This window comes from Eulemur rufifrons, chromosome 7 (genome assembly GCF_041146395.1).
Source record: "Eulemur rufifrons isolate Redbay chromosome 7, OSU_ERuf_1, whole genome shotgun sequence".
NCBI lineage: Eukaryota > Metazoa > Chordata > Mammalia > Primates > Lemuridae > Eulemur > Eulemur rufifrons.
The window spans coordinates 268,284,004-268,356,092 of NC_090989.1; the positions used below are offsets into that span (position 1 = coordinate 268,284,004).

General features: G+C 44.1%; 1 protein-coding gene across 1 annotated transcript; it reads right to left on the reverse strand.

Annotated features, from left to right (window-relative positions):
* Positions 1-25,324: 25,324 nt before the first annotated feature.
* TNFSF15 (TNF superfamily member 15) lies at positions 25,325-40,621 on the reverse strand. Its single transcript, XM_069474584.1, has 4 exons — positions 40,400-40,621; positions 28,190-28,232; positions 27,063-27,110; positions 25,325-25,782 (listed from the first exon to the last, which is right to left on the reverse strand). Exons 1-4 carry the CDS (start codon positions 40,604-40,606, stop codon positions 25,325-25,327), a joined length of 756 nt encoding a protein of 251 aa, XP_069330685.1. The 5' UTR covers positions 40,607-40,621.
* Positions 40,622-72,089: the final 31,468 nt, after the last annotated feature.

The following is a 72,089-nucleotide window of genomic DNA, read 5'->3' on the forward strand; positions in this document are numbered from 1 at the left end:
GTAATTATTGCTTTGACGTTCTAGGAGCAGGGAATTCATTACCTTGATCCATAAATACAAACCTTGGTGACATTCCATGAAAAGTATGGATCTATAGAGTTAAATCAAACCATTTTGGCTTGAAAGAATGCTATCAAGGTGATTTTTTTTTCCTTAGTCCTAAGTTTTCAGAGTTTAAGGCTACTAAATCAGAAAGGTTGAGAGAAAAACGTTCTTAATTGAGTAAGCTGAAAGCAGCTTCATTAAGTGTGTATGAACTAATTAGGATTTCCAATCCCGTGTTAAAATACCTCAGTGAATTTCAGGAGGAGAATTTTCCTGCAGTTGACAACAGAACCACAGAAAGGTCCTGTGGGCTTGATATCATTTTAGGAGGTCACTGTATTCAGTTTATTTGTTCAGTCAATATTTACCCATTGGTTGTACCATTAACAACATTGATGGGGTTTCTGCTCTTAAGATTACATTAAAACCAAAACATTGTTTTGGAGAGTGGCACATGCTACGTACTGGCAATAGCAGCAGAGGTGGAGTGACAGGAACAAGGGGGTCAGGCTTGCTAGGGCTGGGAAAGGCCTCCCCAGGAAAGGGACATCTGAGCTGAGACCAACTGACAGGAAGGAGTGAGCTGCACAAACTTCTGGAGGGAACATTGCAAGCAGGAGGGCAGCACGTACAAAGTCCCTGAGAATTCCTGGAGGAGGGCGCTCGGAATAGTGGTCAAAAGTAGGTGAGGGCCCTGTCATGTGGGGCCTGGCGGACCACAGTCAGCGAATCCCACAGTGGGGATTTAATTCTAATTGCAATGGGAGGCCACTGGAGGGTTTTAAGTAGGAGAATGGGATCATTTATATTTAAACCTTTTCTGCTTGCCGGTCACCTTACTCCCCTGCAGAAGGATTAGATCAGAGGTTCTACATCACAGCACTCAGAAAGAATTAAAATGATACCTAGATCCAGGCCTGACCCTAAAGATTCTGATTTATCAGGGTTTAGGAAATTGGCACATCGACCCCTTCCCGAGTGTTTCCTGTGTGTGGCCGTGGTTGACTGTCACGGGCATACATCTCCTTTGTGGCAGGTGTTTACAAGTCGGGAAATGAAGATCATACATTATTAATTATGTACATTCCTACTTAGATGGGGATGAAACTTAAAATTAAATAAATGCAACAGAATGATGAATTCAGAAATTAAGTCTAGGAACTGACAGGTATACTGTACCATGTCTTTGTTGAGCACCTGTTATACATCTCAGGCACTGGGCCAGTGCTTTGTGTACTTTATCCCATTTATACCTGTAAGAAGCATGAGAGGTAGGTGTATTATCCCATTTAGCAGATAAAGGCCAAGGTCATATGACTGGAAAGTATATGGCTGAGCTTCCAGGTGAGAAGAGAATCGTTGCAGAAATGGGGCATCAGGCAGGACTGTGTGGTTTCTTCCTCGTGCACACAGAGGGATCCATCATTTTCATTTTGCATCTTGGATTTAAGGTCAACTAATACATTCCTAGCAATAATCAAATGAAAAAAAAAGCCTCCCGTTTTTTCCGGATGGTCTGAATCTATATCAGTGTATGGTTTTAGAATTTCCAAGCCCCATACCTTGTAGATTTCATTTCCTGTAAGGGCTGAGATGTCTTCACCACCTCTAAGGGAAATTAGTGTCTTCGCCCAAAAGTCCTTTAAAATTTTTAGTTTCTGTAATGCTCTCAGTCACTTTTTTAAATCTTTTTAATGGGGGAAGTGCGGTTACGGAGCTCCCAAAGCCACACCCAACCCTGAAATAAAGCTTCGTTGTTTTTCCTGAATCTGCCCCAGGTAAAGAGCATCTTTTCCCGGGTCCTTAAAGCCGACATTGCCAACAATGAGACTCTTCTGTGAGCTAAACACATCATGTTTCAAAACCACTTGTCAAAACACGCTTTCCTTGAGTTTTAAATTTTGTCCCTTTTAGGGTCTTGATTTTGTTCCAGTTTATGTGAAAAATTCTAGAACTATTCTGCCAAGCTGGGCTTCTTGCTCCTTGTAAGTTACTTCCAAAGATCTGGACCTGCAGGCTCATCCACCCCAAACTCCTTGCCATGGCTGACGGGGCCTGCTGCCCCCTCTCTGCTCCTGCTCACTATTGTCCCCTCCTTCCTCCCCTCCAGCTCCAGGGCCAGCCACACTGTCCTCTTTGCTGTTCCTGGAACTTGTTAAACTTCTTCCCCCTCCAGGGCATTTGGGCGTGTTCCCTCTGATTGGAATGCTCTCCCCCATGATCTTTACAGGGCTGGCGCCTTCCCCTCATTCAGGTCACCTTCCCAAAACGCCTTCCCTGACCACTGGATCCAATAGATGTTGCTCTCCCAATATCCTTTGTCATATTACCTTGTGTGTTTTTTCTTCATGTTGTATTATTATCTGAAATTATTTTGATTATTTCTCAATTATTTGTTTTCTTGAACCAGGACTTAAGCTCCATGAGAGCTGGGATTTTTGCCTTTCTTGTGTGCTGCTAGTATCCTCAGTGCCTAGAACAGTGCTGGCTCAATAAATGGTCACAAGATGAATGGGTCTAATCTAGTTGTTTTCAGACTGTTCCCCGCCTCCACAGGAGTGTAACCATGTTCTGCATCAAATATTAGACAGAATGTCAAAATAGAAAGCAACCAGAGTGAGGTGTCCCAACGGAGGCGGTGGCAGGGCGCTCCATGTCTAGTTAGGGCAGTGTCCCCTCCTGCTCCACAGAGGCTGAGAAAGTACTCTGTGGCCACCCAGGGCCCTGTGGAACTCAGTTTGAGAACCACTGCTCTAATCCAACACTTTACTTGTACTGCCAAGAAGGCTAAGACTCAGAGTGAGGACAGGACATGCCCGGGTCCAAACAGCGAATTCGTGGCACAGAGAAAACTGGAGCCTGGTTTGCCGTATTCCTGTAGGTCAGGGCTTTCTGCGGGGCTCCTCACTTCCTGCCAGTGTTATTTCCTTCATTCATTCACCTACCCATTAAATCACTACTTATTGAATATGTTTTAGGTACTAGGCATCAAAAAGGGGGTTAATTCTTTAAGCTTGAACCCAAAGGGTTGTCTTTAGATGATACCAGTTAGTGTCTCTGGGTCCCTAGCCCTGACCTTCTCATGTCTTCAGTCTGAAAGTATCAGAACAAAACTGGCAGGGTGGACATGCATCTTTCCCATTTCCTGTCTATCTCTGTGGATAACAGAAGATGTGCTTTCCATAAATGTGCAGTGGGTGACTGTCACGCGACAGGCACGGGGACACAGAGATGAAGCAAGCTCAGCCCCTGCCCTCAGGGAGCTCACGGTCTGGCGGGTGAGGCCGTGTAAATGGATCAGAGTGGATCAGCAGGTGAGCTGAGGCCTGCTGGGGTGCCGAGAGGGAGAGACTAATCCAGCCGGCATGTGTGGAGTCAGAGAAGACTTCCTGGAGGAGGGAGCACTGTGTCTGAGACCTAAACAATGAGTAGGAGTGAGCCAGGGAAGGCTGAGGGAGGGGAGGGGGCTGAAGGTGGGAAGGAGCTGTCCGGATCTTTGGAACATTCCATGTAAAGCCACTAAGTTGTCCAGTAGCTTTTGAGGGAGCTTCAGGTGGCTCAGAGAGGCCAGATGTTCTGGGAATAGAGTACAAAGGGCTCTATGGGAAGAGGGGCTGTGTGTTCCCATTCTAGCTCTGGGTTTTATTACATCGGAATTGGTATAGTTCAGGACAAAGATTCTTAGATCTAGTTTCCAAGTTAGTTTTACTCTTCTACTTGATTGACATCACACTTATTACCTTTTGAACCCCCCAAAACAAGGGCAAAAGCAGTAAGACTGCTCCCTCTCCAAATGTGCAGGACTGTGAGGCCACTGGTGTGTGGGACTGGTCCCCTGAGAGGAAAAGCAAAGTATCATCAGTCTCTCTTTGTGTATATGTACATGGGGGTGGTGAATATATGTGTGGGCACATGTGTGCTGTGCATGCATGGGTAGGGGTTGAGTGTGTGTGTACATGTGGGGCTGGATGTGTGTGTGTGTGTGTGTGTGTGTGTATGTATGCCTGCATAGTGGGTGCTATAGAGTGAATGTATGCTCCCAAAATTCACAAGTTGAGTTTAAGCCCAAAATGACAGTATTAGGAAGTAGAGCCTTTGGAAGGTGATTAGGTAATGGAGATAGACACCTCATGAATGGGTTTACTGTCCATATAAAAGAGACCCTAGAGATCTCCCTTGTCCCCTCCACCATGTGAAGACACAGGGAAAAGAGGGTTATCTATGAACCAGGAAGTGGGCCCTTGCTAGAAACCTAATTTGCTGACGCCTTGATCTTGGACTTCCCAGCCTCCAGAAGCATGAAAAATAAATTTCTGTTGTTCATAAGCCACCCAATCTATGGTATTCTGTTATAGCAGCCAGAATGGACTAAGACTCTCTGCTGGTCCCTATGCTTCTGAAGAGCAAGGATCTTGTCTTTGTTGTCCACTGCTGGGTCCCAAGATCCGGATATAGTGCCTGGCACACAACAGGCATGCAAAGATCGTTTGAATAAATGACTCAAATTTGGATTCTGTTTGGAATTAGTGATTAATTTTAATAAAAGATGCCTGGCATATCATTGATCCACAGCAACAAAAGAGCTTCTGGAGATGAGAACAGAGGCACAGGGTGGTCCATAGAATTCTGATAACTTCCCTTTCCATCAGCATTTCAGAAAGAGCATTGATTTCGGATCAGACAGATCTGGCCTCAAGGCCTGCTCCTTCCACTTTTTCTCAGAGTAGATTTGGGCAAATCATTCCCCTTCCCTGGGCTTTGAGTTTCCATCTGTAGTTTGCTATAGCAGCCTGAACAGACTGAGACAGGGGTGAATATGCATGTGTGTCCATGGAGGATGAAAGTGTGTGTTTAGAGTGATTGTGTGTGTGTGTCTCTGTGTGCGGGTTGTGTGTGTGTGGGGGGGGTGCGGTGAATGTGTGTGCATTGTGTGTCTGCAGGTGCAATGAGACAAGAGCAGGGGCTGGCAGCCAACCAATGAAACAACAATGAACACCTTTTCTGAGGTCCCACTTTGTTCCAGGAGCTGGGGGGTTAATACTGATTTCACAAAACTAGCATCTTTGGCTGGAGAAGCACCTGGCAGCTTATCTCACTCTCTCCAGGATTCTTGTTTTACCCTTGTAGTAAAATTTAAATTAACTTGCTTTGATGGTCTTGAGTCCACATGGCAGACTACACAAGATAGAAATGTGCTCACATTAGCAGAACAGAAAAAAAAATATTCAGGCTTACCCACAAAAGCTGACTCAAATCATTTGTGAGCTGATATCCTCCAAGAGAACTTTGACTTGCTTTTTTGAATATTTTGCATAAATGGGGAAACAGGCATGCAAACATTAGATAGTGCTCAGCCTATGGAAATAGAATTCTGGAATAAAGATTGTAATAATAGATAACATTCACCAAGAGCTTAGAGTGCACTAAGCAGTTTACACATGGGGTCTCACTTAATGTACACAATAATCTGAGGAGGAGGCATAATTATCCTCATCCTCATTTTGCTAATGAAGGGACTGAGGCTCTCAGCAGTTGCCCATGGTCACACAACTGGTAGAACTTAGAGATCTTAAGTTGCTTGCCCACAGTTACTCAGCAGGCAAGGAGCGGGATGGAGAGCAGAACTCCAGTTCTTGATCTCGTATCCATTGTTGAAGTTTCTGTAAGGTTTGCAATCACAGTGGGGCTTCCTTTGGAAAGACGCTCACTGCTTTGTTTTTTAATGGACTAGAGTGAAAATTTTTCTTTAGAGAAAAATCTCCAAGGGCTCACATTTTCCCAAGACTTTGGTTTTAGAATGGTATATGAAATCAAGTACTTGGAATGGTTTCTGTGTTGCAACTGGAAGATTCTGGCATTCTCAGGAAATCCAAGATCCTGAGTTCCAGCTCCCAATTGAAGAGAAAGACCAGTTGGTCTTCTCTGGTTCGGCCATTCACCAACTCTCAACTGTGGCTCTTCTTGGGTTTCTGGCAGGAGTCACCTTCTAACTTACTGAGCACCCACTGTGTGCCATTGTTGAGCTAGACACAAAGAAGAATATGACATGTGAGTTCCTGCCCTCATGACACTCACACTGTAGTGGGGGTGGCAGTTACAGATACTAAAAATTTGACTGCAACATGGCTACATAAAACAACAGGGAGGTACTTCTATAAGCCCAGAGCAGGCCTCTGACCTGGTGGTGGCAGGTGTCAGGAAATGCTGTAAATGACATCTCATCTGAGAACTGAAGGCAGAGGAGTTGTCTAGGCAAAGAGGGGTATGTGTGTATGTGGAGGGGGGAATTAAAAACAGAGGGAGTAACATGTAAAATCAAAGCTAAGCAACTCTAGTGGACTGCAAGACAGTTTGCAAAGGGAGAGTGGTGGGAGGTGAGGCATAGGTATGTGTGAGCTGTATCACGCAGGGCCATGCCTGGAAGGAGATGGAATTGATCCTAAGGGCAGTGGAGAGTGACACTGGAATATTTCTATTTCGGACCAATCCCTGACTGCAGTGAGGGGGCCTCGTTGGAGTGGTCAGACTGCAGGTTGGCAGTGTGTTTGGGAGGCCATTGCAGGGGTAGAACCCCAGCTAGTATGGAGGCTATGAGGCTGCAGTTGAAACAGATAGAAGGGGGAGAGATGATAAGGAAGGATTCCACTCATACCCTGAAAGAATCTACAGATTAGAGAGTGAGCTTCTTGATGACAATGTCAAGGTCTTTTTCTTTTATTAAATTGAAGTGTAATTTACATAGATTTTAAATGTACAGTTTGATGCGTTTTGACAAGTACATACATCCATGCAAGCCATATCCCTATCAAGGTCGAGAATATTTCCTTCATTCCAGAAAGTTCCCTAGTATCCCTTCCCAGCCAACCCCTGGCTATCCCCTTTCCAGAGGAGACCACTATTCTGATTTCTACCATTCTGATTTCTATCACTGTGGATTAGTTTAGCCTGTTTTACAACTTCATATAAAGGGGATAATACAGTATGCATTCTTTTGTGTCTTGCTTTTTCACTCAACATAATTATTTTCGAGATTCATACGTGTAATTGCATGCTGAATAGTAACCTGCTATATGAATATACTGCAGTGTGTTTACCCATTCTCTTGTTGATGGACATTTGGGTTGTTTCATGACTATTTTTGACTATTATGAATGTCTTCTCTATACATTCTTTTTGGGGAGATGTACTTTAATTTCTCTTGAATACTCAGGAGTGGAATTACTAAGTCATAGGTAGATATGTAAGGGTAATTATTAACATAAGAAACTGCCAACAGTTCTCTTATGTGACTGTACCATTTTACATTCCCTCCAGCAGCGTTTGAGAGTTCCAAATGCTCTACATCTTGGCCAACATTTGGTATTGTCAGTGTTTTTAATATTAGCCACGCTAGTGGGTGTGCTGTGGTTTCTCATTGTGGTTTTATTTGCATTATCCTAATGACTAATGATCTTAAGCACTTTTTCATGTGCTCGTTGGCCATTTACATGTCATCCTCGGGGACATAAATGTTTGAGTCTTTGCTGGTTTTTGTATCGGGTTGTCTGACGTTTTGCAATAAAGTTGTAGGGGTTCTTTATATATTCTGCTAACTTACTATTTTTTTTCCTATGGTTAGTGTTTCCTGTGTTCTGTCTAAAAGATCTTTGCCTGCCTCAAGGTTGGGGAAATATGCTCCTTTACTTTTAGCTCTTATATTTAGGTCTATAATCCATTTCAAATAATTTTTTGATATACAATGTGATTAGTATTTTTCATATATATTAACATATCCAGTCTCTCCTGTGCCATTTATATCAATAGAAAAGGCTTTCCTTTCCCCTTTGAATTATTTGGCCCTTTATTAAAAAATCAATAGAAGGTATAAACATAGGAGGATTCTTGGACTCTCTGTTTAATTCCACTGAAATATTTATCTATCCTGTGTCACTACCAAACTGTCTTGATTACCATAGCTTTACTATAAGTCTTGAAATCAGGCAAAGTAAATCCTCCAACTATATCCTTCTTTCACAAGATTGTGTTGGCTATTCTAAGTCCTTTGTAATTCTTTAGGCAGTTTAGAATCATCTATTGATTTCTATAAAAAAAGTCTACTGGGATTTTGATTTAGATGGTCATGAACTTATTAATCAATAATAGGGAGAAATGACATCTTAATATAATAATATTGAGTTTAGCAGTCCAAGAAGTGGTAAATTTCTCTCTTCTTTTAGGTCTTCTTTAAGTTATTCAAGCATTGTTTAGTAAGTTTCAGTGTAGAACAGGAGTTGGCAGACATTTTTTGGTAAAGATCTAGATAGTAAATATTTTAGGCTTTGTGCCTTAGAAACAAAATCAAAGTTATTAGGTAGATTCTCATATAACAAGAGAGAAAACAAATTTCTACAATTTTTTATTGATGAATTAAAAAATATGGGGACATTTTCTTGGTCTCCTTCTGTTATACCCTCTCAGTTCTCTATATCTTCACCAAGCCTTTACTAAAGCTAAGGTTTACTTTCATTCCAAAACATTATACCCCTTTGCTCTCAGTTTAACTCTTTTTATAAATATCATCCAATTGGAATTATTGAGTTAGATGAAAATTAAAATTCTTAAAGTTGCCAGAATCAAAAATTCACATGTACTCAGAATTCAGCCTAAGAAAAACTCTCTATTAAGGAGGAAAAACGAGATCTATTTTGGCTTTAAATACATTTTTGCAGGGCTTTAGTATATCTCAGGAACAGAATTAGCATCTTTTGTACAATGTTTTTATTTTTATGCTTCAATTTCAACTTAAAATTTAACGTCTTCAATTTTTTGAAGAGTCACTATAATTAAAAACTGTAAAGCAACTCAATGCAAACAGTTAAAGATGTATAAGATCTAAATTTCTTCCTTTCAGTAGGCTACTTTCCAGTCGAGTATTCCTTCATTCAGCACATTTTCACTGTGTGCCCACAACGTGCAAGACCCTGGGCTAGGAGCTGGGATTCAGCAGTCAGAAGGCAGATGTGGTTACTGCCTCATAAACACATTAAAAGAAACCAAAACTGATACAGGGTACCAAGTAGGAAACAAAAGAGATGTAGGGCTCCACGTAGAGTGATCTGGGAAAGTCATCCTACGGAGATAATAGATGAATTGGCCGACTTTGAATAACTATCAGCAACAGCACGTATGAGAGGGATGGTCTCAACAAGCCATCTGAGACAACAGCATTTGTCATTTCATGATAAATGAAATTGTCGCTTGTGGCAATATGAGATCTAGTTTCCTTTCATTTCCTTTCATTCAGTCTTAGAAGAGTTTCTATATGTGCCTGCTGAGCTGGAACTAACGCATATTGTGGCTGTCAAGCTGCGTTCGCTGCTGGAAGTTGTGGGCAGAAGTGCCACAATCCTTCTGGTACCTAAATACCAAGATGGTCAAACTGCAAGGAATCCATACCAACTTGTTCTATGGCATCCAGAGTCTGAGTTTCAGGATCTGAAAATTCTTCAACTAGTGGCTCATGAGCTGTAGAATTAGGAAGAGGCCCCAGTTCATCTGGGGGATTGGTACTGGGCCCCAGTGCTCAGCTACTTCATTTGGAGAGACATGACAACTTCTAGGAACACAATTAAAATCTTTCCAATCAACATCCATTTTATCCATTTTATTTGATAATTTTTTTTCATTTATTTTAGAGTCATTGTCATCTTCCTATTTAAGATCTCCATTTTTGTCTTCCTCAGATGAAGTAATATGGAGATGCCTCAAAGAGCTACAAGTAGAACTACCATTTGATCCAGCAGTCACATTACTGGGCATCTACCCAAAGGAACAAAAGACATTCTATAAAAAAGACATCTGCACTAGAATGTTTATAGCAGCATAATTCACAATTGCAAAGATGAGGAAACTACCCAAGTGCCCATCAATATATGAGTGGATTAATAAAATGTGGTATATGTGTACCATGGAGTACTTACTACTCAGCCACAAAAACCAATGGTGATCTAGCACCTCTTGTATTATCCTGGATAGAGCTGGAGCCCATTCTACTAAGCAAGGTATCACAAGAATGGAAAAACAAGCACCACATGTACTCACCATCAAATTGGTATTAACTGATCAACACTTATGTGTACATTTAGTAATAACAGTCATCGGGTGTCGAGCAGGTGGTAGCATGGAGGAGGGATGGGTATATTCACACCTAATGGGTGCGGTGTGCACCATCTGGGGGATGGACATGCTTGTAGCTCTGACTTGGGTGGGGCAAAGGCAATATATGTAACCCAAACACTTGTACCCCTGTAATATGAAGAAATAATAAAACAAAGAAATCTTGCTTTTTTGATATCCTTTCTCAGGTCCATTGTTTCAGCATCTCTAGTGCCAAAGTTCCCTTTCTAGGTTGAGAATCCAATTTGTCAACAGAAAGGAAACTTAATACATATTCTACCATGCTCATGCCAAGACCTGTACTGTTTGCATCACATTTACACCACTAACTCCATGAAAATCTGTCCAGATTTTCTCTGTTCATAATAAGCTGGGACATTGAATGATGACAACCTCCCCATGTGATCATTCTCCATCCGTCATCTCTGAACTGTGCATTTTTGTCTATTGTTTGTTAAAACTCTAAAACTGGTTAGTAGGCAAAGACTATTTATGAAGCAACAACTAGAAGAGATTGCCCTTTCCATGGTGGGTCAGGAATGTCATCCCGGTCATCTCATTCTCTGAGATTTTAACGTAAGATCTTGAAAGTCATACTTTATTTCACCTGCCGACAAATCCAGACTACTGCAAATCTCTCGTCTCCCCATCCTGCAATCTAATATCTATTTTGCCTTCATTTTTTGAAGGATAGTTTTACTCAAAACAGAATTCTGTGTTGATATGTTTCTTTCTCCAGCAGTTTAAAGATGTTATTCCATTGTCTTTCTGTGGTGAAGGTAGAAGTCATTCCTATCGCTGTTTTCCTGAATGAAATACAGCTTTTGTCTCTGACTGCTTCTAAGATTTTACTCCTCTTCATTCATTTAAATATGATGTGTTTTTATTTGGTTTTCTTTCTTCAAAAATTTTTTATTCTGCTTGTAGCTTATTGAGTTTCTTGGGACCATGGGTTATATATTTTTTTTTTTTTGATATCAAATTTGGAAAATTTGGGCCATTATTTCTTTATATGCTTTTTTCTACTCCAATTTCTTTTTTGTCTCTTTCTGGAACCTAATGAAACATATGTTGAACCTGACTTTGTCTCTCAGATCACTGAGGCTCTGTCAACTTTTTCCTTTATGCCTTAGTTTGGACAGTTTCTGTTGACCTGTCTCAAGGTCACCAATCATACTTTTTTCTGCAATGTGCATTATGCTATTAAATCTATCCAGTCAATTTAAAAATTTCTCATATGGTACGTTTCATTGCCAGAATTTTCTTTTGATTATCTTTAGAGTTTCCACGTATTTTCTGAGAGACCCCAGATATTCACTTATATCCATTTTTTCATTTAAAACTGTGGGCATATTTGTAATAGCTATTTTAAAGTCTTTGTTTTCTAATTCCAACAACTCTGCCACCTTTGGGTATGTTTCTATTGATTTTTTTCTTCCTGGTTATGTGTTATATTTCACTGGTTTCTTTCCATGTCTAGTGATTTTTTTTATTATGTGTTGGATATTGTGGAAGCTATGTTGTTGAAAGGCTTTGATTTTTGTTGTTTTCCTTTGGAAAGTATTGATTTTTTTTTTTTCCTGGCAGGCTTGATCCTATCAAGGTGTAAGGGCTTTTGGGGATGAGACTGATGCAGTGTAGGGCAGCCTACTCCTAAACATGAGTTCCACGTTTCTAGGTTCTCAGCTGGATGCCTGGGGGTATGGTGACCTGGTTGTGCTCTGGCCAGTCATACTTCCCTCTTGTCCCAGTGGTGTATGATCTCTGTACTCTCCGTTCAGCTCTTAGGCCCCCCGCAGCTGTTTCCTGTGATGCTTCTGCATGTGCATAGTTTAGCATTCAACCAAAAGGCCCCGTATGAAGATTTCTGCAGCTTCTCTGCATGGCATCCTTCTTTCTTGTATCCTTTCCCACAAATTGTAGCTACCTCAACAGCCCCCAAACCTGATATGTATTTCCTCCACCTCGTAAGATAACTGCTATTTCTTTGGGCTCCACTTCCCTGGGCCACAGTTTAGCAACTGCACAGGCAGAAAACCACGGCAATGTGGAACACGTCTCAAAGGTTACATCCCTATGTTGTCTGTTGTCCAATGACCAAAAACGGTTGATTCATATATTTTGTCTAGCTTTATAGCTATTACAACAGTTCTTTAGCAGTTCCTCTGTCAAGGCTGTAACTGGAAGTCCCAATGACTTCTTTTTCTTTGTTTTCTCAGAGCTTACAGTAATGCCTAGAACTAGGTGTTTGAGGTAGAACAAAACATAGTCCCCGGGTTTCCTGCCTTTTGGTATGGACTTTTCTATGCTGTATCACATAGGGCTTCATTTTATTTCTTTGTGGTTTTGGAACTGGGGCTCGCGGTTCATCCAACACATACCTTTGCAGAAAGAAGGCTTAAGTTCCCCATGAAGGACTTTTTCTTCTCTCCTTCATGAAATTGACACCCACACTTGCCATGAAACCACATTTAACCTTTTGAGATTCACTTTGGGGGACTATGGGGGAAGCACAGAGAAATGTCCAGAATTTTTCAGTATTATCTCTTAGCTTCCTTCTTCATTTAGCAAAGCCGCAGAACACTGCCCAGAGCATCGGTCTCATAAAGTCAGGACTTAAACTTTCCTGTTTTCTTGAATAATCCTAAGGACTAGCCTGGTCCTCCTGGAGAAACTGATTATTGGTCTACATTCTGTCAAGCTGACGCTGAAATATTGATTTCTATTTAAACCATTTCCTGGGAGCTGCTGCAGGGGGAAGTGGGGTGAGAAGTTTTTGTGTTGAGGTTAGAAATATGAACCATGCAGGAAGGAGGCCTCTGGAAGCTGAATTCTATTGCACGTGGGATGTGCAGCATCGTTGAGTTTCCTCAAGCTCTCTGAGCCTCCGTTTCTTTTCTTTTTTTTTTTTTTGGAGACAGAGTCTCGCTCTGTCACCCCATGCAGGGTGCAGTGGCATCATCATAGCTCCCTGCAACCTCAAATTCCTGGGCTCAAGTGATCCTCCTGCCTCAGCCCCTCAGAGTGCTAGGATTATAGGCATGAGCCACCGCACCTGGCCCAGTTTCTTTATGTGTAAAATGGGAATAATAATACCTAGGTAAGGTTAAATGAGTTCACAAGGATAAATCACCTGGTGTTGCACCTGCCTCAGGGAAGGTTCTCAATAATGGTGAATGTCCCTTCCCTTCCCTCCCCTTTCTTTTCCTTTTTCTTTCCCTTTCCCTTTCCCTCCCCCTTCCCTCTCTCTCCAGGGGAGAGGGAAACAGCATATTTTATTATAAAGGTTAAGAGCATGGTTTTTGCAATCAGTCAAATCTTGGTTCGAATCTTGGCTCCACAGTGCGTTACCTTAGGGACTTTGGAAGAGGCACAGCACCTCTGCGGGCCTCTGTTTATTCATCTGTGAAATGGAGGTATCAATTACCGACTGATAAGATCATTGTGAGAATTGAATAAAGGAAAAGCGGCCGCCTATGCCTGTTCTGTGGCAGAGACTCAGGATTCTCGGTCTCTGAGCTCTGGATCTGCCTGGGACATGCTCTAGGCTCAGCTGCTGGGCTGGCATAGGCTCCTCCCATTCCAAATCCCTCTCCTTCCTTCCTGCTAGGGAGAGTCCATCTGGGGCGGCAATGTGGGTGGAATCTGGATTTATATTTCTGCAAAAACACAAATGATTAAAACGTGTTTTGTGGATTTGGGTTGGAGCCTTCCTCTTCCAGTTTCCCCAACCTGCTTCCAGCCCCGCGTGAAGCCTGTGTGGGTTCTGGGCCGGACCCTCAGGGGTAGGTAGGATTGGGTACAAGCTGGGAATTGGAGGATACATAGGGAGGGGCTCCATATATGTTCAATCGTATGTCCCAGAAGCATTTATTAGAATTGGCTTGATGCTCACACCCAGGGGTGATTAAGACACCGTCTAAGGGAGAAGAGATAGCCAAGCAGACAAGCAGCCTGCCACGAGGGGTGGGGTGTCTGTGGGACCCCTGCATGGGGCATTTAGGGAAGGAGCCACAGATGAAGTGACAGCCGAACTGAGTCTCGACAAATGAATAAGAGTCCACCACGGGTCTGGGGGAGGGAGGCATCCTACCCAGAGTGAAAAGTAGGCCAAGAAGTGTGAAAAACACAGCTTTAATCAGCGGTGCTGAGGCCAGCGTTTACCAGCTCCTGAGAAGGGAATGTTGAATGTTTAGGAATTTTGTGAGCTGGACAGTAAACACAGCCACAGTAAAAATTAAATTACATAAGCCTATATCTATACAAATTATACTAAAACAAAGGTAGTGAATACTCAAAACTTATCACTTCCTAATAATCACTATATTTTACTATTATCTGTCCTTTTGAAGTTGTAAATTTCCATTGTGTCCATGTGTCAGAAATACTATTTCATGGTGTGCGACTACACATCTCTCGACTCCCCATTCGGTGACAATACATGGGCTGCTTGAAATTGGTCATGGTGGAAAGATTTGCACCACAGATATTGGCAAATGGTCCAAATCAGGGCTTTATCTTGGAGAGCTGGTTGTTAAACATTTATTAGCATGCCACTGCCTGTAGCACGGGGGGTGGGACATGGGACACCAGATGGAGCAGAGAGGTGGGTAGGGGCTGAATCAGGAAGGGCTTTGGATGCCACGTGCAGGAGCTTGGATTTCCCTTTAAAGGGCTGCCCTGGCATTTCAAAGCAGGAGAGCAGGAGAACCATGAGACTTCTTTTTTTTTTTTTTTTTTTTTTTTAATAGAAAGGCCACTCTGGCTGCTGTCCATCTGCTAGACTGGAGGGGGCTTCACTGGAGGGAGGGAGAACAGTGAGGAGGCTGTTGTCACAGAGAAGAAAAGAAGGGTCTGATTTGAGACTCAGGAGCTGGCCTTAGGGAGTGATTAACTGTGAGGGGAGGGGAGAGTGGCCGGTCTAAGAGGACCCTGGGTTCTGTCTTGGGGCACCTGGTGGAAGACGGTGATGCCTCTGAAGTACAAGTGCCCGTGAGCAGATGGATGGGCATGAGGGTGTCCTGGAGAGAAGGGCGGATCCCAAAGCATTCGGACCTTGCTCCTCAATTCCTGCCTGATTCGTTTTTTTCTGCATAGACTCCCAGAGTCAGGTCTCTCTGGCCCTTCTGCCCATGGACTGTACCCCTGGGGAAGGTATCGTGGGCCTGGAAACATAGTACTGCGATTGGCCAGATCTGGCTCGGTACCTCTACGCCTATGAATATGATGGTTTCCTCTCTGAGTCTCAGTTTATCTTTCTGTAAAGTGGGCATTCTCATCCAGTCCCTGTTCTCCTGTCCATGGAGTTCTTGGGAGAAAGAACACATGCTGGTAATTTTCCTTAACCTTATGATGTCAGATTGTGTTTACTAGTGCAAGGGCAAAAGCCAGGAGAGCTTCCTGGCACACAGGAAGGCAAAGCCTAGTTGGGTGTCATTATGGAAAAACACAGGGAGTGCCAAGGGGGACATGGGATCGCCCGGCAGTGGCTGCAGGAGAAATATTTCCCATCTGAGAGCCTGGAGTGCAGCCTTGGGGATTGGTGGGGTAGTCACCAGACGTGCCCGCAGAGTCCGAGGCGTGGCTTGTTTGCCTTGGCCAGTGCTCAGCCACCTTGTTCTTTGACCCCGAAGGTCCTTGTAATTAGCGGTCCCCACTGAGTGAGTCACACTTGCCATCAGCCAGTAATTTTGCTGTGGAGTCACAAGTTCAAATGTTGACTTAGTCAAACACACTGTGCAGAGTGGCCTCAGAGAGGCCTTCTCTGAATCACTCATTTGGAAAGTGGGTCCTGTTTTTGTTCTCTATCTTCTCACCCTGTTTCTTTCCTTTAGATCCCTTATCACAATATATTATTGCGTAGTAATTCCTTTATTGTACCCCCACCCCCAACTTCAATCCAATAGCACAGGAGCTTGGTGAACTCAATAGCCGTGTTTATTTCACGCACAGCAGCCAGCATCGAGGGTGCTTTTGCCACGTATCAGTTGGATGAATGAATAACCAAGTCTCCAGCCCATCATTTACCCTTTTCATTATGATCTTATAATTTCCATAATTTGGTGTTGCTTCCTTAAACATGAAAGAGGGGAAATACAGAGAGCAGAATCTTCAGGTCATTTTCTGACAGAATGACAACTGCTGTGTGTTGAGTACTGTCCAGGGGCCAGGCAGCTTCATGGGCATCATCTCGTTTTATCCTCACAAGGGCACCATGAGGAATGCACTACTATTATTCCCATTTTGCAGCTGAGGAAACTGAGGCTCATGTAGACTAACTCAGCTGTCTGAGATCTCGTAGCTGGAACGTGGCAGAGCTGAGGATATCATGCAGGTCGGCCTAGCTTCAGGGCTTGCTCTTTCTCTCATGTGCTGGTGCTTTGAAAACTGTGGTTCTCAACTCTGGCTGCACATTGGAATTACTTGGAAGTTTAAAAAAATACCGTTGTCGGTCTTCTATCATTGGAGGTTCTGATTTAATTGGTCCGGGGTGTGGCCTGGCCACGGGGCTTTTTAATCTAGCCCCACCTCACTCCCACCAACATGCAGCCCAAACTGGGAACTATTGTTCTGGAAGGCAATGCAATAAACGTGGAGTCAGTCAAACGTCTTTCCTCAGGGGGCAGCTACAGGTAGGGCTTCCTGGAAAAGGCTCTATGATGGTGCATCGTGGTCCCCTGGGATGAATGCACAGCCCAAGGAGGAGAGGGCTCTGGGTATAATGTCCCCTTACAAAGCAAGACCTTACTTGCTCATCTGGGGATGAGTCCAATTCTGGTACTTCTTGGCTGGAATCTTTGAATTTTCAGGCTGGAAGTGAACTTAAAGAGCCACATGGAGGCCCAAAGGAGTTAGATGATTTGCCCAAGACTTCTTGATGGGTAGGAGGCAGGGATGTGGGCAAAGCTGAGAGGCAGAACAAAACAGTGGTCGAGAGGCTGATAGGTCCAAATCCAGATTTATCACTCTGGCTGTGTGGCTTTGGGCCAGTCACTGTGTCTCACTGAGCCTCAGATTCCTCATCTGCAAAGTAGTCATGATGATTATGGTACTCCTCTCCGGGGTTTTATGGTGATACAAGGAAATTGTGTTTGTAAAGTGCTTAGCAAAGTTCTTGGCACAGGGAGGTGCTCAAATCTTTCTGTGGGTGACAAAAGCAGAATAGAGAATAGAGGCACAGGCAACATGGGGCTCCAGAGGCCAATCCGGATGAACAGTGACATTGTAGAGGACCCTGGGGACAGGGGAGATGGCTCCCACATAATCCCAGGGTTGGTAGCTGTGGCTGGAGTTAGGGCTCCCCAGCATGGGCAAGGTTGGGCTGACTGGGTAGTGGTAGTGCCAGTGTTTCTATTCCAGGAACCAGGAATGGGGCATGAAGCATGACCAGGCATTCAAGAAAGGAGGACATCCTTGAAACCCTGCAGGGGTCAGAGTGTTCAATCAATGGTCACCACTTTGAATGGAAGACCCAGTCGTCCTTTGAGGATTTGGTGGTCCATTCCTGGGAATGCCCACCTCTGTAGGAGTAGATGTGGAACTGAGCTGTGAACTCATCTTGGAGCCAGGAAGGCAGCCTTTGACTGAGGATTAAATGAGACGATGCAGGAAAAGTGCTCACACTGTACATGGCCCCAAAATGGTAGCTCTTACTGTTGATGATAAACTTACTGTTGATGATAAACTCTGAGAAAGGGGTGCCTGTATCCTGACTGAGTTGGAAACTTGGTTTAATGGAGTCGTTTTGGGCAAGTGGACTTAATCTCTCAGGCCTCATTTCCCTTATCCGTACAATGAGAGGATCATGCCAATCTCATTGCATTGTGAAATAAGATGAATTGCGCGAAGAGTTGAGCTCAATACCTGACATTTGCTAAGAACACAGGAAACAGCAGCCATAAGTGCTGGTGTTAAGGCCCAGCGTCAGCCTGCGAGGGTGGCGGCCTCGGCTACAAGGAATGGCTGCCAAACCCCACTGAAGGGCAGAGGGGCCGAGGGGGAATGAAGATGCTGTCAAAGTGGAACAGCACCGGCGGGCCCTGCAGTTCCCAGCTCAGTTCCAGCTACCTTTCTGTTTCCTGCACTGAAGAGGTAAAAAGTCCCCGTGTACTAGCCGCACGGCTTTGTGGCCTAAGGTACATGGGGAATTTTGCTTTCTCTTGGAGAAAACTTCTTGTCTGTCTCCACGTACCTGAAAAAGGGAAGCTCATTTGAAACTTACGCGCTACAAGCGTAGAATTATTGAGACTTGTTTCTAAACTGCAAAGGGAAGGGACTTCAGCTCCCTTCATTCCCCTCTGCTCTGGGTTCTCAGAACAGAAAGCCGAGACCTGCGGAAGCGGCAGGCCCAACCCCTCGCAGTTGCCAGCGTGGCGGACCTGGGCCTGGAACAGAGGTCAGCTGACTCCTGATCCACTGCACCTTCTGCAATTCCACCCTGGGACATTAATACTATTGTTTATGACGAAGCTGATAATGATGATGATGTGGGTGTGATCAGGGGGTTGGAAGCAATATAAACAGGGAGAGTAGTGAAAGTACCTAACAACCAGTATGGTATGAGCATCAGTCAATGAAAACCAATCACGTCGAATGAATCAGAACAGACGCCAGCCCTGTGCGTCCTGACCGAGGGTTAGCTGGCCTCTGCTTAGACACTGCATATCCCCGTGGACAACTGGACAAACATCAGGAGAGACCATTGGCTAGTTTGTCGTCTTGCTTAAAAGTTCCTAGGGATGGAGAATCCTTTTGAGAATTGACTGAAAGTATTGTCTTTGGTGACCTAGGTTAGAAGACTATCAGTATTTTTCTTCTGGAGAACTGGCATTATGGCTTTTGCAGATACTTGGTTTTTTAAAAAACTGTAGAGCAAATAATGCACCTCTCTCCACAAGTATAAAAATGTTTTATTCTTTTTTTTATTATTTCAGAATATTATGGGGTACAACTGTTTAGGGGTACATATATTGCCTTTGCCCCACCCAGGTCAGAGCTACAAGCATGTCCATCCCCCAGACGGTACGCACCGCACCCATTAGGTGTGAATATACCCATCACTTCCTCCCTCCTCCCGCCGGCCTGACACCTGATGAATGTTACTACCATTTGTGTACATAAGTATTGATCAATTAGTACCAATTTGATGGTGAGTACATGTGGTGCTTGTTTTTCCATTCTTGTGATACTTCACGTAGTAGAATGGGCTCCAGCTCTATCCAGGATAATACAAGAGATGCTAGATCACCATTTTGTTCTTATCACTCCTAGGAGTGGAGTGAGAACTGAATTTCAAGCTAATGGGAGAGCTGAATTTCAGGACATCAATACATTCCCAGGATCCCCACTGGGAGGGAAACTTTTGAGACTGAAGTTTTGGAGGAAAGCCTTACCCCTTTTCCCTTAGTGTTTGATTCTACGTACAACTGTTAGGTGAAAACAAATGACATTTCTAACATTCAATCCCTTTTGAGCCTCAGAAATGACACTTTTGTATGGTGCAACCTAATATTGACTGAGCGCCAACAGTGACCTCAGCTACTGCTCTGGAAAATGGAAAGAGATGACTGAGTTGAGCCCTTCTGATTTTTGCTGATTGCTGTTTTTATGAGAGGCAGCGGGGTGTAGTGTCAGAAACCGACTTAGATCTAAATTCTGGTTCCACCAAGTAGTAACATTGTTTTCTCTGGCTTCTCTTTCTATTGAGGGTTGCTCGACATGAGATTAAGCCACTTAACTACAAAGTCTCCTAATTCATAAAAGAAGTGTGCTAGATTCTCTCCTTCCCTCCCTTTCTCTCATCTGACCAGAGTGGCACAATCTGTGGTGTTTCACGATCAATTTGTTATGAGATTTATTATAAACCATGAGAGTTGTCTACCATTTTGCATTAAAGTACATAGAGAACTACATGTGTTTTTAAAGAGCCCAACTATTACCCTTAGACCTTAATCTAGAGAGAAAAATAAATGAACAGATTGACAATTAGCGTCAAAATTCAATGCTAGTTTATTAAGTTACATCTATTAAATACATCAACACTTACAACAGTTCATTTACAGGATTAGAATTCATACAATAGTGCCCGAAGACATGGGAGGCATCCCAGTTAAGTACATATCCAACAACATACAATATGCATTTTACCTTGGGGTTGATGTTTTAACATAAAACATAAAATCAATGAAAGCACATGGGGCTTATCACTAAAACCACATAAATGCCCACGTTTGTTCAATCTGTATACCCCTGAAACAAAAAAGGGGAAAATTACATGTTTTAATGACTTTAAGAATAAAATCATTTGATTAAATTCAGCTACCTTATTTACTTCACCTTGTATGTTTCCTTCGTCCCGAATGCACACACCACGAGAGTAGGACATGCTTGTCACGTCCCCTCTCAGCTCTCCAGCATCTAGGTAAGGGCTATGGTGTGACACGAGCTCAAAAAAATAGGTGACTCATGGATAAGTCTGGTGTCCTTCTGACACTGGGCTTGGTGTCAGGGATGCGGATTCTAGTCTCAGCACTCCAGTGAGCTACTGTCTGGCATTGGGCCACTATGTCACCTCTCTGAGCCTGAGTTTCTCCATCCTTGAAATGATGTAACTTGGACTAGATAGACTCTGCAGATCCTATCATCTCTAAGATCCCAAGTCATTGCTCTAGTGGCCAAGATCATAGAGTCATTTTGTGTTGGACACTCTCTGGACAAGTGGGAAATGATAGGTACTTCTAGGCTGGAAGCCGCTGAACTCTTGACAAGGCCTGCCAGGTTTGTTGAGATTAAACAGAATACATGGTAGTCAACTAAAAAAATGGCCACATGATCATAGATTTGGAAAAGACCTCAGAAATCCTTTGGCTCAATCCCTCGCCCAACCTCAAAGAAGGAATGGCCTCTCTAAAACCCTGGGGATAAGCTCCATGCTTGAGTACCCTCAGGGACTGAAAAATCTCTACCTGGAAAACTTCTGGTTTTTGGTAGAAAGTTCTTTTAGGTATAAAACCAGAGATGGTGACCTGTAACTGTAGCTCTCTCCTCTGAGGGGGGCATGGAAGAATCTCCTCCCCATATTCACGTTGCCTTATAGTTATTTGAAGATTCTCCTCCTGTCTCCCTCCAATTTCTCCTCCAGTCATTAAAATGAATGCTATTAACATTTCTTAAGAGCAGAGGGGATCAGGTGAGTCTGGGATTATGATTCAGGAAGACAGCATCCTAGGTTAGGATGCCTTTAGTTCACGGTGTGGCCCTGGGGAAGTAACTTCTCCTATCCAGGCTGGTAAGGTATTTCATCTTACAATGGGGAGATGGTGTGGCAGGCAAGTGTGTCTCAGAGCTTGGGAAGTTGAAAATACGATTGTTAGAGTGTGGCAGAGCATGGACGAAACTGCTCCGACCTACACTCTCTCCCCACTGGTGCGAAAGGATTCAGGGGTTAACAGTTCACTGAATTCTTTTTAGGCCCAGCTGCCAATAGGATGCAATGATGGGGGTATCCAGGGTAACGAGGTCTACTTAACAAAATTCTGCTAAAAAGGACAAAACGCTTCCAGAACTCTGGGCCTTAGGAGAGTAAAAAGTCCTGAGGCAAGAGACTTCTGCATGTGTTTTCGAAGGTACAGAATGAATATAAACAGTCCTGTCCTGAATAATTAATCCCCAATGTCACAATCATGGAAACAGGATTGGGTAAGGGCTTGGGAAAATATCTTGCAAGAGAATGTTGGCAGTGGCCATGCCTTGTTCCCAGTGAGTTAGCTGAACTTCTATAATCCAGAGGAATTATTTGACGAGCACAGAGGTGGAATTTCCTCTGGGGTGATGCAGCTTAGATTGAAGCAGAGCCAGGGTTTCTGGCACGTTAATCAAACAAACCTGACACATTTCAGGAAGTGAAAAGGTATACTTTTCCCTTTTCCTGCTAGAAATTTTAGTAGCTTAAGTAATTCTGTTCTGCCAAATAGATCTAAACCATGCTAGGGTCAAAATGTTAGTGACCCACGCATTTTGATCATGGTTTGTGTGTTTGCTGAGAAACAGACTTTTCAAAGCAGTTGAGTCATCCATACAATTATAATATTTTTAAGGGTGCTGATGCCCAACTTGAGTCCAGCAAATAAAAATCTCTCTCCACATGTGGCTTAAATAATGGATTCCACCGTAGAAAATGGTCTGTTTTTTCCCCCTTTTGTTTATGTAAAACTGTCCTTGAGTAGCTACTTACAAAACCACTTAGAGTGAACACAAATCATTTTGTTAGTGATCACCCTTCATCAAATGGCACCCATTTTCATAATGAGAAAATATCCTAAAATGTGCCTAAAGTTAGCTAATTAATTAGCTAATACAACCAAAATAAATTAAAGGATCTGCAGGCAGACAATGGAGTTGCTGAGTAGTTAAAATGAGCACGTCTGAGACTAAATTAATTTATCTCTGTGTCTCCAGGGCAAGTAGGTACTCAGTAAATGTTTGTGGAATTGATTTGAATTCAGCCTTTTGAAAGACATTTAACCAGTAAAGCATTTTCTCCCTAAATTAACTATTTTCTAAAGCAAGCTCCTTCCTACCCCCCAAACCCCTTGAATGTATCCCATTAACCCCTTTTAGGGGATCATCACATGTTCTTCAAAAGTATTCTCCCACCTCATTTTTAAAAATAGTACACTAATTTTTGCTATGAGATAATGCCTTGGAAACAGAGGTTCTGATTTGAGTCCTATAAGGAATGCGTGGCTGTGCCTTCCTGCATAGTAAAAGATATACTGTGCTGTACAGAATTTAACAAAATCAGCAGTGCAAAGTTGAGCTACAAAACAGTCTTCAATAAACAAGCTCACAACAGGAACAAGATGAATATATGGCAGGGATTTTTTCCAAAGCCTCAAATGTCTTAGGATGTCAGGAAATTCCTGTCTTGGATCAACTTCTAAATCTAGTAGATCCCCTATGGCATGCTGGCAAGTTTGAAAAAGCCACTCTGGCATCTTCTGTACGAATCTTTTGCTGCACCCCACGTGGCTTGGGGCTCTCATGTACCAGGAAGATAGGTGCAGATAGAGCATTTTATTTTCTTAGTGGATTTTAGTTCTGATTATGGAACCAGACTAGAGTCATTGAGGAAAGATTCTTGGTCTAACAATAAATGCTGTTCTAGGAGTTGGTTGAGGGAACGTTCTCTTATCAAGCTGGTTTTGGAGTTACTGAGAAACCTTTCTTTTCTACTTTAAGCCAAGGGTAATTCCCCCATCTGAGATGTCCTTTCCTTGTGGTCATCTGGGGCCCTCCCACCTTCTTTCAGGCTTTACTTCCTCTCTGAAGACTCTTGTGGACCAGGTGCAGGTGACCACACCCTTGTCTGTGTTTGTTCCCACTGAGTCCTGCGCTGACAGTTTGGAGAAACTGAAATCAAGAAAGAGGCCTGGTGCCAGTTAGCCTAGCAGAGGTTAGGGAACACACTTAGCCTTAACCTCCCAACTAAGAAACTGGAAATTAGTTGTTATTTACTTATAACTCAACAAATATTGACTGAGTACTATTACCGCACTGGCTGCTGTGCTCAGGAGCCTCTCACGTACCTGTCTGCTTCTATCGTCTCCTGGCAACCAGAGTAAGAGTGATTTTGGTGCCAAGGTTGCTCTCAGACCCATCCATGAGGACTCTCAGGGTAGGGAGCATTTGTAATAGAGGCCAATGTGCTGGAAGTCACGGGCCAGGTGACACCAAAATGCTCAGACTATACAAAATGCATGAAGTTCACACATTTCATGCCTATGAGCTCATTTGATCCTGGGAAACAAATTGGTGGAGTCCTGCTTTACAGACAAGTCAACAAAGGCTAAGAAAGCAGAGATACCCCTCCCACCCTTGATGTATCAGTGCAAGAAAATCAAATAGACTAGAGGATATGAACCTGTTGAAGCACAGAAGGACCTTCTCAACATCCAACCTCTACCCAGGGAAGAAGTCTTGGTTAAGTTGATCAGCTAATCCCATATTTGAATCCCTTGAATATTGTAAGGGAAAAATACCCACTTAACATTCTGTAGATAAAGTTGCAGATCAAACCTCAAAGCAGATCTAGGTTCCCTTCTCCAGATTTGATGATTGACTTCTTTCCCCTACCTCCAGCGAATAAGTCCATTGTCTTCTGGCATCAGCAAATTTGTTGTACAGTTAGTTAGTTAGAAATTGGTCTTCAGGTTTCTTGAGTGACCTAATCAGTTGGATATCTTACACAGTTAAGAGAGAGCCAGAAATCTTATGTAACAGTTTCAGATGATTTTTTAGGATTTGGAGTTATTTTTAAGAGTATGTTGACTGACATTTGGCCAGGAAGCATCGAGTGGTATTTATTTCCATTTTGATTAGAGTCTGTGTTGTTCTTTATAGTGTCTTCTGGGTTCAGGTAGTGCTCAGAATATAATAGGTACTCGAGAAAACTCTACTAAATGCAATTGTTGTATTTTTGATATGCCTATGAAACTCATACTTGCTTATTTTGATATCTGTGTGCATAATCAAAGGAAAGGTTGCTTTTCTCATATGCTGTAGATGGTATGAAAACCAATTCCTTTTTTGAGAGCATTTATGAGAAATGCCAACTCTCTTTTCATTATTTTTAGTCAAGGCATGAAAGTATGTGGAGAAACTGATAAAGGATTTTGCCTCTGAAGGTTTTACATTGTTTTCTAGAACTTTCTTGGACTTTCTTTAAAGCTCCTGACGGAAGCAAATTTATGATCAAATTGAACAATAATTGGGCCAATGGTGACAAATGTGTAGCAGGGAGGTGTGGAGATATCCTTCTTTAAATCCTGAGCCAAGTAGATCATCCATTCATTCATTTGGTGGTCAGTATTGTAATATTTAGAAACTCACCAATCCTCTAAGCAACCACGGTAATATGTCTGTTTGCTTTAGCATTTTCCAATTTCATCAGTAAGGCGTATGAAGTGTGAACTTTTGGGTCCTAATTTCATAGCTAAACCACTGTCTCTGTGGAATGCACCCTAACCCTGGCCCCAAGAAAACTCCTGGTTGTGATTACATATGACCGAAGAAACTGAGGAGCCGAGATAGCAGAGGACCGTCACATAATGATGGGTGCTTTGTCCTATAGCAAGAAGGCTCCAAAGAAGGTTTTATCTTCTTTCGTGTAATCCACCAAAGAGATGTCACTGACGTTCACCATCAGCTTGTCCCCTTCTTGTAAGGAGAACATGGCCCCTAGGTAGATGGGCTGGAACCAGTTGCTGCCTACTTCACACACGGACTTCGTCCCCATTAGGAGCTGGGTGGGCTCGGGGTAGCTGTCTGTTACCTTGGTGATGAGCACAGTGATGGAGTCCGGCTTGTTCAGTCGGCGGCTCCCTTGGCTGATTTCCCCACACTGGGAGGTCGTCCCTCGGAATGTGACCTGGGAGTAGACAAAGTAGTCTCCCGACTCTGGGATCACCAGGAATTTATTGGTGTAGTTCATCCGGTTCTTGGTGAAGGCCAGGCCTAGTTCATGCTCCCAGTGCAGAGCCGGGAACTGATTTTTTAAGTGCGGCGTGGGAGTTTGTCTCACAACTGCAATGACAAGAGAGAAGTTTAATTTGCTCCTGATGGAAGCTGTGGACTTTGCTGAAAAGAGTCTCATATCATTTTCAAAGAAGAGGAAAGTGACTGAATATAACCTACCGCTGACAAGTGCCTTGGGGAGGAACGAGTGAAGGCTAGGAGTGGAGGTACACAGTTGTTCAAAGAGGGTAGGGTCTTGGGCTTGTGACCTGGGGCAAATTGCTTTGCCTCTCTGAGCCTGAGCTGCCTGACCTGATGATTTCGAATTTTACCCGGGCCCTCTGATCTTGGAAAACAGTGAAGGTTAAGAAATCCTCCCTCCTTTGTGTTCAGGAAAACAGCTTACTGGAAATAATTACCCTTCCCCAAATGACTAAGATAAGACTCATAGATGCCCCTCTTGTGGACTGATGACAAGACCAGACTCCAGACCTTCCAAATCTCCATCCTTTGCCTCATAAATGATGAGCTGACCTGTTTTATCCCCACTGATCCATCGGAACAAATTGCTTGTCTTACAGGTAAGGGGGAAGTGATGGCAATTTGACATCTCCCTGGTATCAATCCTCACTCAGGACTCACCACAAACAATTTCCTCTTAGTCAAATGGCAATGTCTCCGGTCACAAGGATAGCCCCCTGCAGACTGCAAATTTTCTTATAGGGCAGGAGAATATGCTTGCTTTTTATGCTCAATGGTTTGTTTTAACCTATCTTTCTGCACTGTCTTGCTCTTTGGTCTGGAGTTTCAGAGGTATATGAACTCCAGGTGTGAGGTGCCTGGAATTTCCACCCCAGACTTGGAAAGTTGGCCAACTGTTGATAGTCTGAGATTCCTCTTTATCTCTTCATATCAATGAAAATCCTTTGGAAACACCTTCCTGGATATAAATGTCCAGTGACATCATCTTGAAAAGGGCACATTCAGATGGACTGAATAAATTGGCAACTTAGGGGACCTTTCATTTGTGACCACATCCAGAATTGCTTGGAGCTCTGAGTCTGAGGAAAGCCACTTCTCAATGACAGGGTGTGTGAATGAAAGAGAGTGACAGGAGAGAAAGGAAGAGGGCTCATAGAATCCATAAGAAAATGCGCAGGAGACATGGACCTTTGGACACCTTCCCAGGGAGAAAGACATTCAAAAACCCTCCACCGAGACGGGGAATCTGTTACCAAGGGGTGTGGTTTCCAGTTTTAAGCTTCTAGAGTGAATTTTGGTAAATATAGTGAAAGAAATCTCAGGACCATGGCCCGTGGTGTCCCTGAGAACACAGCAGGGAGGCTTACCTGTAAGGTGTGCCCTTGGCTTAGCTCCATCATCTCTGAGAGGCGTGTCTGCAACAAAAGGAGAAATGTGCTTTGGATGAGTCAAAGCGTGACTGAGGAGGGCACTGCAGGAGTTGCAGGGTGCCTGGGACAGGAGAGGAACACTGATCTCCTCCAGCTTGGTCTGGTCCCACTCCCTGTGGGTTTGGGATTGGATTGTGGTGCCCGCAGCAAGTACTGCTGAGGACAGGGGAGACCCAGAATGAAGAATCTTGAACTCATGGCTTTGGGCAAGTTATCTAGCCTGTCTGAGACTCTGTTTTCTCATCTCCAAGATGGGCACAGACATCTACCACGGATGGAGGGTGTTCAGCATGATTCTTGGCACATGGTCAGAACTCAGTAAAACCCAACTTGCTGCTCTTTCCCTCAAGCTGCTTCTGTGGGAGCTAATTAGTTTTTTGCTTTCTTCATGGGCCCTGTAACTATATCACTGACGGGTATGGATGCCCCAACAGAAATGGGAGAGGGAGTGTGTGGGGGTCATATAACTCTGTAGTTATATGACCTAGGTGGGTCCTTTTCCTCTCTGGACCTCTGTTTCCCCACTAGTTCTCAAGAAGACCTCAGAATTTCCCTTGGTTTTTTCAGAGATGATTACATTGGATTAAGTGTGCTCTATCTGTAGTGATGATGCTGATGATCTCTATCTAAAGATGATGTTGATGATGGCCAGAAACAAAAAACCATTGCACACTTTTGATGAGCAGACAGTGTTCTAATCGCTTTATAGGAATTAACTGATTTAATTCACACTAACACTGTTGGGTCAGTACTATTGTAGCCATTTTTACAGGTGAGTAAATTGAGGCAGAGACAGGTGAAATTATTTGCCTGAAGATCACACTGATAGTAGATTCCAGAGCTGGGGTTTGAGTTCAGGCTGTCAGCTCTATAGGCCATGCTCTTGGCCATGGCCACCTATCCTTCTTAGTGCCTAGGGAGGGGACTCACTCCTCCTCTGGGTTTGTATTTCTTGACTTAGCAACTTGGTAACTAAAGACCCACCTCTGAACTTCTACATGTCAGAACTACTAGAATTTTTTTTGTTCCCCACAAGAAAAGACATCAAAGACGAACACACTTACAAGCTCGCTGGTGTGAGGGTCCAAACTCTTGTTCTTTTGGAGTCTGTTGGGAAAGAAAGATATGGCTCAGACCATCTGCAGTCTTTGTGACCACAACACCCTACACAGCTGCCCAAAGCAGGAGTATGATTAAGGTGCCGCTGCCGCCCAGCCTGGGTCCTCTGCAATGGGGGGAATGGGAATAAGAATATTTTTGTTGATGGGAACCTGGCACCTTAGCTCTCCATTTTCCTCTTCTGGAATTCCCAATGACTTTTTTCTCTCTTATGCTTGTCACTGAATCCCAGCTTTACAGTTATTTCCTGAGAGCTTTTCTTGTTCTATTCTAGGGGACCTCAGCATTCTTGTCATTGCTTCTATTATTTGCATAATAATGGCACATGCTTTCTTTTCTTCTCCACAATTTAAAAATCAGAACTGTTCTTTAAAAATTCTACAGAAAAAGAAATAATGGCTATTTTGCCCTTCTCATCAGCTTCAACAAGTCTTCCTTGTTTCTGTGCTATAAAGACTTTTTCAAAATCAGTTTGCTGGTGAGTACATGTGGTGCTTATCTTTCCATTCTTGGGATACCTCACTTAATAGAATGGGTTCCAACTCTCTGCAGGAGAACCAAAGAGATGCCATATCACCGTTATTTCTTATAGCTGAGTAATACTACATGGTATACATATACCACATTTTGCTAATCCATTCATGAATTGATGGGCATTTGGGTTGTTTCCACATCTTTGCAATTGTGAATTGTGCTGCTATAAACATTCGTGTGCAGGTGTCTTTTTTATAGAATGACTTTTGTTCTTCTGGGTAGATGCCCAATAATGGAATTGGTGGATCGAATGGTAGGTCTACTTGAATCTGTTTAAGGTATATCCATATTGCTTTCCACAGGGGTTGCACTAGTTTACAGTCCCTCCAGCAGTGTATGAGTGTTCCTGTCTCTCTGCATCCATGCCAACATGTATTGTTTTGGGACTTTTTGATAAAGGCCATTCTCATTGGAGTTAAGTGATATGTCGTTGTGGTTTTGATTTGCATTTCCCTGATGATTAGAGATGTTGAACATTTTTTCATATGTTTGTGACCCCGGTTTGTGAGCCATTTCAGATGCCACGTGATAGTGGAAGGGGAACTGCCTTGGATTTAGACAGACTTGAATTTGAATCCTGGTTCTACCATTTATTAACAACATGACCTTGAGCAAGACATTTTTCCTCTCTGAGCTTTGGTGTTCTCATTTGTATCGCGGGAATAGTAACATCCATAGTCCTAAATTATTCTCAGGGTTGAGGTGAGGATCAAATCAGAAAATGCAGCAGTCAGTGCACAGAATGCACAGAAAATGAAGAAACTACTCACATGCCTGAACATAAAGCTTGAGAGCAAAACTATGCTCTTAGCTTAGGAATAATATCACCATCTTACATTTTACAGTGTTTTCGTAAAACCTTCTTCTCTAGTATGATTCTGACTCAACACTGCTTTGGTTCTTGTAACTACACAGCCTCCACTAACTGAGTAATCCTCTCGTCACCATGAACGCTTGATCTAATTTACATCTTAAAATCTGTGTGTGTGTGTGTGTGTGTGTGTGCGTGTGTGTTGTGAGTGTATAGTCAGGTTCTGTGGGTTCCACATCTGCAGATTCAACTAAGCATGGATCACGAATATTTGGAAAAAACCCATTAGGAAAACAATGTGACAATGAAAAATAATGCAAATAAAAACCAATACAATACAAGAACTGTTTCCATAGCAATTACATTGTATTAGGTACTATAAGTAACGTAGAGATGATATAAAGCACATGGTAGGAAGTGCGTAGATTATGTGTAAATACTGTGCCATTTTATATAAAGGACTGGAGCATGTGCAGATTTTGGTATCCACGGGGGTTCTGGAATCAATCCCTGCAGATACCAAGGGAGACTGTCCTGTGAATGAGGAATGTGTGCCTGTGTGAGTCTGAGAGGACACAGCTCCATCAGTGGGAAAGAGTGTGAGTTGATGTGTTTGACGTCTGCACATCTACATGTGTCGGTGCTGTGGTGTCGTGTGCATGGATGTCTCTCCATCTGTCTGTGATCACGTGGATGTGATCATTGCTGAGTCTGGGTCTGTGAGCAGGTCTGTGCTATCAGTAATCTTGTTAGACCTCGGACCTCCGGGCTTTCTTTTACTCCTTCGCCACGTACCCAACCTCTACTGGGAGCTCTCTTGAGGGCAGAAATCTTGTCGTTGAATGATTCACTGACTTCCTGGTCTCTCCAGCCCCTTTCCCCCACTTCCTAATTCTACTAATGGTGCTCCTACTTCCCTTGATCATCAGACCTAAAATTTGCTTCTTTCTTCTTGCACAAACCCAAGAGCTCTCCTTTCTATTTTGCAGTTTTTCTCATCCTGCTCTACTGGATTCTTCCAGCAGGTCTTCCTTCCTAACAGGGCTTTGTGCCTCTGGTCTCTCCCTTTTTGTGATCCATTTCCTAGCCTGCCTTCACAGGTTAGGAAAAGCTTCACTTTATTGAGACACAACTCTGTTCACAAACCTTCCATGGCTCCCCACGGCCCTCGAGACCCCATCCTATCTTATCTTAACTTGGCACTCAAAGTCCCAACTTACCATCCTGGTCTTGTTACCCCCTATTTATGCCTCTCTAAGCCCTCTGTGTTCCCAGCCAAAAGAGCAACCGCTGAGAATGATTCCAGGGATCTGAAAACCGCTGCAAGTGTACCTACTGCTTGCGGAGTGTAGGGACACCGTGCTATGCTGAGCCCCTCACAGGCATATTTCCCTTCAGATGTACAGCAACACTCTAAGGACGATGCTATTCATATCCTCATATTGCACATATGGGGCTCAGGGAGGATAAATAACTCCCAACATCCCACACCTGGAAAGTAGAGGAGTAGGATTTTAACCCAGGCCAGGTGACTCTAGAATCCCAAACCCTAATCCACCGCACTGGACAAGGTCCTCACCTGGTGAGGTAGATGGATAAGAACCAGCAGTTCCATGCATGATGACAGTGGGGCAAGTCCAGAATTCAGAAAAGAGAGACCTGGCTTGGAAGTGGGAGAATCAGGGGAAATTATCCCTGGATTGAGACTCAGGTCCTTCAGGTATTAGCCAGGTGATAAAAGAAGGAAGGACCATTCCAGACAAGGCCAGCAGCAAGGCCAATAGAGTAGGGAGGCCCAACAGAACATGGGGGTAGTTGGAAAACAGCAAAGCTTTCTGCTACCAAATGAACACAGTATGTCCACTTAGCATACGGTCATGAGTACAGTGGTCTTTGGAAACCTAAACCCAGTTGCTGTGACCAGTCATCCAGCAACAGTAACTCTGGATGGATTCAAGGAAGGGGTGGAGAAGCAGCCCAGAAATGAGCTCATTCTGTAGCCTGTTGCCTTACTTTCTATTGACAGAGCTGATAAAGGAATTGGTCCTTTGGCAAGGCAGAAAACTGAAGCTGGGGTTCTCAGAGAGAATTGGGGAGATCTTGATTGCATGCTCTTGTGTGGGAAACAGTACCTGCCTTGGTTGGCCTCCTTTTGATTCATTTCATTCTCTGCTGAAGAAATCTTCTTGAACATCTGCTTATCTTTGGCTAAGCAGACACTCAGCTAAGAGTTTGGAACATTCTCCTTTGACTCAGAATCTCACCGTCATTAGCATGTGTCTGGGATGTGAATGCATTTCCATGTTTGCCCTGCTGGATTTCTATAACTCGGGCACACATTTTATTTTCACGTACGGATGGACGTGCATGGATTTTAGTGGTGCAGAATGCCATGAAACATCTGGAGCTGGTGACAGTGCCAGTTGGCAGGCGCTTATACACAGCATTCCAAGAGTCCTCAAGAAGAATGTCAGTTGAGACTCTCTCTTTAAGAACAACGTCTAAGCCTTTCATTGCTGCTTCCCTTAATAATGACTCTGTCTACCATGGGAAGAAGACCATTGTGACAGGAAGCAGGAACGAAGGAGGAGGAATTTTGAGAGGATGAAATAGTAGCTTACTTGGGAAAACGTTTACGCATTGAAGCTGTCCCAGTGTTTGCTCTCAAGATAGTTGCTGGTGACACCAGGCCAATACAATGTCTTACTGTGTCCTACCCCTGCCTCATCTCTGTCACTTCTGGGCTATTCTGGGGTACCAATGAGACAGTGACTCCTGAGGATGCTGGTTACTACAACATTAGTCTTCAGTTCTGAATAGACATGGGGCCCAAGAGCACCTCTAAAGAAGGAGATTTGTCCCCTTTACATGCCTGCTCTAACCACTGGCTGAGAACCAGGGTCCAGTTTTATTATTTGTGTATTTAACAACTTTCTCTCTCTTGTGGAATCCAAGCTGCCTGCGGGTGGGGACCCTGTCTGCCTCTCTTGCTCACCACTGAATTCCCAGTGGCTTGGATGGTGCCTGGCACTTCTGCCAAATTATCCGATCGGAAAAATGTGCAGATTCTCCAGAACCGGGGAGACAGTGGCAGAAAAGAGAGCGAGGGATGGGGTAAAGTTTGGATGCAGTGACTTCAGCCAGAGATTTGCAACCCAAAAGTCCGGGAAAGAGATCTTTTTGTTTACATTAAAAAAGATTTTAATCACATAGAGGTGGGTAGCCATGATCCTTTAGTACAAGGGCCTCTAAAAGTCTTCACCAAGCTCTGCATGGAGCATAGTGGAGCATAGTCATGGTGCTAGAAATATTTGTTGAAAGTTGCAAGGCTTTGCCAGGAACCAGAGTCAGAAAATACAAACATGTATGCCCATTGGCATACAGTGGGACAGTGAGATGCCTCCTACCACCCTAGTTAAACAAGCTGTGTTCTCCTTCTCCCCTTAGTTCTCGTAGGTCAGGAAATTTTAACTCTCATTTGATTTTCTTTTTTTTTTTTGGTATGTTGATGGGTAATCCTTGACTCAAACTGACCATGACCTGTTACTATAGGCATTTTTGGAATTATTCTAATTCTTCAAATTAGGCAGAAGAAAGAATGGAGGGAAAGAGGAGACTGATATTTACTTGAATGCTCCCCAGGTGCCAGGTCCCATACTGGGCATTTATGTGTGTTCCTCATCTAATACTCCAGCTACTCTCAAAGAAGGGATCCATATCACCTTTTCACAGCCTGTGTGAGCCTTATAGCAGAGCCTTAGAGAGGTTAAGCAATCGTCCAGGGTCAAAGAGTGCATACAGGGCTTAGGAATCTGAACCTTTAGACTAAATACAGACCCTGGCACACATTAGGAGCTCGGTAAACATTAGCTGAGTACACAATAGAAAAACAAGCCTGAAGTAACATAGTCTTTGAGATTTCCTGGCATTTCCCCAGAAAAATCCCTTGAGTGTATTTTAACTAATGATCCACTTAGCCTTTTCTCCCATGTCCTATAGTCACTCTCTCTATCTATTCATAAACAGGAAGAGATATTCATAAATGCTGTCATAATGCTGCAGTTGCAAAGGCATAAATGTTTTATGACCCATAACATCCTCCCAGCACTTCTAGAAGAAATATGCAGACATTCGCCTTTTTGTCACTTCCCTTGCCTTCTCCCTGTTTATACTTGCACAAGTATAAATCCAGCCTGGAAATGTTTTATTCTGAGGTCATTTCACTTCATCGTCTTCCAAGGTGCCCTGGACAGGGCTGTACGTGCATCATTTAGCACGATATGGAGCGAAGATGCTGGTGTTTGCAGCTGAGCAAATTTGGAAATCCCAGCTCTATCATTTCCTGGTGCTCTGATTTTGACATGTCACCTAACCTCAGTGAGACTCAGTTTCCTCAACAATAAAAGCAGACAATGATTCTTTCCTCCCAGGACCATTGTGATGGTTCAGAAAGACCACACACATAAAATGGGCATTCAGTTCATTCTCCTTTTTCTTTGGGGTCAATAAATGCTTGTGGGCTGAATCATTGGTTCTGCACATCCTCCTTTTGGTCTTATGACTTCAGTTGTATGACAAGAGGCAGATTTGTTTGGATCTTTTAGACACTTTGCGTGGCTTCCTTGTTTTCCCAAGGACAGACATTCAAATGGAATCTATGCCCCGCCCATTTGAAATCCCAAGCTTGTTGCTACGGTCATTAAGGAGGTCAGGCTGGGAGATGACCTCTTGTAGCCAGTGTGTGGCTGCAGCCGGTGGTGTGAGCTCTGTCCAGCCAGAACGGGGGAGCTCTCCCTGCCGACCGGGCACTCGGCAGCGTGTGTGTTTGCTTTACCAGGTAGAGCGAGTGGATGCTGAAATTACCAGCTACAAGCTGCCTTGATGTCTGGGATTCGCACCCATTTCGCCTGCCCTTCCGGCTTCTGCGCTCCCCTGCCCTTTGCTCACAGGCTGACCTTTGGAGTGAATATCTTCCAGGTGTGCAGGGGCTTCCTGAGGCTACAGCAAGGGCATTGCCACGGAGGGAATGGGCATTTTGCAACTTCTAGTGTACTTTTATTTCAATTATCTGTTTTGGGGTAGGTTGGGAGTAGCATGATGGCAGTAGCTTTCTGGACATCTTGCAGAATTCACCTACAGTGCTATGAAGAAAGTATATTAACCTCCTCATTGGATAGTGAGTCTCAGGCTCAGGAAGGTTTGCACCCTGCCCATCTCTCGACCCCTCTCTCCATGCAGAAAACACCTAGTGAGTTCCTTGTCTGTGTCAGGTGCAGTTAGGTGCCTCCATGGGAGGAAGGCGACTGGAATTTATTGAGCACTTACTTTGTGCCAGATACTTCTCATGGTTAAATCCTCCTGACCACCCCAGGAGGTGGACACTTTGTTGGACTTATACCCAGCGTCAGGTGAACATAGTGGTTAGGAGAAATTTATAGAGTGGGTTTGAATCCCAATGTCACACTCTTTTTAACTGTGGGCACGTTGCTTAACTTCTCTAAGCCTCAATTTCATCATCTCCAAAGTGGGGATAATAATAGTACTTTCCTCATTTTGTTATTTCTATTAACTGAGATGATTCATGTAGCAATAATAGCAAACATACCATGTACCCCACGCTAAGTACTTCATAGGCATGATCTCATTTACTCTTCTTAAAACCCTTAATATGAAAATATTTAGCATGGTGTCTGGTATATAGTAAGTTATTAAAAGGCCACAGCTGGGATGTGGTGAGGCCATGGCTTTCCCTCCATCCGTGTGACCCTGAAGCCTGAGCTGGCAATACGATGGGGTCCTGTTGGTCGGGGTAAGTCTCAGGGGCATGCACAGGGGGAAGAAGGGTGCAGGGAGCAAAGGCCAGGAGCCTTGCAGGGATTTTCAGGAGGGGGCGGAAGTGAGATTGGAGGGAACTAAGGAGAAGATGGGGAGAATGTGCAGGTGATTCTAGAAGTAGGACTTGGAGACGGGGCAGTGGTTCAACCCTGGGCAGGAAGGCCTCCTGTGGTACTGCAGACAATTCATTACCCAGTACTGACTTCCCACTCTCCTGGGCTTGAGCTGGGCCACCTTGGTGCATTCTGCTTTGCCTGGAGCACGGACTGTGTGCCAGAGCCGTGCCAGGGAAGACAGAGGCCTGGCCGCATGGCACCTCGGCCAGGGTGGGGCCTGCGGACCCATCCTCAGGGCAGGGGAAGCCACTGAAGGGCCCAAAGAATGCCCAGGCTGTGGTCAAGTGCAGCTGGGAAAGAATGGGTTGGAGGATATGATGGGGGTTTCAGGGGTCAGACGGGGTGGGGAAGGAGGCCTGGAGACAGCGCATAGACATCAGAGACCAATAGGAGCCCTTCATTATCAAAACCTGCTCTCTGGCCAGCGACAGCAGATTCCAGAGCAGGTGGAGAAGTGACCTCTATGACGTAATTTCCCTGAGCGGGAAGTTCCCTGGTTATTTAATAATGATCACTGTCATTTATTAATCCCTCACTCCTTGGCAGACACTTTACATATTTTATTTCTAATTATCCCCAGTTCATATTTAAGAAGCTGAGGCCCAGGAAGATTAGGTAACATGGCTAAGAAGTGGCTAGGCCAGAATTCAAACTGAGTTTGAAGTTTCGACTCAAGATTTTTCCAAGATGCAAATCTGCCTAATATCCTACAGAAGGCTGAAGGCCCTAAAACATTTCACTATGCCCATTTTTGTTTTTTGCATAGGTAACATACACATTTTATGTGAAAGAGTGTAGGTTTACCAATGTCTCCCTCCTTCCCCTGTTGACAAGCCACCCAGGTGCCCTACCTGGATGCTAGGAGAGTTAACAATTTCTTTTATGCTCTCCCTGAGATATCCTATGCATTTATAAACACATTCACACATGTGAATTTCTTCATAAAACGAAGTGTACCATATTATATATGCTGTTGTGCACTTTGCTTTTTTCGCTTAACTTGTACGCAATGGGTTGTACCTACTTGGTTATATAAAAAGGTAAGGTTTCTTTTTGTCTTTGCAATCTCTCGGTCGGTTGCTCAAGATGCGTATCACGCTCTGGTTAATGCTTACTCAATCACAAAACTGTTTTCTTTATCTACTACCTTTGTGGAGAGGATTTTTGGGTTGGAAGAAGATTTTGTTTTCATTGTATTTCCACAGCGTGAGCATGCCATGCTACTGCTCTGCTCTTTACTTCTCTCTTTGAAAAAACATGGACAGCGCTACTCCCGCCCCCGGGCCAGGAGTGCCGGGAGGGTGATTCTGAGGGAAATGTAAGATTTGGCATGTAAATCTCCTCGCTGCCAGGCTGGCACAGGGTGAGGCTCAGTGACTGGCAATAGTGGCTGCTTTCTTCCCCGATATCACTGATTTCCTTCTTCCTTTGGCCCGCAGTGTGGGCACCTGACAGCTGGCCCGGCATGAACCCTACTGTCTGAATGCACGGGCAGGAGGTCAGATGGGCCAGTTTCAAAAAACTCTTGGCTCTGCCACTGACTAGAGGTGTAGGCTTGGGCAAATCTCTTCAGCCCTCTGAGACTCAGTTTCCCTGTCTGCCAAGCAAAGGGCTTTCAGCCGGCTAACTGTCAAGGGCCTTGTTACCTGCAAAGACCTACGGTCGTCTGATTGGCTTTTGTCTGTAATGGGGTCCGTGAGCTGGACCCCAGTCACAGCGTTCTAGCCACAGGTGCCTTCCTTCCCTCCTCCAGGAAGCCTTCCATCAACCACCCCTACCCCTGTGGCTGGGCTAGGAGAACATCTGGAATTCCACGGCACCTGAAAAAGCCTCTTTCCTGAGGCCAAGATCAAGTTTTCTCAGTAGTTAGTTGCCTGGTGCCTCGCACAGAGTGATGATCACTTCACAGTCACCGTGTGCATGTAGCTCTCCCCACATTCCCAGCATACAACGTGCTCCTGCACAGGCCTGTGGATACTGGCGGAGTATTGATGTCAGTACCCCCTTTGAAAAGAAAAGGAAACAGGCTCAAAGAAATGAAGCCACCTGCCTATTTTCACATGAGCAGAAGTGGAGGAGCTGGGTTTCAAACCCAGGAGTCTGCTTAAGGGCCATATTCCATCATACGATCACCCAAGCTTTTCTTGGTGACCTGGTCTTCCCTCTGGACTCCATCCTCTGCATCTCCTCTGAGCGGGTCTTCCCCGTCAGTCCCTCCAGATCCACCCTCTGCCCTTCCCAGGCCTGCCCTGTGCCCGGTGAGGCTGCGCCCGGCTCCTTCGAGCCCCGGCTTCCTGGTGAGTCTGGCCAGTGGGACTGGAGGCCGGGAGGACAGCGAGCTCAGCCTTCCCTGCCCCTGCTCTCTCCCTGCTGTTCTGGCAGTGCTGCCTTTCCCTGCTGGGCCCTTCCGTCCTCCGGGCAGGCCCTTGTCTGGGCTGTGGTTCTCTGGGTTCCTCTAACACTCCTCCTTCCTGCGCCCCTTCACGCCCAGGCGTGGTCACTGGCTGCCCACCATTGCTGACCACGGATGCTTCCAGCCCTATCTCAGCAGACAGGCCCTTCCCTAAACCCCTCCCAACCCCTCTGTAAATGTTGTCCTTTAAGCTCGCTCCCTTGAGTGGGCCAGCTGTGTCTTCTCAAGACCCCGATTGCTACATGTGCCTCAGCTCCACCCCCATTTCCCTTTTTCTTCTGACGCACTAAGAAGTTACACGGCCTGGCCAAACTGCAGCTCCGCACGTCCACTCTCTGGGTTATTTATGGTTTAATGATGATAAGGCATTATACGTAACCTAAATGTTCATAGGTTAAAAAAAGGAAACTGAAAATAAAAAAGAAACTGAAAAAAAATCATAAAAAAATAATTATGATAGAATGGGCAGTATGAGCCGCATTCATCTCTTGAGCATCTGTAGCAGGGCAGGCACAGTGACAGACTCAGGGGTGCAGTGGGGAGGAAGAGACCCTGCGCTTTCCTTCCCGGGGTATCCCGACTAGTGACAGCTCCTATCTCCAACTCGCCTCCTGACGGAGCAAGTCACTGGCCTCCCTGGACCGTGGCAATCCATGTGATGGTCTTCTAGACAGACAAAGGCATTCTCTGGCCTCTGCTGACCTGGGGGATCTCGGACATCGTCTTGGGTGGCGGGAACCCAGCGTGATGCTGGCTTCCCCTCAAAGCCCAGGAGGGTGCAGGTTGCTAGAGGCCACTCAGCACCTTTCAAGAACTGGCTCCTTCTGGCTAAAGAGAGACAGAGTCCCAGAGTGACGACTGGGTGCTGTGTGTGGCTTCTTGCAGGAACCAGCTCCAGGGTGGTCAAGGGGTTGCAGTCTGACCTCTCTTGCCCTGCCGTTCTAGTCTAGCCTGAATAGCATTTCCGGGTCATCTGCATATTTCTACATTTTACAAGCATTGGCGTGTGGCCACCGATGCTGCTGCCTGAATCACGGTCTGTTGACTCTGGCAGGGTAGTTACAGATTAGCCATGGCTTGTGCACGGTGTCTCTGCTTTTAAGCTGGCTGGGATTGCTTAGAGATTAGGTTTCCAGTTAAACCAATGGAAAAAGCCTGTTTTTCTCCTTTGGAATGTAATACTTTGGACTGAAACTAAATCAGCCATCATAGATTATGAAGGGGCATTTTATTACTTGAATGATATATTCTTGAAACTTTGGGGTACATCTTTGATGTTCATAGTCTGGAATTATGTTTTCCCCTTGACACCTGCACCCCGCCCCCACCATTCCTCTCCTTAGACTCTGTATTCCTCTCTTGACTTAGCTTCTCCCCAGCTTCCAGCCAGAACTTAGAGATAGACAATCAATCTTGAGTATTAAAAAATAATATTTCTATGTGGTATACACACACACACATACACACACACCATGGAATACTACTCAGACATAAAAAAGAATGAAATAGTGTCTTTTGCAGCAACTTGGACAGAACTGGAAGCCAATATCCTAAGTGAAGTAGCTCAGGAACAGAAAATCAAATGCAGCATGTTCTCACTTATAAGTGGGAGCTAAGCTATGGTTACGTATGGCCACACAGAGTGACTTAATGGGCAGCGGAGACTCAGAAGTGGGGAGGGTAGGAGGAGAGTGAGGGATGAAAAATGACCTTTTGGGTACAAGGTACACCGCTTGGCTGATGGGTGCACTGAAAGCCCAGACTTCACCACCATACAATTCATCCATGTGACAAAAAACCATTTGTACCCCCTAAATCTGTTGGAAATTAAAAAAAATATATATTTTTAACCCCAAGAAAGGGAATTAGGTAAATAAACTGTAGTATGCACATATAGGAATATGTGTCTATATCATCATGCTGATGTGAATTTATTAACATATAAATAAAATTATAACATACTAGGACACTCAGAGTAATCCCATTTTATTAAAACTAATATGGAATTATATAACCCACACTGTTAACAGTGGTCATCTCTAAGGGATTATGGGTAATGATGATGTTCTTCCTTCCCTTATCTGTGTTTTCGAACTTTTAAAAATGACCATGTGTTAGTTACATAATTTAAAAAGTTTTTTTTTTTTTAATAAAAAGGAATGTTCCCAGATTATCAGTACACTATGATTATAATTATCTAAAGATATAGGCCTTGAGGTTATTCCCATAGAAACATAAGGGACATTTCATTGCCTGGAAAGATTGAGAATAAAAACCAAATTGAACTTCTCCACCCCTTCCCTTCTGCATTTCCCTTGCATGTGTGGAAGGAAGTCAGGAATGTGGGGCGTCCAGAGCTCTGTCTGTCCTCTGTCCAAAGCTGAAATAGCTGCCACGGCCCGTACAGAATCTGTTGTCCCCCAGGTCACCGTGCAGCCTTGCTTACCTGCAGCTGTACGCAGGCCTCCCCGTGGGCCCGGAGCTGGCTGACGAGCAGGTAGGTGGTGAGCCCTGCCAGGAACGGGAGCGACACCAGGCAGCAGGTGAGAGCCCAGCACATGCTGCTCCTGGCCTTGGGCCTGCAGCCGCCCTCCTCGGGCAGCATTTCCATGCTGGCTGTTTCCCCAAAGCCCAGCCCCAGATCCTCTGCCATGCTCCTCCTGCTGGTGCTGGAGGCGCCTCTGACTCCTGGCCAGAGAGACCCCCCATTAAATAGAAGCCCAGCTCTCACAGTGGGTGAATTATTCACTGCCTACTCCTCCCCTTTTCCTCTCCCCAGCCCCGCTGCGAGTGTGAGTGCGAGTGTGCTGGGCCCTGCCCTGCTAGGGAATGTACCGCCTACAACAGAAACCAAGTTAGGTTTAAGGGGGGGAAAAAAAAAAGAAGAAGAAGAAAGCTTTCCCAAGCATATTTATATACAGTATACTCATGTGCTCTTTCCTTCGTTTACAGAAGGAAGTTAGGAAAGTCCCCGGAGGAGGAGAGAAAGAATTCATCAAGTCAGTGGGTGGAGCAAGTTAAGATCTACCTGGTCCCTGTGCTGGAGGCTTGGCAGCTGTGCCAGTCTGGGAGTGAGCTGCTTCTGGAAGTGAAAGTGAGGGATGGGGGTGGGGCTGTGGCTTGCAGACTGGGAAGTGGAAATCATGTTTGCATCAGCCCTTTGCAAAGTTCTGCCCAGCCCTCTTCCATGTGGAACCTCACAGGAACTCACTCCCATTGTACAGATGGGAATATCAAAGTTCTGAAAGGTGAACGCACTTGCCCTAGGTCACCTGAGGATTGAGACAGAGGAGCTAGGAAGATGACCCAGTTCTTCGACATCATGGGGTTCTGGCCTCTACCACACGGCTGCCTGTAAAAGGAAAGTGTATTTCTAGCCTACATTGAGCATGGTCTAAGCAGAGAGTGTGAGGTGTCTTGTCCGTGAGGGGAGGATGTTGACTCCTGTTCCCTGATTAGCATAAAACTAGTTGATCGCCAGTGATATGCCGTGCCCACGGTCGGGTGTGTACCAGGGCCACGACATGTAATAAAGGGTTATATTTATTAAGCACTCACTTCGTGCCAATCACTGTTCAAAGTTCAATGTGCCAATTAAATTATTTAATCTTGAGATAACTTGTGTGGCAGTAAAGTTATTATGCCCACTTTACAGATAAGAAAATGAAGCCTAGAGAGTAAGTGGTAAAGCCAGGGCTGGGCCTTAGGCAGGCTGGCTCCAGAGTGTCTTCACCATCATACTGCACGGCGTGTACCGCTGGACAGTGTGGTGCACGGACAACTGTGCCCACTCTGCCCAGGAGGATGGAATCTCCTCCAGGGTGGGGTTTGGGGAGGTTTCCTGGAGAAAGAGGAGGTGCTGGAACTAGGCCTTGGAGCTTAGGGAGGGAGGAGTGGTCTCAGAAAGGAGTAGGAGGCCCTGCAAAAAGACGGGTCCCAGAAATAGGAGAGCTTAAGGAGCGGCTGTGGCATATATTGGGGACCACTTTGACTAGAGCCTCCATTCAGTTGCTACTTCAGCTTTTAGCACAGCCTAAACCCTTCAGGCTACTTGGAAAGGCCTTTCGTGGCCTGGTTCCTGATCCCTGTCACCGCTCCCTAGTGTCCAACCTCAGCTCTTACTACTCTGCCAAGCTTCAGTCCCCAGGCAGACTGTGGGCTGGCTGTCCTGTTGCACAAGCTGCTCCCTCTGCTGTGGGAGCTACCAGTCCTGTCCCTTCCTATCGCCACACTCCCCTAGTCCCTGACTGTGTGCACAACCTTTCTTGCATTCCCCTGTCTCTAAGACTGGGTGAGATGCTCATACTCTATGTTCTTACAGCTCCCCATTCTTCCCTATCATTGAACACTTCATGCTAGACTGTGTTTGACTACTTTTCTGTCGCCCCCATTAGACCATCAGATCTGGGAGGGCAGGTGCTAAGCTGTGTCTTTTCCCATGGCTGTTGCTCCTAACATATTAACTGTCCCACAGGGGAGGACTCATAACTAACATCTACTGAAATAAGCATCTGACATATTTTCAAAGAATTCCAGCATAGAATGCTTTTCATGTCCCGTGGTTACTCATTCTTGTTTTTAACACATCTATTAAGAAAATTCTTTGAGACTAACCTAAATCTTTGCTATTGTAACTTAACCTTTCTTTTGATGACTGAGTAGTATTCCCTGGTGTGGATGTACTACAGTTTGACTATTCACCCACTGAAGGACATTGGGGTTATTTCCAGTTTCGAGTCATTATGAATAAAGCTGGAAGGAATATTCATGTACAGGTTTTTGTGTGAACATGTTTTCATTTTTCTGGTCTAATTTCCCAAGAGTGAAATTGTTGGGATATATGGTAAGCACAGGTTTAATTTTGTAGGTAACTGTTGTAGCCTTTTCCAGAATGGTTGTATCATTTTACTTCCCACCAGTGGATGTGTGAAAGATCTGACATCCTCTCTGCATCCTCTCTCCTGCATTTGATGTTATTGCTATTTTTTGTTGTAGCCATTCTGATAGGTGGGTAGCAATAACTCACTGTGGTTTTAATTTTCATTTCCCTAATGGTTAGTAATGGTGAACATGTTTCACGTATGTATTTGGCATCTGTGTATCCTCTTTGGTGATACAGACATCTGTTTTTGGCTGCCACAAAGAAGTTCTTGCCTCCTTCTTGATTCTCAGTGGATTCAAGGCAAAAGGTAAACCACTTACAGATAAATGATGTGTCACTGCACTTGAGTGCCTACTATGTGCAAAACAGTGTTCTAGGTACTGAGGATAAAGCAGTGAAGAGAGTAGACAAAAATATCTGCTTCCATGAAGCTTATATTCTGATGGGGGAGATGACTAGTAAATATAATAACTATGTTAATTTATAGTACCTTCGATGATCTTAAGTGGTTTAGGAGAAAAAACACAGAAAAAGGAGATAGAGAATTACCTTGATTGCAATTTAGAATAGTGCAATCAGAAAAGGTCTCACTGAGAGGTGCCATTTGAGTGAAGACCTGAAGAAGGTGGGGGAGGTCATGTGGGCGTCTGAGAAGAGAGCTCCTGGCCAGGTGTGTGTGGCATCTACAGGGAGCATCGAGGTGGCCATGATGGCTGGGGCAGGGGGTGTGGAGCGGGGCAGGGGCCATGAGGTCAGTGGTGACAGAGGAGGCTGACTGTGTAGGGCCTCCTAGGCCTAGGTAGGATGCGGCTTCTTCAGTGAGCTGGGGGTCTTTGGAAAGTGTAGCACGGAGGGGTGGCAGGTTCTGATCTCACTTTGAAAGGGTCCTCCTGGCTGCTGTGTTGAGAACAGCCTGCAGGGAGGCCAGCTTGGAGACCCATGTAACCATCCAGGCACCCAGACAAGACCTGATCGTGACAGTGATTTGGAAAGGTGGTGGCAGTGAGGGTCACACAAATAGTGGGTTCCGGATATATTTTGAAGTACAGCAGACATAATTTCTTTTTTAATTTCAGAATATTATGGGGGTATAAATGTTTAGGTTACATATATTGCCTTTGCCCCACCCGAGTCAGGGCTACAAGCTTGTCCATCCCCCAGACAGTGCGCACCTCACCCGTCCCATTACCAGACGTCATTTCTTACTGAGCTGGATGTGGTGTGGGAGAGAAAGAGAAAAGTCCGAGTCTGAGATTTCAGCACCGGCTGGATAAAGATATCCTTAATGGAGATAGGGAAGATTGTGGTGGAAGCTTGCGAGCTCGGATTGAGACCAGTGCCACTTAAGGGGACTTTTACATGACCAGGCAGAGATGATCTGGAGGCAGTCGGATGGCAAGTCTGGGCTCCCAAGGAGAGCTTGCGTGGAGATGGTAATTTGAGAGTCATGCTTGACACAGCACGTATCACATAGTTAGTGCTCAAAGTGGAGGTTCTCCATAAGGTGACGGTCCTCCAGTCCAGTATCTAAAATCCTTGGGGCCATGTTTTAGAAAAGCATTAGGTTGAACCATGTGAAACTGCCAATATCTGATCACTTTTGACCTACGATAATAATAATTTCATATGGTTCTCCTGAATAATACACTACGTATACCTTACATCTGTGGTCCCCAACCCCTGGGCCGTGGACAGGTACCAGTCCGTGGCCTGTTAGGAACCGGACTGCACAGCAGGAGGGGAGCCGCGGGCGAGTGAGTGAAGCTTCATCTGTATTTATAGCCACTCCCCATCACTCACTATTTCCCCCCACTCCCCAGTCTGTGGAAAAAGTGTCTTCCATGAAACCAGTCCCTAGTGCCACCAAGTTTGGGGACCGCTGCTTTATAGCACACAACACTCTCGGTGGGGTCTAGAACAGCACCTGATAATCAAAACCAGAAATATCTCTGCCGCCCGACACGCTCATATCGAGTGTGATAGATAAAGATTCCAAACAACACATGCCCTTTCAGGTTAGCTTTTGCTGCCAAATGGGTTTTAGAGCTTTTTGGATTTTAGATTCTGGGCTTGCATTATGAGCGTAGTGGTGGTGGTTACTATTACCATTCTGTGTGGCGTCCAGGGGCTGAACTAGGCCAAGGAGTGGAAGTGACTGAGAGGCTTCATTTTAAGACTATATCAATACAGTTCAGATAAATCATGCTGCCTCCATGGGTGACAGCTCTCTGTTTCAAGGTCAAGGACAGTACCCGCACAACCACTTACTCGGGATATTTTAGAGGAAATTCAATTATTGGAGAGGTGATGGGAGTTGAAGTATTTTGCAGCTCTTGATCTTACCGAGACAGGAGGACTCTAAAATCATTTCTACTTTCAGGTCTTATTCTCTCCATCTGTGAAATGTGTCTTGGGAGTTGAACTTGGGGATTGCTAAGGACACTTCTGCCATTAATGTCCTCAGGGTCTCTGTGCCACTTTGTGTCTTGTCTTCGCTCATAGGTTGTTCCCGCACCTATCTTTGGACAACTGTGCTTACATCCTCGTTTGCTGAATAACACCTTTCCCAGGCTGCACCATGGCAATTTCTCTAAGGCGTGCAAAGGGAGATCAGCATGGGCAGCTCGGATGGGTCAGCAGATGTTTTCCCTGTTGCTTCTTGAATAGGGAAAAAAAGATCATTTTTCAGCAAATACTTCTTGTTATCTAAGCTTGTTTGGGCCTGTGCAGCACCCACCGCCTTTCTGCAAGATGAGCTGTGCTAATCTGGGGCACGGCTCTACCCCCCTGGACTGGCACTGGTGGTCGCAGGGCCTCCCTTGCTGCTTTTCTTGGGACATGAGCTATTCAGCAAAAGAGAACTTTCTATAGCTGACCCACAGCCCTCTAAGTGACAACAGAAAAAGGTCAGCCTTAAAGTTTAAATAGAAACCTTTCTAAAATATAGTCTAAACTTTTAAAACAGTTTATTTTTTTTTATTTTAAAAGTAACATATTTTGACTTTAGAAAACTAAAAAAAGGAAGACAATTAGGTTCCATGAACCACAAGGAGCAACATTGTTCTTATGCTGAATACGCCCTGAAAATTAGGCTTTTAGAATTCTTCCTTCTTTTCCTTTCTCCCTAATTACTTTCTTTCTTCCTGTTTTGCTTAAATCTAGCTTCCCCTTGGATTGATCAAAATTCCCAAGAGGGTTAGAACCAACTATTCCACTCGTAGGCATATATCCCCGAGAAACCCTTACACATGTTCCCCAGGAGGTATGTACAGGGAACACAGATCTTCATTGCAGTGGTCCTCACGGCCGCGCAAGCCTGGGTGCACACCAGCAGCCTGTCGCCAGGGAGGGGAGTGAATAAACTGTGCTGAGCTACCAGAGGGGGCATTGTACAGTCGTCTACATGAAGGAACAATTACCCACACCTCAATACGGAGGAAATCTTAGCACAGTCATATTAAGTAAAGAAGTAAATTTCCCCAGATTATGTAGAGCAAAGGTCACGTAAAGTTAAAAATAACACTTGTGTGTGTGCATGCATACAAGTGGATGTGTATAGATACAACTAGTTGAAAAGGAGAACAAAGCAATGATGAATACAGGGCGCAGGAGGATGGATGCCCTGAGCAGGAGAAGTAAGAGAGTGGGTTGGCGAGGGGTTTTGTGTAATGTCATATGAAACCTCTCAGTGTCCTTGCTTTCATTTTATGTCATGGGTTAATAGGTACGTAAAACATTGTAATTGATTAATTAATGAACTGACTAAATACAAAGCAGCCCAAGCGTTGACCTTGATGACAGTGTGACATGATCCAAGGATTATGGTGATTCCAATTCTGTGTATCCGAGATCCCAAAAGTAGAAAAGAAATAGGAGTCAGTGGGTACTGTGTGTGGTCCTAATAGACTTTCTGTAAATCAGGTGGGTGAGTGTCAGCACGCAGATTCCAGGGTGTCTATTTTGGCTTCACAGAGGAACATTTCAAATTTTCTTCTTAATTCTTAGCTCTGGTCCAGGCAGCTAATGTTGCAAGAGAGATGAGATTTTGTTGAACTTGGTCTCCTTATGAAAGCTATTAAACATTTCCTTAAAAGAGCCTGGAGTTAGGATTTTGTATTTGTTGGCCATCTGGGTCCAGCTGGACTCTAGGAGAAGACCTGTCTCTGGATAGGTGACAGGCTCTGGTTGAGAGAAGAGCGCCCATGTGGAGAGAGGATTGGCAGAGTTCAGGAATGAGGAGGGCAGCACAGAGATAGAGAGAAGTACCGGGTAGAGGCCGAGCGTCTGCAAGTTCTCAGCAAGCAAGGAGGAGCCCAAGGAGTCTTGGCCAACCACACTATTTCACTGGACTCTTTCTCCCTTTTCTGGCTTGACATTACTGCTCAGTTTTAACCAATAATGCTGCCAAGTTGTGAGGCCTGGCTGTGAGTGTGGGCATGCTGTCATTCCTGGGGTACCTACTCTGTGGCCCAGACTCTACCAGAACCTGGAGATACAGACACAACCCAGATCTAAAGTTGGAAATCACCATTATTTTGTCCGTGATTGTAGCCCTACCTGTCAGGAGTCGACAAGTGGAGTCGAATGGACCATGCTGTTAAGAGGCCGAGGGCTAAGCTGTACGTTGCATTTGCAGTGGCAGCCCAGGGCAACTTTAGATTTCCCTCTTCTGAGTGTGCCCAGCCCACACCTAAATGACTGCAGTCTTATCACACTGCATTGTCATGATTTATTTACCGAGCACTCCCGCCCACTAGCCTGTGAGCATCTCAAGGGTACAGACTATGTCTTTTTCATTGCTAGGTCTCCCAACTTCAGGACATAGGAAATGCAAACAAATGTTTGAGGGGATATAATGCATTGTACCCTGTGGTCAGTGCCGGGCGCGTGGGACCTCAGAGTGGACACAGATTATCACTGGTTGGGAGGGATCCAAGGGGAGTTTGGAGAGGAGGGGGTGGTTTGGCTTGGACTTTGAAGTCATGGATGGAGAGCGGGGTGGACGGTGAGGATGGGGATGAGGGGGTTTGGTGGTGGTGGTGGTGGTGGTGGTGGTGGTGGTGTGTGGATATGCAAAGTAAATAACAATGGGAACTGCATGTCTGCTGACCCCACAGAGTAGGCTCTGGCTGGAAATAATCAGTATTGCCACTCCTGTGCCTACTGGCTGCTGGTCAGGTCAGCCCAGAAGATGGGCAGGGCACGGGGTTGGGGTTATGCAGGGGTGGAACGGGGATAAATGTTTCAGCATCTTCACCATTCTTCCCGCTCCGTCTCAGGTGCTTTCTGTGCATGATCCTTCCTGATTCTCACTCAACCTTAATAGATCGGCACTATTACTCCAATGTTGTAGAGTAGGAAAGAGATGCCAATAGCAGAGCTGGAGCTGACGTTGAACCCAGGTTTCAAGTTCCTGGGCCTGTGCTCTGTTCCCTCGGAGGGCCACGGTGAGGACCAGGGTGTGAGCGGGAGCCCTTGGACACATCCAGGGAGAGCTGGGGGAGAGTAGGAGATGAGGCTTCGGCAGGGGGCTGGGCGGAGAAAGCACCCTATTTGGGCATCTGTGTTCAGGGGAATTCTATTTCTTCATAGCCAAGAAAGTTCACGGTGGCCACACCCTTGGCTTGACCTTTCTGGGGAATGTTTCTGGAACTGGACGCAGAGGTCAGGCTCTATGGAAGGAAAAATGCTGTCCTGGAATCGGACCAGAGATAACAACTGTGGCATTTAGAGGGGAGAGGCTGGGCACAAGTCTTCACCTGTTAGGGCCGACCTCTACGCACTAGGTGTTGACAGCACCATAACCTCCAGTTTGGACAACCAAAAATGCCCCAGCTATTGCCAAATGTCTCCAAGGTCAAAAACGGTCCCCAGTTGAGAATCACAGCCCTAGAGCTATGGTCTGTAAGGATATTTTATATATCCCTGTTTCCCAACAGCCCCTACACCCCCTGCACCCCTACAGCACACACCATACATCCCAGATACAATGGTGGAACAGGGACAGGAAGCCACGATAAACACACCTGCTGGCAAGAATGGGACGCACACACAGGAGTCAGAGATCCAGGGTGGTTCTGAAATCCTGCTGGGTAGACGTGGTGAAACTCCTCCCCAGGTAGCTCAGCCTTGTCTACTGCTCTCGTGACCCCTGGCTCCACCCTTTGGGAGGGGGGTATTTCTCACTCCCGTGACCTTCCTTGAACATGCATGTAAGTGAGAATTAGGGATTTTGCCCTCCTTGGAGTTTGCATAGTTTTCTTAATCCGCTTACTGTTCACAGAAGGTTGGCATCCCAAGGATTATTCTAAATCTCGAATTTGTCTAGCCCAGACTGATGGTTTCTTTGGCATTGCGTTTCACTCAATGACTTAATAGGCTTCTGATCTATTTGCCAACGGCTGCAGGCAAGGATCTCTCTAAGACACGGTTCTCACATCTGCTTTTTCCCTGCCTTTTCCTCTCCTTGCTTCTCTCTCTCCCCCTAATTGCAGCTACCTTGAGGCTCTATGGAAAAATCAATGGGAAGACCACACTTTTAATTTGATCTTTGCCCTGAGTCCTTTTTCTGGATAAGAGATTTTACCGAGCCTTTGCCACTTAAATGGTTTTTAAACCTCATCTCTTATTGTGTGGTATCTGGAAGTACTTTGCTGTTTCAACTTAAGGCCCCATATTCCTGGACTCTCTATTTTTCTTAATTTCTGCCTGCAACCCTTCCAGTAATTTCTTGAGCTCATGTAATACTCAGAATGCCTTTCCAAATACAGCCCCACTACCATCACTCTATTTTCCTGGAACGACGAGTTCAGGGTTTGCCTTTCAAGTCGTTACAGGTGCCAACTTTCCAGATACCTTGCCCTGCCTAACCTGATCTCCATTCTTTCGGTTTCCCATCACTGGTCACGTGATCACTAGTCTAACATCACATATTTTTATGTTTTCGTTATGAAGCAACTCACTAGCGAATATCAGTTGCTGCGTTAGACTAATGGACACTGGCTATTAAAACAGACAAATCCTTAAAATTTTAGTGGATTAACACAATAAAGGCTTATTTCTCAGTCATTCAAAATCCAATGAAAGTAGGCAAGTCCTTTTCCATCTTGGGGCCACAGAAAGAGTGAATTGCTTCTAGATCCCAAGCAATAAAAGATGGGGCTGCTTGAAAGGTCTTAAGGGATAAAGACCCAGTAAACCAGGTAAAGAGATCAGATTAGAGGTGTGTTCCTGTCTCTCCATGGTCTTGGCAAACTCAGTGGATACGTAGTTACACAGTGTAGCTCTGAGAGGCAGAGGAGGACCATTCATGGGTGTAATCACCAAGTGCTCCAACAGCATCACCTCCCTGTAAGTTTCTTGTCCACTACTGGCTCCCAAACATCAAAAGAAACATCAATAAACCTGAAAGCCTCCATGAGTGAAGGTGGTGTGTGTCATTTTTGATAGAAACTTTCAGAAACAGAGTATGGAGACTCCTGTTCTCTTTTTCTTCTTCTTCACTCTCCATGATCAAAAGCGATAGTGTCCACTTGATCATCCTGGGTCCTGGAGTGACTATGAGTTGGAGCAGAGTTGTTCTGACCTGCAATGAGCATTTAATGTGAACAAGATAGTAACCTTTGTTCCTGGGAGCCCCTGAGATCTCGGGGCTACTACAGCATCCTGCAATGCACAGGACAGCCCCTTACAATAAAGAATTTATTCAGTCTAAAATGTCAATGCTTTTATTCCCTGGTTTAGGGGATCAGAGAGCTTGGTGCAAAGTTGAGGTTCATTCCTTCATTCAGCCGAGTTGGAAAGAGGTGGAGGGGTGGGAATTTGTCAGGGTAATTAATGCTAGTTGCTGCAATAGACAACTTCCCCTCATCGCAGTGTCTTAAACAATAGAAGTTTATTTTTCACATCATGTCAGGGAAAAATCTGTTTTTCTCCTGATCAGCAGGTATACTTTTTTCCCTTCTGGGCAATGTCAACCTGGTAATGGATTGATTTTCCTCATTGATTTGGCTACTAGGCAACTCATTATAACAACTGTTCTGTGCTGTGTGGTGATGTTCCCCGGCTCATCTTAACTAACGCTTATTTGCACATTAGTCTGATTTCTTCTTCCTTGTCCCCCTCCGCCACCGCCAACTGTATTGTACATGCTTTGTTCTGTTGCCTCAAAATACCTTTGCAATGAGATGAGCTATAAACTAAATGAATGAAGCAATAGAATTCCTTCTGGCAGATGGCTACTGTGAAAGAGAAATCAGGGAACCAGTAAGTGCCTCTTTCCTTTTTTAAAAAGGAAAATGGGGCTTTGGGTCTTGGCTTGAAGGTTTGCAGAATTGAAACTGCATGGGCTCAGGATCTTCAAATAACTTTTCTTTTTTTATTCCATAGTTTTACTTACCCCTTTAAAGTTGCCATTTCCCATGTGCTTTTGTTGTGAGAGGGAGAAAAAAAGACAACCTTTTTCTCTAAGCTCTTTCCGGGGAGTCACTTCATGCAAATGTCTTTGTCTCAGAAGGAAACTGCTCCGAGGTCAGTCTGCCCACTCCTGAGAAGGCAACATGCAGAGTTGGTGTTTTTTACTTTTGCTTTTCTGTTTCCAAATTTGAAAGAGGCAAGGAATCAGGAGACTAGTCACAAACTGGCTGTGTGACTTCAGGCTATTTAACACTGTCCCCACCCCTCCCTGCCCCCTGGTCTCCAGAGAAAAAAGTGGGCTGAGAACCCACCCAGATCCATGGTTCTCATCTGTGTACCAGGGGAGTGGGCTACTCCAGTGAAATGTGCTTTCTGGTCATCTTGGATGTGTGAGATTCCAGTGACATCCAAACCCTATGTTGAGAAGAAGCCTGCTCCGTCCTATGAGTGTGGAGGAAGTGATGGGCTTAGAGGCCCAGGCCGTGGTCTCACTGGTGACAGTCTTGAGAACCGGGTCCCAGTGTGAACCCTGGAGCCCCACTGGCTTCCACGTGTCCCACAGTTGTGTAACGTGGGGGCAAACCATGCTGTCTCCTTAGGCCTTGGTGTCCTTATGGGCCATACCAGGATGACAACCAGAGAACCACATGCTGTGAAAAGTAAATGACATCATGTTTATAAAGTGCTGGACACATGGTACAATACACATTCCTGATTACTGCCCTTCCTCGGGTCTGACACAGCTGAATTGGGGTGTGGCCACCATGGGGACCCAGCCAGGATGCCCTCACCCAGGGCCCCACTGACTGTCCTCTTTCCCCTATAAGAGATCAGAAAATAGCTGCCCCAGCCACTCTCCCTGCACGGGGTGGCAGGAAGGGTGCGGAAACATCCTCACAGCTACGTTTCCAGACAGCCAGCTCGCTGATCGTGATCGATCCTCACGACATCCTCATGAAGCGGGTATTATTGTCCTCTGCTTTGCACACAAGGGGAATGAGCTGCTGATAAATGATGAAGCTGGGACTCGACTTCAGAGCCTGTGTGCTTCACCACTCCCCAAAATTTGAAATACAGGGGTGGTCTTTTGAAGAGCAAGGCAATATGGTTTATTTGGTAAACGCATAGGATTTGGGACCAAGGGGACTGATTTGGAATCTCACCTTCCTGCTGATGAGCTCGTTACAGCCCCCGTGCTAAGCCCCGTTTCCACCATTGTTAAACTGTGGGTAACACAGACCACGTGGGTTGTCGGAGATTAGAATGAGGCCAAGAGACATATGACCCATCAGGTCCTTCTCAGCTAAATTGTATGTTTGACAACAATGCATAGCACTGTGAACTGCTTTTGTTCCTTCCCTGCAACCCTGAGTGTGGTGTCCGTGTTCCTGGGGCAGCTGAAAACCTCATGCCGCAGTGTATCACCTGGTCCCACGGTCCCTTGGGTGTCTAGACAGGTGTGGTGGTCTCCCATCCCTGCTGCCTTTTCCCTGGCCAGGCCGCCACACCTGTCACCTGGACTCTGCCTCCACTCTTGTCCTCACCATCTGTCCTGACACTGCGGCCAGAAGGATCCTGCTCCCGGTGACTCTCACCCGGTTTCCACTTCCTTGTCTTGGGGTAGAGCCCAGCTCCTTAACTGGCATGAAAGCTCTTCTCATCCTGGCTCCTCTTCTCTCCATCCTCCTCTTGGCCTCCTGCCCCCTGTTTTTCTAAGTTTCAGCCATATGGGACCATTTACAGTTTCTTGAAGGCACCATGCTCTCTGTTCCTTTTAGCCATCTGAATATGTTTTCGCCTAGCCTAGAACACTTCTCTGCCTTTTTTGCTTTGACCCAGATGACTCCTTCAAGCCCTGGCTTAGAGTTCACTTCCCCTGGGGGACTTCTCTGATCCCTAAACCTGGGTCAAGTATAGTCCTGCATCACCTAACGACGGGGATATGCTCTGAGAAACGCATCCTTGGACGATTTCACCCTTGTGTGAACAACATAGAGCATAGGCACACAAACCTGATGGTCTAGCCTGCTACACACCTGGGCCGCATGGTCTAGCCTGCTACACCTGGGCTACAAATCTGCACGGTATGTTACTGTACTGAATACTGACAGCAAATGTAACCTAATAGTAAGGATTTGTGTATCTAAACATAGAAAAGGTACAGTAAAAGTACAGTATAAAAGAGAAAAAAATGGTACGCCTGTACTGGGCACTTCCCATGACTGGAGCTCGCAGGACTGGAAGTTGCTCTGGGTGAGTCAGTGAGTGAGTGGCGAGTGAGTGTGAAGGCCCAGGACGTCACTGTCCACTGCTGTAGAGGCCATAAACACTGTACATTTAGGCTACACTAAATTTATAAAAACGTTATTTCTTCAATAATAAACTAGCTTTAGTTTACTGTAACTTTATTACTTGATAAACTTTTTGCTTTTTTTAAAACTTTTTGACTCTTTTGTAATAATATTTACCTTTAAACACAAATGCATTGTACAGCTGTATAAAAATATTTTCTGTCTTTGTAACCTTATTCTGTAAGCTTTTTTCTATTTTTAAAATTTTTATTTTATTTTTTTACTTTTTGAACTTTTTTAAAAAAAATTAAGACACAAACACACACATTCGCCTAGTCCTGCACAGGGTCGGGTCATCAGTATCACTGTCGCCCACCTCCACACCTTGTCCCACTGGAAGGTCTTCAGGAGCAATAACACACATGGAGCTGTCGTCTCCTATGACAGCGATGTCTTCTTCTGGATACCTCCTGAAGGACCTGCCTGAGGCTGTTTTACAGTTAACTTTTTTTATTTAATAAGTAGAAGGAGTACACTCTAAAATGATGATAAAAATTATAGTATAGTAAATATACCAACCAATAACATAGTCATTTATTATCATTATCAAGTATTAATGTTAGGTACTGTGCATAATTATATTTGCTATAGTGTCATATGACCGGCAGTGCAGCAGGCTCGTTTACACCAGCATCACCACAGACACGTGAGTAATACATTGCACTACACTGTGTTGGCTTAGATGTCACTAGGGGATAGGAATTTTTCAGCTCCATTATAATCTTATGGGACCCCTGTCGTATATACAGTCTGTCGTTAACTGAAATGTCATTATGGCACACGTGACTGTACTCCTGGAGCGTTCCCTGCTAAGGCATTTACTGCTCTGTGCTGTAACCATCTGTGGACATGTCTGTCTCCCCCACCAGGCTGAGATTTTTTTAAGGTTAGCAAATGTGTCTTTGTCTATTATCCCCAATGCTGCCACAGGCACTGTTGCTGCGAATGTTGGTAGCACACATGAATGGTAGATGGTGTTGCGTGATTTAAAGAGTACGGTGAGGACGAGGGAAGAAACCAAGGCAGTGAGCTATCGACTCTGACAAACAGTCACCACCAGCCCAGAAACTGGCTCAGTGTCCCTTCTTCCCGCCTTAGCATCTCCAGGCATTCAACAGGTGAATTTTCTCATTCGGTGGAAATGTGACTCAAGGTAACTTCACCTTTGACATTAAGATAAATAAAAAAATAATTCTGTACCTGGCAGGGAAGCTGTGTTCCTTTCGTGTGCTCCAAATGTCAGATGGGGAGGGGCAAAGACCCAGGAGCTATGGGACCTGTGAGTCACTCTTAGCTTAGCCAGTAGGGAATTTATTAACACGTCTCCCTGCTGAAGTAACTTGAAAAACCAGATGAGCTTTTGGTGTGCTTCTAGAGCAGGATTTCTCAACTCTGGCACTATTGACATGTTGGGCCAGACGATTCTTTGTGGTGGGGACCTTGTTCTATGCATTGTAAGATGTGTAGTAGCATTCCTGGCTTCTACCCGCAAGACACCCGTAGCACTCCCTCAACCCTAATGGTGACAATCAAAAAATGCCTCCAGACATTGACAGATGTCCCCTGTGGGGACAAAGTCAGCCCTGGTTGAGAGCCACTGTCCTAGAGGAATTAGGATTGGAGCCCATCTGACGGAACCAAAGAAGCCCTGGGTGAACGCTGGGTTTGAATTCCATTGCCAGTGCTGCCATTTATCGAAGATGTTTCTCGTAAGTCCTATCTGAATTCAAAGTCGGGCTGTTTGACTTTTGGCAAGCAGCTTGACCTCCCTGGATAGCAGCCTTGTCGTCTGAAGTAATAGAGTGATGCAAATCCAGAATGCTGTCGATACTTGTGAGTTCAGTTTTGGTCTTAGGAGAGAACTGGGTTATGGGCGAGCTCTGACCTCTGATCTGTGGCCCGGCAACCACCGTCGGGTGATGAGATTCATGTCCCTGCTGGCTCGGGATGGCATGTCTCCACGGGCTGGCTCTGCTCTCTCCCTGGGGCTTCTCCAGATGTCCCCAGGAGGACTCTTTCTGACTCAGTCACTTCTTGGCTTCCCTCCTCCCTAGCAGCTTAGACTACCAGAGTTGAAAAGTGCTTAGAAACATTTGGTATGAGCCCTTTGCTACAGAGGGGGAAACTGAGGCTTGGAAGAGGGAAGAGACTTGGCTGAGGTCGCATAGTCAGCGAGAATAAGAGCCCCTATTTACCCAAGTTTCCCTAACTCTGAGAGCCCACACTGGGTCTGCTCAACCCCTGGTGGAATTACAGCCTTTTCCTGACATTTCTTTTTATGTCACTGAAACATGCATCTCTTTGGTTTTATATTTCTTGCCTTCTCCTTTCTGCTTGGTGACAGCCATCTAATGTGAAAGTAGGACCATAACACTTTAGTGAGAAATAATGGGCTTACATTACCTCCCAAGTGCCACATTTGGTTTTTAGTTGAGCTTTAATCCAGTGAAATGAAACTAATGGTAGGCATTTGAGGCACTGAGCTAGGTTTAGAAAGACTTTTGAAGCAGCTAGACCTTTTTAGGAAATTCCCCCATCCTTAGGGGCCATCTAGTCTACCAATGTGTAGGGTTGCATGCTGGGGTTATTTCCCATCTTGTGATTTAGAGGAAAGAAACTGGGCTATGGACATCAATACATTCCAGCTCCACCACTTGATAGTGGTGTGAGTTTACCAAAAGGATAACACTATTTTTAAGTGATCATGGTGGGCTGGTCATGCTACATATATTACTTTAATATGTCTTACAACAACCATGTGAAGAAGGGTTTACAGTTTATAGATGAGAAAACCGGGTGGTAGAGAGTTTAAGAAAAAAAATTACTACATTAAGTAACACAGTTAAAAGCATCAGAGCCAAGAGTTGAACTCAAGGCAATCTGGCTCAAGATTATAAATGACTAAATCTAATTCAAGATTAGAAAAAATGATTAGACATAGCATAACTTTCTTGAATTTCAGTTTCTTAGAATGCTAAATTGGGATGATAATACCTTGTTAGAAGAACTGCTATGAAGAGTAAATAAAATAATGCCCATATAGCACCTGGCATCCACTAAGTGTCTAATATATGTCTAGTCTTCCTCTCATTAGCAGGGGTTGTTCAAGTTAGTTTAATGTCAGTAATGTTTGTAAGAGCTCACTTGGAGTAGACAAATTGCTAAGTAAGTTTACATATGTAATTTCCCTGAATTTTGCAAAAACTATTCGAGGTCAGTATTATTTTCTCTGTTCCCACTGAAGAAATTGAGGCGCAGGGAGATGAAGGAAACTGCCCAAGTTCAAACAGGGAGGAGATGGCAGAGTCAGGATTTGTGTTCACGCCTGGCAGCCTCCAAAGCTGCACTCTTGGCCCTGGGCCGTGCTCGCCCCAGTAGCTACTCAAAGCTTCAGAAAACCTCGGATGCCCTAAATTATCCCCTTGGCATGCTTTGCACCTTCACAAATTAAAATAAACCAAATTCTCATCTCAACAAGTAGTAGATCTCTTCCTGTTTGAGAGATGGGTGCCTTGAGGACCATCTGAGTTCTGTTAAGCCTTGAGGATGCTGGAGTCAATTCTTGTTTATCCCTGGTGAATTTCTAATTTAGGCTCCTTTCCATCCCTCTTCCATCGTACCCAGTATGTCCTCAGGGACTTCAGACTAATATTCAGCTGAATTGAAGTGAGATCTAATTAAAGCTGTTCACAATCTGGCCCCAAATCACCCAGCCAACCTCATTTCCCAACACACCTTCTCCACCTCGATCCCCCCTGTGACTCACAGCTTCCTAGACTCTGAGCCTGTAGCCAGGCAGGCCCCTGCTCCTCTGCTCGGCACTTCCAAATCCAATCCAGCCCTGTCTTAGCTGATTCAAACATTTCGTCTCGCTAATGCCCGCAAGTGTGGAAAAGGTGGGGTGGGGGGAGGTCAGAGTCACATTTTTCAGGCCAAAATTATCAGAGCGAAAGCTCATTATTTCTTTATCTCTGTACCTGTAAGAGCTCAATGATGCCACAAACCGTAGGCCCTGATGAATGCCTGGTGAAAAAATAAGAAACTGCATAGGACATAGAAGCAGGAGCTATGGAGGCAGACAGACCTGGGTGTGAATCCTGGCATTTATTAGCTCTTTGATCTTAGGTGAGTTATACTGGACCTCTCTGAGCCTCAGTTTCCTTATTGGTAAACTGGGACAGCAATGTGGGTGTTGTGAAGATTTAAGGAGGTCATATCTATTACATAAAACCACTTAGCACTGCTGAGTTTGGTCCAAGCAGATGTTTGCTAAATCATAGTGGAACCATAGGTTTCTCTTCCTGGTTCTCATCTTTCATGGCATTTTGGTGTATCGCTTTGAGCCATTTAAAATTTTCCACATTGGTAGTGATTAATTGGTTATGTACTTATGTTCTGTTAGTCTGAGCTCCTTGAAGAGAGGCCTCATAACAGACTCATCTTTGATGTCCTAAAACACCTTGTAGAGAGATGATTAATATACAGTTGTTTCATTTACAAATAAGATGAACGATCTTTGGGAGAAAGAGGGCTCTGCTGTGCTCCAGAGAGGAATGTGTGCGAATCAGGTTGTGACGTTAGAGATCGTATCTGTCTCAGTCCCCAGCACTTGGCACAGTGACAGGTGATATCCAGTGTTCAACAAATACCCTCTAGATAAATGAATATAGGGTCCAGGAATATTGAGCCTATCAGAGTGCATAGAACTCACTTGGACTGATGCCCACCTAGTCTCAGAAAGAGACTGAGGCTCAAGGAAGGGAAAGAACTCTTCATTTCCACACAGGGACTCAGCAGCAGGTATTTTAGCTTATCTAGTATGTAAGGTTATAACCTGGTACCACCATAGACTTTGGCTGACAGAGGCTGACTTGGTGTGGCCAGTCAGAACTGATTCTAGCCCAGTTCTCTTGCTCCTCAGTGACTGGCAGGAGCTGAGCCAACCAGAGGATGAAAGGGGAGAGTAAACATCTGCATGGTTATCCATTTGTGTACGAGTTCTCTTCGGGCTGAGATTTGGTGCATTTCTAAATCAACTGTGTGCTTTGGGAGGAAAACAAGGCTTGGTTATTTTTACGAGATTTGCCTTGACCTTTAGACACGTGGGAGTTCTACAGAGTGATAGGGCATGTTCAGGGTGGTATGGTCATAGACAGACTCGTTCCTTGACCTGAAATTGAGCCCAGGCTGCTGGGGTGAAAGCACAGAATTTTAACTACTAGTATACAAGGCATACTGACCTTCTTTCCCCCAAAGTTGTGCTAAATCAGCTAATTCTGTCTTCCCTGGAGGCATTCCCATTGGGACCTAGAGTCTTGCCATACAAAGCATCAGGGTATGTTGTGTAGCCAAAAACAACAGTTGGAGACAACTTCTCTTCTTCTCTTTTGGTTTCCTGATTTTAAACTCATTGAGTTTTCTTTCATTCATGGCTGCTTTAAAAAATAAATCTTTCCTGTGATTCAGATGGGTCTAAGACAAGGAACTAGAATGTAAGCTTCATGAGGGCAGAGATGTTGGTTTTTTTTTTTTTTTTTGGTTACTGTGTCCCCACTACCTAGAATAGTGTCCCCTGTAAGGTAATAGCTCAATGAATGAATGAACTTATTGTTCTTAGAGAATGGAAAAGAACCTTGGGGACAAGTTCTTGGAGACCATGAAGCTCTCTGTAGTCTTGCTAATAGCCAACTATGTATCTCTGGGCAAGTGCCCTACCCTCGCTGGATTACTGGTTCATCTGAAAAATTAAGTGGGTGGGATAAGTGGCTGTAAAGAGGGTTGAAAACATAATGGATAGAAAAGTATTTTGGAGAAAACACTTTTCTTTCATCATTTTCCTTTCTTTGAAATGTCTCTATGGGAAAAAAAATCTCTGGATATGTTTGTTTTTGGATAATAACAGCAGACAAACAGCTCTTCACCAGGATGAATTCTGAAGCTCTGGCCAGGTGGCTTATGACTGGTGGGTTATAACTAGGTCAAATATGTATAAGTGGCAAAGACAGAAGCATTTGCCATAAGTTTGCTCTGGGGGTAGCATTTATGCCTCTCTGACGGATGAAGCTCTGAGCAGCACTGGGCTTTGCTGTAGTAGACAAGGAGGCTGAGAGTGGCACAGAGGTTGGTTGTGCTGCTTGGGATGAGCATATCAGTAAGGCGGGCTGGCTGGCTGGCTTTCTTTCTTTCTTTTTTTGAGACACGGTCTTGCTCTGTCACCCCGGCTAGAGTACAATGTTGTCATCATAAATCACTGCAACCTTAAACTCCTGGGCTTAAGCAATCCTCCTGCCTCAGCCTCCTGAGTAGCATGCATGCCGGCATGACTGGCTAATTTTTCTATTTTTAGTAGTCTCGCTCTTGCTCAGGCTGATCTCAAACTCCTGGCCTGAAGTGATCCTCCTGCCTCGGCTTCCCAGAGTGCTAGGATTACAGGTGTGAGCCACCACACCTGGCCCCATATCAGTAAGACTTAAAATTGAAAATTAGGATTGTTCAGGCCAAATTTGTGTTCACAAATGGGTGGAAAGGAAAATGAGGAAAGATAAAAAAAAGTTGAGATCGAGGGATTGTGAGAAAGCAATTGAAAAAAATGAGTTTATCAAGAACTAGTTCATGCTTGAACTCTTATAATTGTAGGACCTTGGACAAGTCATTTCTACAAGAACCTGGCACTGTCTTATGCCCTCTGGGGGAGAGAGATGAATATACTCAATGTCTGCCCTCACATCTCTGGGAGAAGCAAACAGATTGACTAAAGATGTCATCGAGAGTGATGACTGCTGAGATAGAGGGGTGTACAAGATTCTCTGGGAATGCAAAAGGGAGAGGGGATTAAACCTGCTTGAGTGCTTCTGGGAAGGTATTAAAAAGGAGGTGGTATTTGAGATGGGCTTTAAGGGATGGAGAGACCTTTGCCAGGCAGAGGAGTGATGATGGGTCAGGTGGCACCATTCTCAAATGAAGGAAGAGCTTGTATAAAGCATGGAGGCACGAGGTAGCCTGGTGTCTTCAGGCCACAAATTGTGACTTGATGCAGCTAAAGCGCAGGCTGCATGGAGAAGATAGTGGGGAAGAAAGGAGGTATAGGTCATAAATACCCAGTAGACAAGGCTCACTGGGACTTTTGTACCTGTGGGCAGTGATAAATCACGGAAAGATTGTAGGCAGGGGAGGAACTCGATCACATTTGCATGTCAAGGCAATCATTCCAGCAGCTGTGTGGAGGATGAGTTGGAGGCAAGAGGCTGGAGGCAGGGCCACCAGCGGAAGTTTGTTGCCCTTATCTGGGTGAGAGATGATTAAGGCAGGGGCCAGGGAGATGAGATGGAAGGGTAGATGAAAATAAAATTAAGATATGTGATCATCACAGCTTCAGATTCCTCATCTATGAAGTTAAATATTTCTGAACCCAAGTTTCTATGATAGCCTCAAAGACTAGAATGAAATATAACTACAGCTAACATTTGGGATGCCCTGGGAATACCCTTTTGTAGACTCCTTATAATTTTATTGGCTAGGTATTTTTGATGGTGGTGGTGGGAATTGTTCCAATCTTTGTAATAGGTCTGCTAAACAGTGAAGAAGCGCTATGAACTTGAAGGATGGGATCTAAGGTTGGATATATTCAAATGGTGGCAGGAGTCTCAGTGTTGGAAGAGCCTTAGAAGCCAACTTGATGGGTGCTCTCAACACCTCTACAATATGCTCACTGAAAGACTGTCCAGTCTCCGCTTGGATCTCTTCTCTAATGAGAAGACATTCACCTCCTGGATAGCCAGTTTCTTTGCTGAAAATGGAATCAACACATCTGTCCCACTTCTACCGTGCACTGGCCAGAGAGAGCAGTGTGTTTGAAAGAGATCATCTTAAGAATCCTTGCATGGAAATACTTGATAAATGAAGGCATTACAAAGAGAAGCCATCACTTGATTGAAATTGATTTTCATTTTTTCTCATTGGAGGCCCAGTAGTATTTCAAACCGTATGTCAGACAGAGACAGGAACATGGTTGAACTCAGGAAGGATTTTTGTCAAGATAAAGCTCTGGCAGCCAGATGATTCTAATGCCAACAGTACAGTTGTGAGATGGTTCCATCCACTAAGGGGAGTCCGTATGGGGAAGGGGGGGCACAGGGTAGAGTCCGAGAAAGTTGGAATCCATCCTAGGTGGTGGGGATGATGTGAAAGCATGAACATAGCATTAGCTCACGATACCTTGGATGCACATGGGAGCTGCTAAGAAATAAGGAAGAACCTGCTGCAGTGAGTGTGACCAGCGGGCTGGGAAAACATTGAGGCAATGACCACAAATGCAATGGGCTGCCTACTGCCCTCTCTCACCCCCGCTTCCCTTATCCTCCTCCTACTCCAACCTCTTCTTCCCAGTTTCTTCCATTGTCCTTTATCTAAATTGACTCCCTTCATCCTCCTTCCTTCCCCACCCAGATCTTTCTCCCTCCAGGTTTCTGTCTCATTCCCCACATAGAAACCATGCCTTACATTTTTATAATGCCTGGCAGTTCACAGAGCCATTTAGAAAACATTATCTCATCAACTTCACAACCACACTCCCAGGTAGGTGCTGTCCCCATTCTGCAGATGATGAAAATGTGGCTAAGGAAGATGATGTCACTCGCCTAAAGTCACATGGTCACATGGGGGCAGAGGCAAGATGACGGCCTGTGCTCTCTTCCCCATTCTCCACCCCATCACTTCAACTGTGCAGGTTAAGCCGCTGGTTTTCTAGGGAGCTGCACTGGATTTGCCCTGAACATAGGGAACCAGATGATCTCATTTCAGGACCCCAAAGGATGGCTACTTTTTCCTGGAGGGATTTTTAGAGAAGGTCAAAAGAGGATTTGTGTCCTTGAAAGATGTCTTGAATTCTGGGGATGTCCTGTCTTAAGTCACTGGAACCTTTTAATGTCCAAGCACACTGCTTATGCCCATACTCCATTCAGATGGCCAGACTCGGCAGTGTGCTGGAGCCAGCTCACACTGGCTCATTGGTTACATTTTCAGGAATTTTGCGAGCTGGCTGTTAAAAACATTCATTGTTGAAGATTATTTAAGCATATAATCAAATGAATTATACTGAAAACAAAGGTGAGGAATGTTCAACACTCATCACTTCTTAATTATTTTAGTTCATTTTGCTATTGCTATAATTACTATGCTCTTGAGGTTACCACATATATTGTATCTGAATGGTGAAAATACTGCATGATGGTGTGTATGTGTCACTTCATCTCTTCCCAACTCCATGTTCAATGACTCAAATTGGCACCTTGAAATTGGCCATGGGGAAAATATTTACACCATGGAACTCAGCAAACATGTTATCAATTGAGGCCCTTTTTCTCCCTCAGAGAACCAGTTGCTAAACATTTGCCAGTCCGCCACGGGCTAAGACACATAAAGGTTTATGGTAATTGGGGGCTTAGAGTCCTAAATGCCCAGCTTGGTTCTCCTTTCTGCCAGCATGAACTTGGGCAGAGGGGAGAATGGTGTCTGGAGAGCAATGGAGAGAAATGGGGATAATAGACACCAGGAAATGATTCTGTACTTGTCTTCCCTCTTCCTCCTTGGTGGTGATGACACCCCAGCAATGGAATATGACATTTAACACTGCTATGGGCCAGGTATTATATTAGGCATTTTATACACACTGCTTAATTCTCACAAAAACCATATGAGATATTACTGCCGCCATATAACAGATGGAAATCTGATGGTCAGGAAAGTGGAATGATTTGCCCAAATTTACCCAGAGAGAATGTGCAAGGAGAAGGCTTTGAGGCCAGATCTGTCTGATCTAAAAATCAGTGCTCCTTCTGAAATGCTGACGGAAAGGGAAGCTATCAGAACTCTATGACCACCCTGTACCTCTGTTCCCATGTCCGGAAGCTCTTTTGTTGCTGTGGATCAATGATATGCCCGGTGTCTTTTGTTAAGATTAATCACTAATTTTAAATAGAAACCAAATTTGAGGCATCTATTTATTCAAACAATTTTTTGGTATGTTGTGAGCCACATACTATATTAGGTACTTAGGATCTAGCAGTGGGCAGGACAGACAAGATCCCTGCTTTTGAGTTGCTTATGGGCTGGCACGGTGGCTGAAGCCTGGTGGGTCACCCAAACATCTGGCTCCTTCCCACTGCCAGTGATCCCTGAGGTTATTACGTTCAGCAAACTGGGCAAGAGTCACGTGTTCTGCTGTCACCAGACCTTGCCTGGGCCTGGCATTCTCCGCCCCCGAGCGTTAGCAAAACTCCCTTTCTCTCCCCTCTTTCAAACGAGACTGGTCGTCTGTTGTCAAAGTTGCTGCTTTTGCAGAGAAGGAAAAGTGGCTCTGGGCACTGTCCATGGATTGTTTCCTCTTCTGGGCCAAGGGGATTGGGAGAGAGCTGTGCACATGATTTCCTCAAGTTGTGGTTTTCTGCTTGGGTTTGTGGTTTAAATCCCTATTTTTGGCAGTCACGGACCAGTCAATCATGAGGGAAGGTTTGTTCCTCACCCTGTGAAATAGAGTTTTATGTTAGAGAGGAGGTTTCTAGTTTATTATTTCATCCTTGTCTTCGGGGAGGGGAAGCAAACCTAGTAGTTGGGGGAATTTCGTTTTTCCTTTTTCAAGGGCAAACTCAGGCCATTTGAAAATGCTTTTACTGCAGCCACATTCGGATTGCCTAATGGCGATATTTCCCAAAGCCTGTGTCTTGGCTGGGATATAGACCAGAAAGTTCTTTTGGCAGGGAGAAGAGGTGCAGTCATTTTGACCTATGTAAGGTTGATTTCCTTAGACTTAGCCAGAGTTATTCCCCATATCACGATGGTAGTAGGAACCTCTTGAAAAGTCTGGAAGCCTGCAGAGGAAAGTCCCTTGGGAAAGCTGATCGTTGACTGTGTCTGACCATACCCTCATTCAAACATGATCGGTTTCCAGTTATCTGAAGATTTGCGCTTCCCATGCCTGGCTTCTCTCTTCCTCTTGCTGTTTGTAAGGGGAGGTGAACATCGATTGTACTTAAAAAGTGTGCCCATAAGATGGAATTCGTTGTAGTGAGATGGTGAGAGAGTGCCATGTTGGCACTAGGAAACGTCAGGCTGGGAATCTAGAACTGAAACCAAGGAAAGCACCCGGTGGAGCTGGTGAGATTTGAGCACGGAGAGTCCCCACCTGGGAGTGCGGGAAGGGCTGCGGAGGCAGGTGTGGTCTGAGCCAGCCTGGTCTTCCTCCTCAGCCTATCTTCCTCTCCCTCTCATAGAACCTCTTGGCAGAGCCCTGCAAAGAGGATCCTGTTTTAGCAATCCAGCCCGGCTGAGCTGTTTCCCCAAGCTGGAATCGCATGCGAGGAGTGGCAGGGTTTCTGCTCTGTGGAGTTACTGACCTTTTCGCGGCTCTTGCTTGCATCCACGCCCTTGCTTTTGAAATCCCTCCTCCCTTGGCTCCCACAAGCAGCTCCCAACCCTTCCCCATCAGAGATAGTTTTACTATCTTACAATTCTGCCCTCCAACAAACTCTGTGTTATTTGTTTGTTTATTTGACACATTGGAATTGTACATGTTTATAGGATACAATCTGATGTTTCAGTACATATCTGTGTTGTATAATGATCCACCAGGGTAGTTAGGGTACCCGTCACCTCATGTGTGTATCATTTCTTTATGGTGAGAACATTCAAATGCCTCTTGTCTAGCTATTTTGTAACATATGATATTATAGTGTTAGCCATAGTCTCTAATAGTTGTATGATAGAACACCAGCATTTATTTCACCTAATTGTAACTTTGTACCTGTTGATCAGCCTCCTGTATCCTCCCATCCTCCCCTTCTCTCTAGTCTTTGTTAATTACTATTTTACTCTCTGCTTCTAAGATATAAACTCCCCCCGCCCCACAAAGATTTCACCTAGTAATGTGTTGATACAGCATTTGCCTTTCTTTATCTGGCTTATTTCACTTAATATGATGTTCTCCAGGTTCATCCATGTTGTTGCAAATGACAGGATTTCATTCTTTTTTATGGTTGTGTAGTATTCCATTATGTAAATGCACCACATCTTTATCCATTCATCCACTGTTAGACACTTAGGTTGGTTATTGTAGATAGTGCTGCAATAAACATGGGAGTACAGATACCTCGTCTCATGATGATTTCATTTCCTTTGGATATATACCCAATAGTGGGATTGCTGTATCATATGGTAATTCTATTTTTAATTTTTTGAGGAGCCTCTATACTATTTTCCATAATGGAAAACACCAGTTTACAATCCCACCAACGTGTGTAAGTGTTCCTTTTTATCTATATCCTTACTAACATTTGTTTTTTCTTGGTCTTTTTGATAATACCCATTCTAATTGGAGTGAAGTGGTATCTCATTGTGGTTTTGATTTGCATTTCCCTGATGATTAGTGATGTTGAGCAGTTTTCTCATATACTTGTTGTCCATTTGTATATCTTCTTTTGAGAAATGTCTGTTTAGATCTTGCCCACTTTTTACATTTTTTAGCCAGGTTATTTTTATTTATTTATTTATTTATTTGCTGTTAAGTTCCTTATATTACATATATTCTGGATATTAAGCCCTTGTCAGGTGCACAGTTTGCAAATATTATATTTTCTTCCATTCTGTAGGTTGTTTCTTCACTTTATTAATAGTGTTCTTTGCTGTGCAAAAGGTTTGTAGTTTCATCTGATCCCATTTGTCTATTTTTTCTTTGGTTGCCTGTGCTTTTGAGGTCTTGCTTAGAAAAATCCTTACCCAGCCCAATGTTGTGAAATGTTTCCCCTATGTTTTCTTTTAGTAGTTTTGTAGTTCTAGGTTTTACATTTAACTCTTTAATCCATTTTGAGTGGATTTTTGTACACGGCGAGAGGTAGGGGTTTAGTCTCATTCTTCTGCATGTGGATATCCAGTTTCCCCAGCAACATTTATTGAAGACGCTGTCCTTTCCCCAAGGTGTGTTCTGGGCATTTTTGTTGAAAATCAGTTGGATATAGATGTGTAAATTTATTTCCAGGCTCTCTATCCCAGTCCATTGGTCTGTGTGTCTGTTCTTACTCTGCTGTGTTCGTTAATATAGCTTTGTAGTGTATTTTGAAGTCAGGGAGCATAATGCCTCCAGCTTTGTTCTTTTTCTTCAGGATTGCGATAGCTATTCAGAGTTTGTTGGGGTTCCACATGAATTTTAGGATTTTTTTCCTATCATGGTAAAGAATATCATCAGTATTGTGATAGGGATTGCATTATATCTGCCGCTCACTTCAGGTAGTATGGCAATTTTAGCAATATTAACTCTTCCAATTCATATATACGAGATATCTTTTATTTATTTGTGTTCTCTTCAATTTCTTTCATCAGAGTTTTATAGTTTTCAGTGTAGTGATCTTTCACCTCCTTGGTTAAGTTTAGTCCTAGGTATTTTATTTTATTTTATATTTGGGTAGCAAGTATAAATGGAATTATTTTATTGATTTCTTTTTCAGATAGTTCTCTATTAGCATATAGGAAAGCTACTGGATAAAGGGGAGGGGCGATTGTCCCTCTGCAGGGACACCAAATTCAACAACTATCCACACAAACAAGCACCTTGAGAAGAAATGAAAATCAGGAGGGTGATCATATTACCTGGTTTTAACATCGTGTCAAGGAAAGAGGCACGGAAGAGGGCAGATAAGACAGTCTTGTATTACCTATACCACCTCTTCCCATCCCTGGCAGGGCTGCACCAGCATGCGGAGTGGGGTGGCGAGGGAATCTGTGTGCCCAGGGGAGGGAGAGTGAAATGATTGTGGGACTTCGCATTGAAACTCAGGGCAGCCCTGGCACAGGGGAACAGAGCACAGGGCATAATTCTGCTGGTGCCCCATGGAGGGAGCATTTAGACCAGCCCATCCAGAGAAAAATCCTCTGCTTCATAATCTGAGTTCTGGCTAGCTCCGCCACCGGCTGGCAAAAAGCAACCTGGGGCAAGGCTGCAGTCTGGCCACAAAGGCTGCAGTCCTTGGGCAATTCCAGTGGCTGCGCTGGCTTGGAGCCAGTGGACTTGGTGTGTACGTGACCTAGTGAGATAACAGCAGTGGCGGCCACGCCAGTGCCTACGTCACCAGCTCCCAACTCCCTAACTACAGGTGGCACGGATCAGGAAGAGTCTTATTTCACTTGGGAAAAGGAAAGGGAAAAGTTCACAGGACTTTGTTTTGTGACTTGAGTACCAGCTCAGCCACAGTAAAATAAAGCACCAAACAGACTCCTGAAGCCCCTGGGTCCAGGCCTCACGTCCTGGAAGGCATTTCTGGACCCACCCGGAAACATGCTGCCCTGAAGGGAAGGATCCAGTCCTGGCAGGATTCACCACCTACTGACTAAATAATCCCTGGGCTTTGGATAAATATAGTTAGGCAACAGTCACCATGGGTTTTGGGTGAGGCTGGGGTGGCTTTGGGTGTAATCAATCTGCAACAAGTGGCCACAAGTGAGTACCCAAGTCACTCCTCTCCCAACTCCAGCAACCCAGCACAGAGAGTGAGTGGAGAGAGTGAGAGATTTTACCTGGTAATCCAAGAAATTCTCCCATATCTTACCCAAGTCCACCAAGGCGGTACCACCAGGAGTCTGCAAGAGTCACAGCATTACTGGGCTTGGGGCACCCCCAGTGCTGATATGGCTGCGGTGACCGAAGACTTAGATCATAACACTTAATTCCCTTTGAATGTCTGGAAAGCCTTCTTAAGAAGGATAAGTTCAAACAAGTCCAGACTGTGAAGATTAAAATAAATACTTAACTCTTCAATGCCCAGACATTGGCAAACATCCGCAAGCATCAAGAACATTTAGGAAAACATGATCTCACCAAATGAACTAAACAAGGTACCGGTGACCAATCCTGGAGCGACGAAGATATGTAACTTTTCAGACAAAGAATTCAAAATAGCTGTCTTGAAGAAGTTCAGTGAACATAAAAATGATACAGAGAAGGAATTCAGAAGCCTATCAGAGAAATTTAACAAAGAGATTGAAATTAGAAAAAAAAATCAAGCAGAAATTCTGAAGCTTAAGAATTCAATTGACAAACTGAGAAATGCATCACAGTCAACAGGAGAATTGACCAAGGAGAAGAAAGAATTAATGAGCTTGAGGACAGGCTATTTGAAAACACACAGTCAGAAGGGAAAAAAGAAAAGAGAATAAAAAAGAATGAAGCTAACCCATCAGGGAAGGGGCAGGTACACTGAGAGCCTGTAAAATAGCTGTTCTGTTTTAACTCAGTTCCCTGTGAAAAGATCCTGAAGCTAAAGCAATCTTAAGTAAAAAGAACAGATCTGGAGGCATCACATTACCAGATTTTAAACTATACTGCAAGGCCATAGTAACTAAAACAGCATGATATTGGTACAGAAATGGAGACATAGACCAATGGAACAAAAAAATAGAGAACCCAGATACAAAAATCACCTACCTACAGCCAACTGATCTTTGACAAAGCACACAACAATATACACTGGGGAAAAGAAGCCATATTCAATAAATGGTGCTGGGAAAATTGGATAACTACATGCAGAAGAATGAAACAGGACCCCTATCTCTCACCACTCACAAAAATTAATTCAAGATGGATAAGAGACTTAAATGTAAGGCATGAAACCATAAATATTCTAGAGGAAAATGTAGGAAAAACTCTTCTAGATATTGGCCTGAGCAAAGGAATTATGACTAAGAACCCAGCGACAATCACAGCAACAATAAAAACAAATAAATAGGATTTGATTAAACTAAACAGCTTCTGCATGGCTAAGGAAATAATCAACAGAGCAAATAGATAATCTATAGAATGGGAGAAAATATTTGCAAGCTATACATGTGCTAAAGGGCTAATAACAAGAATCCAAAGAACTCAAGCAAATCAGCAAGAAAAAAACAAACAACCCCATTAAAAAGTGGGCAAAAGACATGAACAGAAGCTTTTCAAAAGAAGATAGACAAATGGCCAACAAACATATAAAAATGTTCAATGTCACTAATCGTCAATGCAAATTAAAACCACAATGAGGTATCACCTTACCCCAGTTGGAATGGCTTTTATTTCTTTATTTTTTATTTTTTTAGTAAGACTGCCACTGTGGGCCCACAGGCCCAGGTGCTGGCCCAGAATGGCTTTTATTAAAAAGTCCAAAAACAATAGATGCTGGCATGGATGCAGAGGGGAAGGAATGCTTATCCACTGTTGGTGGGACTGCAAATTAGTACAACCTCTAGGGAAAACAGTATGGGGATTCCTCAAAGAACTAAAAGTAGACCTACCATTCAATCCAGCAATCCCACTATTGGGCATGTACCCAAAGGAAAAGAAATCTTTCTATCAAAAAGACATGTGCACATGAATGTTTATGGCAGCACAATTCACAATTGCAAAGATGAGGAATCAACCTAAGTGTCCATCAATTCATGAGTGAACTATAAAATGAGTTATATATATACAGTGGAGTACTACTCAGCCATAAAAGGGTGAATTGTTTCAACAATTTGGATGGAACTGGAGACCATTCTCCTAAGTGAAGTATCTTGAGAATGGAAAAACAAACATCACGTATACTCACCATTAAATTGAAACTAATCGATTAACACTTTCCATATGTGCACATATGGAAATAACGTTCATTGGAAATCAAGAAAGTGGGAAGGGGGAGGAGGGGAGGGGCAAAAATCTACCTAATGGGTACAGTGAACACTATTTGGGTGATGGACACACCTATAGCCATGACTCAAGCATTACAAAAGCAATTCATGTAATGAAAAACATTTGTACCCCCTTAATATTAATATTTTGAAATAAATAATAAAATCAACTATTCATTTTATGGATACTTTGAATTGTTTTTCAAGTCTCTATTTCTGATCTTAGCTTTATTATTTTTTCCTTCTACCAATTTTGGATTTAGTTTGTTCTTGATTTTCTCGTTACTTGAGGTACATCATTAGTGTGTTTATTAGAAATCTTTCTTCTGCTTTGATGTAGGCATTTATTGGTATAGACTTCCCTCTTGGAACTGCCTTTGCTGTGTCCCATAGGTTTTGTTATGATGAGTTTCTATTCTCATTTTTCCCAAAGAAATTAAAGTTTTTCCTTTTAATTCATTGATTAACTTGTTTTTTTAGGAGCATGTTGTGTAAATTTCCATGTATTTGTAAAGTTTCTGAAGTTTTCCTGTTGTTAATTTCTAGTTTTATGCCATTATGGTCAGAAAAGTAATTTGATATTATCTCTATCTTCTTAAATTTCTTAAGACATATTTATGGGCCTAACCTGTAATCTGTACTGGAGAATGTTCCATGTGCAGTTGAAAAGAATGCATATTCTACAGCTGTTGGGTGAAATGTTCTGGAAGTATTTGTTAGGTTTATTTGCTCTATGGTGCAGTTTAAGTTTGATGTTTCTTTGTTGATTTTTTTGTCTGGGTGGTCTGTCTTTTTCTGAAAGTGGGGTGTTGAGGTCCGCTATTTTTATTGCATTGTATTGTATTTTATCTCTCCCTTTAGGTCTAATAGTATTTGCTTTATATATCTGAGTGCTCTGGTGTTGGGTGCGTATATATTTACAACTGTTTTATCCTCTTGTTGAATTAATCCTTTTATTTTGAAATAATGACCTTCTTTGTCTCTTTTTATAGTTTTTGACTTAAAGTCTGTTTTAGCTGTTACATATGTGGCTACTCCTGCTCACTTCTGGTTTTAATCTTCATGTAGTATCTTTTCTCATTTCTTCACTTTCAGTCTGTTTGTCTTTAATTATGAGGTGAGTCTCTTGTACGCAGCATACAGTTGCCTTGTAATTTGATCCTGTTTTTTTTTTTTTAATCCATTCAGACACTCTATATCTTTTAATTGGAGAATTGAATCCAGTTAAAGTCAAGACTATTATTGCTAGAGAGGAATTTAATCCTGCCATTTTGTTCATTGTTTTCTGGTTGTTTTGTAAATCCTTTGTTCTTTACTTCCTCTCTTGTTGTACTTCTGTGGTTTGGTGGTTTTCTGTGGTACTAAGCTTTGTTTCCTTTCTGTTTCTCATTTGTGTATCTGCTGTAATTTCTTTCTTTGTGGTTACCATGGGGCGAACATAAAGAGTCTTGTATTTATAATAGACTATTTTGAACTGATAGCAACTTAACTTTGGTTGCACTCTAGACTTTTTCCTTCCCCCAACAATTTTATTATTTTTTGCCTTAATTTACTTCTTTATCTATTATGTGTTCCTTAGGCACTAATTGTAGCTGGGTTTTTTGACCATTTTGAATTTAAACCTTTATATTAGAAGACTGAGAGATTTACATAGCACCATTACATTACTGGGACAATTTGACTTAGATTTATGAATTTACCTCTACTAGCAAGTTTTATATTTATGTGTGCTTTCATAACAGTAATTATTGGTTTTTTGTTTTCAGTTGTAGCATTCCCTTAAGTATTTCTTATAAGGCTGGTCT

Excerpts from the sequence above, each read along its gene's own strand:
- TNFSF15 (XM_069474584.1), bottom strand. The coding sequence starts at position 40,606 with ATGGCAGAGGATCTGGGGCTGGGCTTTGGGGAAACAGCCAGCATGGAA. Across the intron at positions 28,233-40,399 it reads AGGCCTGCGTACAGCTGCAG|ACTCCAAAAGAACAAGAGTT; the intron begins GTAAGCAAGGCT and ends CTTTCCCAACAG. Across the intron at positions 27,111-28,189 it reads ACCCTCACACCAGCGAGCTT|ACACGCCTCTCAGAGATGAT; the intron begins GTAAGTGTGTTC and ends CTTTTGTTGCAG.